Source organism: Hemibagrus wyckioides, linkage group LG16 (genome assembly GCF_019097595.1).
Source record: "Hemibagrus wyckioides isolate EC202008001 linkage group LG16, SWU_Hwy_1.0, whole genome shotgun sequence".
NCBI classification, from domain to species: domain Eukaryota; kingdom Metazoa; phylum Chordata; class Actinopteri; order Siluriformes; family Bagridae; genus Hemibagrus; species Hemibagrus wyckioides.
The window spans coordinates 1,743,521-1,804,468 of NC_080725.1; the positions used below are offsets into that span (position 1 = coordinate 1,743,521).

Here is a 60,948-nt window from a genome sequence, read left to right on the forward strand (position 1 = left end):
CTTTATAAGCCAAGTCTCTGGAGACCGTATCAGGAAGTGCGATATCTATCAACTTACCCGAGCAGTTTTTCCTTTGCCCTGAGTTATCTGGTTCTGTCTCATGTCACAACACACTGATTGAGTGGTACAGTTAGAACTAGTGTAGAAGCCTGGAATTGGTAGCATGATCAGGTACTTATGTTTACGTAAACATATTATTTTTTTTTAGAGTTATTTAAGCACTGATTAAACTAAAAATTTCATCACACGTCAATTTCATTGGATTTTGTTTGAAAGATTTAAACTAATCAAGCTAACTGCCTGCTGTCAATCTCAAGCCCTCTATTATATAATAGTAGTTTCAGGTCTGTAATTAACATTTCACTTGTCTGCTACACCCTATGCTTTTGTATTTGGCTACGAAGTTATAAATATAGAACGCATTTCAGGCCATGCCACTGATTTCCGCCTTTCCATCATGCTGAAGGATGTCGTCAGAATATTTTCAGTGTGGTACTGCTATACAAATTTTTATACGTGTTTGTAAATCACGGCCGAGAATACTGCCGTCCCTGCTCTGCTGTCTTTTTGTCCAGGGCGATGTCTTTTTCTCTTTCATGTCAATTAGTGTGACAGCAGATATATCCGCAGCTGAGTTATAGTTATGCAAACATTTGCCTGAAAGGTTATTGTTCCCAGTGTGCAATTACAGTCTCTGTTCTTACATGTTATATTTCGGTCCTGATTCTTCCGTGTGTGTAGTAATTAATCCTCCAGGAGTGCCATGCCGCGGACATTTCAATTAAATTTAATTACACTGAGTCATTTTCGCTACTATGAATCACACTTTTGTAATTAACAGATTAACTTTGTGGTGTAAGCCGCCTATATTCCCTAAGGAAAGCCGCCTGGCCTTTCAGGTTCCAAAGAGGAACTGTAGCTGTTTCTGCCCAGGCATGCTTGTGTGTTCTAGGCCCTTTTTCATCATCTGAAAAATAATCTGTGCTTTAAAATCTGCTAGCAGAGTTCAGGTATGCTGTGCAGCCTGTAATGGTGGAGGATGGTGTGTAAAATAGGAAATGATGGTGGTGTCTGAGGCCACCACTGGGAAGATGACAGATGAGGTCTAGTGATTAATGAAGACTTTGGAGTGACTGTTCCATCACCCTGCAAGTCATGAGTGGACATACTTCTTAGGCTCAAATAAGATGTGAGTAGTTAAACTTGTGGTGTGACTGGACGCAGGTCATCAGTGAAGATGTTGGACAATCTTTGGACAACATTATCTCTGGCTCACGTTGGCAGTTCGATTAGCAACAATATTATTGCATAGCCTTATAAGAACCACAACAGGGCCTGTCAGGTCAGTATCTGTATATCATCACTCACACATACTGGCAGCTAGCTTGCAAGGTTACAGTGCCTGGGCCCCTTGAGGCTCAGAATCTGGTTACATTCTTATCCAAACTGATCTGGGACCACTCCGGGAGGTGCTGCTTACTTAATGCAATCGACTGCAAAGCTTCCAAAACTGATCCTGCCTCATAGAAAAGGCATCATGTCTCCATCAGTTCTAGCCAGGTAACCTGAGATGTCGCCTAAGCTCGCTTTTCCTAGACATTCTGCGAATCTCTATTTGTGATGCTGAGTGAAGGAACAGATCCACTTGGCTGGACATGAGTGGACATATTTGCCAGGCAAGGAGGTCACCTTACTTCCCCTCACCACAAATGATCAGCCTGTCAAGGGAACTAACATACCACAGTGACTTCTACAAAAAAAAAAAGGTCAAGGCATATCCAGTGTAGTACAAATATTATTATCATTTTAGCTGTCAGCTTTCTTATTCTTCGAACCCCCTATGGCTTGAGTGCACGTCACTCATTCCAGGCTTTCATTTAGGTAATAGTGAACTCACAGAACAAATCTGAGCTAACATGACATGCCCATTGATGACTGTCTGTCCTAAATGAATAAAAGGTGTGGTAGATGAAATTTCCAGAGCAGAGGTCTGCTCTCGAGGGAAAGATGAATGGTGGCGCCGTTTTCCATTTTGTTGTAGCTCGTCCATCACATTGTCATCTGATCCATCTTCTCTTTCTTCCTCTTTCGCTACTCATCAATCACTCTGTCCATCTCTCTCTCCTCCCCAGCTCCCAGCCATGGCAGGAATCAACACCCACACTCTATTTCTGTCATCCCTGCTGCTCATACTGAGAAGATACAGTATATCACTGCAGGCCCAAGGCAGAGTAACAAGATGGACTAGCGTGTCTCCGTGGAGCCTTACAGTGTTATTAGTTACTGGTAAAAGCCCTGGATGGCCATGCATTCATAGACAGAGATGAGCTAAACTCATAAACAGACAGAATCAAGAGGTTTGTGTACACTTACTGGTTATGAACCCTTCTCCCATGACAAGGATAAAATGGGAAATTGTGGTGTCTGAAGGTAGAAGACTGACAAGGGCTAGTGATTAATGATGACTGAGTTTCATTAGACTGAAAGTGTTTGTCGTTTCTTAGGCTCAGCTGAGATCCAGACACAACCCTCATCAGCTCTGGGCACAACTCTCATCCTTCCAAATAAATATTATACAACATATGAAAGCCTGGCGGCAACGAAGCTTTGCGGAATAGGTCTGTGTGAGGGTTATGGCATATACTCCATGCCCTCATTAAAACTCTAAATGTCTCTAAAAGTGTATTTCTGTAGTGAACGGCCCTAATGCCACAGTATATTAACCTGCCTTGGATATGTTTAGGTAAAAAGCCTTCCACAGTTCCTCCATTTTTCTGACACGCAACAAAACATACTGGCTCGGCCTCGACGGCCTACACAAGGGCAATGGCAATTATGGTCACTGTTAATATGCTCAGCCCCAGCTGGTTTAGATCTGCCTGCACTCAGAGGGAACGCCGCTGACTTGTCAGCTTGTATGCGTCACGCACAAGACTTTCGTGGAGAAACGTGCTTTGGCAGCGTCATGGCTAACCGACTGGGCCTCGATTCGTCTCGCAGTCTCGTTCGAACATTCCTCATGGTATATTCAGCCACTTTTCATGGACATAACTGAGCCCAGATGCTTGTGCTGACCCGAATCAGAGCCGCTCCCTCTGGTTTCGAGGTTGGTCTTCAATCAAATTGTTCGCAGCATGTACTGCTTGTGTTTTTTGGAGGAGATACGGGCAGTGATTTCATTGTATTTATCATGAATGATGAGTGACTGCATTAGGGACACAGCAGTGAGTAATAACAGTTATACCAGCTGACAACTTCTGTGGAATGAAATGATGAAATGATGAAAATGAAATAATCATTTCTACATTAGTAGATTTCTTCCTGGTGTTATTATAGTAATAAGTGAAACCTAAGATAATACAGTTACAATGCTAGTAACTTTTTTATATTTTTAAACTAATCAGAGGTTTGCATATATCAACATTTACTTTGCTGTCAGCTGTTATTAGAACACTGAATAGCCTGACTCTCTCTCTCTCTCTCTCTCTCTCTCTCTCTCTCTCTCTCTCTCTCTCACTCTCCCCTTTTCTCTGTAGCCTTTTGGTAAGAAAAGAGCTCCTTTCAGAGGAAAAAAAAGAGGGCAGGAGCAATGCAAAGAGAGGAAGCAGACGTGATTCTCCAAATACAGTCATTAAAGGGGAAATGTGTTTTTCAAACTGTCAAGATGATTAATGGCTGAGTGCGAAGCAGCACAAATGCTCTTGTTTAGTCTGACTGGCAGACACGATCCTGTCCATTGATTTATGGCAGGCCCTGTGTGTGTGGCACTGCTGTGGTTTGAACAGCAGGAAGGTGGGGTCTGAGCACACTGCGGTAAAATAACAGAATAGAACCAAGCCCGAGAGCAAGAGAGAGAGACAGAGAGAGAGAGAGAGAGAGAGAGAGAGAGAGCAAACTGCATTGTGTTTGCTTTTGCCCTTGGTGAAATTGCAGCTCATTAAACAAGAAAATAAAAATTGCTCTGTCAGTTCATGTGCCACAGTAAATCAGCCTCAGTTTTAAGTAATTTAGTTAATGTCCATACATGCTTGTACAATTTAGTAGATATTCATCTTTTCTTTTAACATCTGTATGCGGTGTCACGTTTCATCAATTGCGTCCTACGTCATTCGTCAGGGAACGTACTTCATCTTTGTTTTTCTTTCTCGTAATCAACATTGACTACCATTGCAAATATACTAGTATTAACATTTGAACCCACAGTAAAAATCTTACATCACCATCTTTTCCTTCTCTCTCAGGTTGCTCCAGCCTTTTGACCTCATACTCTGCACAAATGAAGGTGTCTGATTCAATCAGCCTGTGGAAAAGCTTGCAGTAGGGGTGCTTGCTGCGAGAAGGGAAAAAAAGAAGAAGAAAAATAAATAGGAATTACGATCACTTTTCATGTTACAATTTGTCTTCAAAGACTTTTATTTAAAAACTCCTGCATTCTTTCCTGCCCTCCTGACTCCGCTTGATCTATTAACATGCTCTGCAAGATCCACAAGAATAATTATGGCTGTTAAGTTAAAGTGGTAGAACTTCATCAAACAACCACAACGTCGTTTGTCAAATGTAAAGTCGTTCCTGTCAGAGATTTAATGTACTCATGAAAATTGAATACGATTTCGAATGAAAAAAAAAAAGAAACAACTTGCTGACGGGAAACAGGGAAACCAAAACCTCCAAGCTATGTAAGGACACCAAACAGGGAGATTTATTCTTTGGAGAAGACAAGCAGCCATATTTCACGTGACAACTGAGGACCTACTGGTCTGAAATAGGCTTTTGAAATCCTCCCAGGACTTGCAGCCTATTTCTTATTCCTGCTCATGAGGACTTGTTCAAAAAACAAAGAACTCTATAAAGCTTCCAGTTTTAAACCAATCCCCAGGGCCTGGAAATCTGGAAATCAAGCAAGAACCAAGCCGGGCTCATCTGGAATAAGTTACATATAGAAGACAAGCGAAGAAATTAAGGAAGATAAACTGAAAGAGTAAGAAAACGGCTGTATTTAGTTTCTCAGAAATGCCCCAGAAATTTGAAATCCTATTTTTTTGTTTGTGTGTATGTATAAAGTTTGCATCCTGATGAAGGACCAAATGTCTTTTGAGCTGATCACTCGATGGAACGATGGATAGCTGACTGGATGGATGATGTCAAAGATTGAACAGACAGCTGATGCAGATGGATGGAGGACTGAATGAAAGAGTGAATGGACGTCAAAAGAATGAGCAAAAGAAGGAAAGCAGGAGCAACAGAAGCTTGTGGGATATACACCTCCCGTGCCAGCAGTGTGGCCCAGCTGTATGCACAGGGGGGCTACAGCCCCTGCTTCAACATGTCAGAGGCCGTGATTAATGACCCGGAGGCCTTGCTCTTTCCCCCTTAACCTCCCCAAATACACCCACCTACATGCACCCACCTCAGCAGTCCCGCTACACCACTCCCCATCAACCTAATGCACACAGGCAGATTGACATGACATGAAAGTCCTTAGTGCTTCTGGCAAAACACATAGATACACAGAGCGAGTATTTATGGCCTCACAATGATTTAAGATAATCAACCAAACAGGTATTTAAACAATGTTCAGCAAAATATGTAAGACTTTCACATGTTCTGTCCCTGAGCTCAGATTTTCAATCCTTTGTACAAAATCTTGGAAACCTCCTAATCTTAAAAAAATGCAATTCTTTGATAACTTGTTTTAGGTAGGTTTGTGTGTGTGTGTGTGCGTGTGTGTGTGCATGTGTTTGCTCTAGCTTCAGATGTGCTGAGCGAGAGGAACGAGAAAAGGCGCCTGCATGTGCGCTAGTTCCCAGCCTGTCAGAGGCCTGTCGGCCTGTGATTTATGGCCACGAGACTCCAACCTGTCTTCACTGCCAGTTCAGTATTGTTACAACTGACAGCTAATGAGGCCAGACATGCTTTCAAGCCGAGCACTTAACAGAGCCTCAATCTCCTCTAGTCACGGGTCCATTATGTTCTCTCTCTTTTTCTCTCTCTGTCTGCTCTCTCCTATCCTCAGAGGAGGCGACGCCACTGAATGCTGAGGCAAGGAGCAGCTCTGCATCATCGAGGATCCGATTCGCTGAAGAAAGACAATAAGAGATGCTCGAAATTTGAACCTCTGGGCATCAAGTTATTTTGAAGAAAATTGTAAAATAATTAGAAAATCTCAAACATTCGCTGATTGATTTATTCAAATAAAATGAAAGATGGAAAATAACTCTTTGTCAGCTGCCAAAAGATGGTCTACCAGCTCAGCCTGTGCTTTGGCAGATGGTAGTTGGTCAGAACAAGCTGGATTTTTTCAGAAATACAATCCCTTTGTGACTCTGAATGGAGGAAAGCAGGACTACACTCTGGGGTGATACGTCAGAATAGATTCTGCTACTCGTACATTATGACTGAATTTGCAGTGCTTGGTAAACGGCTAAAATCTAGTGTATTTTTGCTTTTCCTTCATTTTTGATGTTTTACAACCTAGGTTATGAGTGTCACTTTTGTTATTCACACTTCATGCCTCGATTAGTGATGCTGGAGTAAAATAATAATAATAATAATAATAATAATAATAATAATAATAATAATACTCTTGTTTCAGCAAAAATGTCACATTTCAATTGGGTTTGTGTGAATTTATGTTTAATCCTGAGGTTAGGATATAGCCTTATTATTGAAACGTCAGTCCATGTGTTATATGAAAGTGTTCTGGGCTGCTAGGAGAGTTTTTATTCTCTCTCGCTCTCTATAATCACTATCAGAGGCACTGGCAACTCTCCCACCTTTAACCCTGGTTCCTTGTCAGCCATGATTAATGGCAGCTCGGCGCAGTGCAGCTTGCGTTGCCGCTTTCAGCATTGTTCCCTGGACACATAATGAACTCTGACAGGACTTTTCTTCTCCCCTTACTTTCCTTTTCTTTCACACTTTCACAGGCTTGTTTCAGAATGTACGCTGGCAACAGCGACACCTCCACCAGAGGCTCCGTGAGATTAAACAGTAATTAAGGCTGAAAAAGTTAATGTTACGTGGATGTTCTGAAAACGTTCTTCAAATGTCTAAGACAAAACCTTCAGCCATTCAACAATGAACACATAAACACTATTTACAATTTTAGGCTCTTAAACGGTTCTCTTCCATCTTAATCTCCTTCCACAACAATCTGTAAACAGACGTAGTTATATATCTTCTCAGCTCCGTGTTCAGTCAGTGGAATAACATTAAGTTGTTTAAAATGTCAGCACTGAATTTGTTACGTCAAACACAGGGCCTGTTTATCTCTGAGGGGTGTGTTCGCCATGAAGAACCACAGTTTAATCTCTGGCACTCTCTGCTGGATATCAATTGCTAGTACATCTAAAAATGCAATATTTTCCTAGATACAAGTCAAATGATTTGGACTTCAATGCTTCAGTAGAAAAAAACTTTTGTTATTAAAGGTTTCCTAGCATATTCATACAAAAATATGGTCATACCTCAGAGAATGAGAAAAATCCCATGTTCTCGAGAAGCCAAGTCCTCAGGCCTTCAGTGGCCTTATAGTATAGTGTCTTTAAAATGATAGACTGATGGTGCATCCAAACAGAGATAAGATTTCCAGACCAGAACCACGTTCGGATTTTCTCAGCAATTTAATACACTGTTTGTTCATTGTTCTCATAAACTTAATCCATCTATCGTCTTTTGTCAAGTCCTACATACAATCCAGGGTATTTTCTACAAGTAATGAATAATAATAATAATAATAATAATAATAATAATAATAATAATAATAATAATAATAATAAATTTTGCTATTGCATTTTGAAGGGATCCAGGTCTGTAAAATTAAACCATAAAGAAAACCATTCATCGTCTATTTTCACAGAACTATGATCAAGCTTTATAGGAATGCTCATTTCATGGCCTTTTTAAAGCTCTTTATAGCTAATTTAGTTGATAAGGGGAGGAAGTTTTATGTTACACCATCTGGCCAAATGTATGTGGACACCTAACTATATATAATCCTGACCTTAACTATACATGAACATGAAAGTTGGTAGCATATAATTGTATAGAAATAGGGATAAACATGATCCAGCAAGACATTGCCCCTGTGCACAAAGCAGGCTACATAAAGACATTTGGTTCACCAAAGTTGGTTGTTTGGAATGCACAGAGCCCTCACCTTAACCCAGCTGAGTGTGCACAAATTCCTATATCAACTTTCTAAAATCTAGTGAAAAGCCTTCCTTGATGAGAAAGCTTTTGTAGAGGTAACTCTATAATAATGGCATGTTGAAATAGGATGTTCAACAAGCACATACAGCTCTGGGTTGCTGATCAGAAGATCAGAGTTCACGCCCCAGCACCACCAAGCTCCACTGTTGGGCAATTGAGCAAGGCCCTTAACAGTTCTTATTCTTGCTCTCAGTTCTTATATGGGTGTCATGGTCACGCGTCGGTCATAAAGTTAGAAGAAAATTAGGTTAGAAAATTAGGTTAGAAGGGCAAACAAAACAAGAACAGGAAGTTTAAATGGGCTTCAGGTAACATGTCCATGCAGCATTGTGTAAAAGATCCAAGTGAACGAGTCCAGGCAGATTCCGAGGCGAACAGAGAGATATGGAGTCAGCTCTGGCTTCTTCTAAATTTGCAGGTTCATTAACACACGTTCACACTTGAGCATCCAACCTTGTTTTAAATGCTAATGTGTTTAATGAAATAACATCACCACACCATCTTCTTAATGGGCCCTACAGCCACTGAGCCTGTAAATGTTTCTAATGTTAACATGTAAATTGTATCCCTGATTAAAAAATACAGAGAACAATAATGTTTATATACTGTAAAATACCTGAGGTCATAACACCTGAGTAGCATGTGAACACAACTAACCCGAGCGTCTGAGCTGTTTACATAATAGAAATTAAATAAATAAATAAATAAAATAAAAAATGTTTTGTTTTTGTTGCTAAAACCAAAATCTCCGGAAGTTTTTGGAAAAAAAGAAAAATTCTTTGGAGCAAGTTGTTTAGATACAGGCTAGCTATGTATGGATCTAAAACGTATAATAAAGTTAACATCTGGGAAATTCTAGTGAAAGAAAGAAAGAAAGAAAGAAAGAAAGAAAGAAAGAAAGAAAGAAAGAAAGAAAGAAAGAAAGAAAGAAAGAAAGAATGGAAGAAAAGGAATCCCAAACTAATCCCAAACGGCTCCCTATATACGTGCACTACGGCGCGTGCGCCATAAATAACTTTAAGGGGGGCTCTGCATATATATATATATATATATATATATATATATATATATCAGATGTCTCATAAATTAAGCAATTAAAAATATATCTGTTTGCCACTTTCCACTAGGGGGCGTAGTAGGTACTAACACGGTAAAGGATTTTTTTTCTTCCTGTTCCAGCCTGAAGGGGGCGACATTTTTTTTATCTTTCATTCTATTTTTTCTTTCCGGGCACATTCCTAGATAGGACCTCCTTCCCAAAAGTAACACCAGTGTATGGATATGGGTTCGTGTGTGTTTGTTTGTGTGTAGCGGCTCTTGGGTGTAGAGCTGTGTGTATGTGAGTGTGTGTGAGAGTGTGTGTGTGTGTGTGTGCAGTATACCTGCGCCATGGTGCTGATGATCGAGCAGACAGATCGGACCTTCACTCCGTTATCATCGCCTGAAGGGGGGAAAACCAGTAGGATCGAGAAGAAAGACATGCGAATACAAACAAAGTAAGTCCTCGTGCTTTATTTCTCATGCACAGCCAAAAGAAGACGCCTTTTATTAGCCTGAAGTGAATGTTGTGCACTTCGGAGTGTGCTGCTCGGATTAGTATTGAACCCACACTGAGATGGTACCAGATGTTCGGTAGAGAACTCCGACTTCTAGCCTCGAGTCTGTTTACTAAAGTGTTGTGTTTAGTCCTTCCTCGCGCACCGCCGGGAGACCAGCTTAAATGTTTCTTTAATGTTATATAAATGTTGCTTACATGTAAAAGTAACACGTTTGCGACTTCAGACAATCACATAAGACACCAAACTTGGACCATAGTGTCCTCAGTGTGCCATTTTTTTTCACTTGCAAATTCAACTCCCTCGCTTAGTTTGCTTTACAACTTTGCAGCTGCTTTTGTTAACAAATCAGCCCATGGCTGTAATTACCGAAGTGAGGAGCTCTGTGAAGCTCAGGAGCTGAAATACAGTGCAGCCTTTTATGAAATATTAAAGGGAAGTCTGACAAATGAGCTCACTGTTGTTGAAAGTTCAATTAGACACCAGGTTTATGATTTCACTCCCCTTCGTCTGTGTGTGTGTGTGTGTGTGCGCGTGCGTGCGTGCGTGTGTACACATCCATGCCCCACAATCTCAAAGTCCTTTGTTTTGTTTTGTTTTTGTGGATTTATTTATTTTTCCTCCACAGCTTAGATGCTGAAAATGTAGAGGAGAAGCTGAAGAAAAGTGGAAAGTCTGCTTATGACCTTCAGGTGTCGATTGACACAGAGTCTGTGTCTGATGTGTCTGAGAGCAAGAGGAAGTCTCCTGTCCTGAGGTGAGACATACAGCCATGTTTCTTCACGCACACGCACAGAGAGAGGATATGGCTGCTTGACCTAAATTCTATCTACGCCATTTAGGTTCTTCATCCGTTGTCACTTTTTTTTTTGTTATATCTCATACACATTAGATCAACAGGTTGTTCCTTTAGGACCATGGTGCAAGACATAATGCACTGGAGAGTGTATGCTAACTAGACAAGATAACAAAGCAGCCTTGGATGCTTAGAAACCAGTGCAGATGATTGATTGTTTTTAAGCTCTTGGTTGTGGAGAAGTCTACAGCAGCCAGTAAAGACCTGTGATGGTAAAAGTGTCTTTAGTGTTGTCTCTGTGTGTGTGTGTGTGTGTAACACTGAACCGAGATGGACAACAGGCCAAATACTTGGAGTATCTGCTTGTGTTATGCAACAGAAGAGAAATTTCCTCTTTCCGGTTTCTTTTCCCATGAATGTATTTTTGTTTGCTTTATTAGTTAAACAAGAGAAAGTCCATGAGGGAATCACCGCTTGTAGCTGCTATAACACTATATTGGCAAAAGTTTTGGGACATCTGCCTTTACATGCACATGAATGTAATATGGAGTTGTCCCGCCCTTTGCAGCTATAACAGCTTCAACTCTTCTGGGAAGGCTTTCCACAAGGTTTAGGAGTGTGTTTATGGGAATTTTTGACCGTTCCTCTAGAAGCACATTTGTGAGGTCAGACACTGATATTGGACAAGAAGGTCTGGCTCTCAGTCTCCGCTCTAATTCATCCCAAAGGTGTTCTATGGGGTTCAGGACTCTGTGCAGGCCAGTCAAGTCTTTATGGACCTTGTTTTGGTCACTGGTGTGCAGTCATGTTGGAACAGGAAGGGGTCATCCCCAAACTGTTCCCACAAAGTTGGGACCATGAAATTGTCCAAAATGTCTTGGTATGAAGCTGAAGCATTAAGAGTTCCTTTCACTGGAAATAAGGGGCCAAACCCAACCCCTGAAAAACACCTGAACTCAATGATCTGGAGGGGTGTCCCAAAACTTTTGGCAATACAGTGTATGTTATAACAGGAAGTTGTGTGTCTCTCATCTAGTCCATGATATTAAATCTAACTATCAAAGTATTACTCTATTACTTTGCACTTCTGTTCTAAAATTAAGACTGAAACCATTTTTGTCTGCCACCACCTCATACCTTTACTCTGAGAGTCACTGGTCAGTCATTTTCGATCATCTGAGCCTGCTGTAAAACAGTGTTTTATGCTGCGAGGTGAGATGGCAAACCTTTCTGGATGCATCGACAACATGACTTGTCTCGTTCAACCTGGTCTTATGCCTGCTTGCGTCAGCATTGTTTACACACCTCACCGCTGTGCAAACACACAGTTATGGATCAGTGCACAACCCATTCCAGTGGGGTTTTTGTTGTTTTGCACAGGCTTATGAGTAAGGTTTCCATGGATCCTGTCTGTACGGTCTACTGTTTTATTTTTCGCTGTAAATGAAGTTGGCACTTATACAGTGAAGGGGTTCAGTCATTCAGGTCCTGTGGAAAGTCTCACAGTCTAGACAACTGGATTTGTGTTACAATTCTAAAGACGTCCCACCGTTCATTCAAAGGGGCTTTATGGGATAAATTATAATCCATCTCTTTAAACACTTGTGACTGAAGAAGCCAGGCTTTTGTGGTGAGAAAACTAGGCAGTTTTATAATGTCAGAGGGGAAAAATTGGCTTAGAAATTTTAATGAAGGTCAACATGCTCGTACTGGCAAAGGTTACTAGCCTCACATGCTAATAGGAAACGAAAACAATCCTAGACAAACTCCGAAATAATTGTATGTGCAAGAGTAATTTCAAGCGTAAAAGAGTAAAAGCAGGTGTGACCTTTAACACCACCTTTGACTTTAATCTTCAATTAATTGTAAGTTGTTCCACAAGTTGTCTTTGTGTGAATTTGCAAGACCTGTTGCACAACATTTATAGCTTCCTCCTAAACTATTATCTGTGGTTCTTCTTCTTCTTCTTCTTCTTCCCTAAATCCATTAGTTCTGAATTGTCATAGCCACCACGTTGACTGTCTCTAAATGTGTCGCATCACTAAAACCGAGTAGGCATGCATCTTGCACAATTCTTTCCAGATTTTTTTGTTGTTTTCTTTTCTTTTCAGGGTCCCATGTGGGGCTTTAAGTGTAGTAGTCATGATTTTTGCTGATCATGTCATGTTCTTTGCTTACAAATTTAAAATGCTCAGCGTTTTTATTTCTTTTCCAGGCTTAAACTGGCCGAACCCTCAATCACACAAAGTCCACCGGACTCCGAGTCAAAACTAGAGAGGAAAAAAACACAGTACAGCCAGGTATGTAGTGAAACACACTCGGGATTGATCAAGTGAGGTCTACTGTGACCAAATCACACTCTTTGTGTAAAAATAAAAGTGTTTTGTCTGGACTGTGCTTGGTCAGAAGGTGTTTCTAAGATTTTGCTGTGAAGACATCTGTGAAGCAAATCACGGGTATATTAATGTGCTCGTTTTCTTAAATTTTTACAATTTATAGTAACAACAACTAATTCACACTGAGCCTTGAACACTCTGAATCAAAGATTAATAACAAAATGTTTTATTCTTTGTGTGTGTGTGTGTTTATCTAGTTCTCCAAAGCAAATGCACAGTATCATAAGCTGTTCAAAGAAATAAGCAATGATGAGATCCTCAAACAAAGTAGGTCAATATTGTGTTCAAACGAGTTTCATTCGAATTGCTTAGACTCTTTCTTTATCTCCCTCAGAGTATTTTACATCACCACAAACTTATCAGTAACCACGTGCTGAAAGAAATTTATTTACTTTGTTCTATCTTATCTAATGCCCGTGTCTGTCCTTAGGTTATACTTGTGCTCTGCAGAAGGACATTCTTTATCAGGGAAGGCTTTTTGTCTCTGATAACTGGATTTGTTTCCATTCCAAAGTGTTTGGCAGAGATACCAAGGTACAGACGTGCCAGGAATCCCAGGTAATTTAGTTAAGACTAAAGAAAGGGTTCATTAACATAACAATTGTTGCTGTTGTTGCCACAGATTGCTATCCCAGTTCTCTCTGTCACGCTTATAAAGAAGACAAAAACTGCCCTTTTGGTGCCAAATGCACTTGTGATCACAACCACAACTGAAAGGGTAAGTGGATTGTTTGATATGTGGAACTCTGTTAAATAACATGTTGTGGGAATAATTTGTTAACAGTTGACTCACATTCAATTGAATATCATTTAGCACCTGTTTGTGTCGTTCCTGTCCCGGGACACTACATACAAGTTCCTGCTCTCTGTCTGCGTTCATTTACACGTAAGCGAACTTTTCTCTTCAACATAGCAAAGCCATGTTATGACATTGTGTCTGTATGAAACGAAATGAAACAAAACGCAACACTGTTGTTGTTGTTGTTTCCATGTTAGGCAGAGAATGCAGGCAGCACCCCGATCACATCGTCAGCAGAGAACAGCTTCAGAGGAGACTGCCCTTCCTCGCTTCCTCTAGTAAGTGTGGATTTGCCTGTGGTTTCTTTATTTCCATCACTCAAGTAGGTTTGTCATGAGACTCCATCACAAGTCACCATGGCGTCACTGTGTAAAGTGAGATGGTCATAGATTTGTGTGCTTTTTGACTGTCTACGTGGATTTCCTGACGTGTGTGTGTGTGTGCAGGACTTCTCGGCTGATTTTTCAGATCTTGATGGAGTTGTGCGTCAGAGGAGGCAGGACATGCTGGACAGTAGCAGTTCAGGCTCCCAGACTCCAGATTATGAAAAAATGGCTGGTGTGTATTTCCAAGTTATGTACAGTTTACACTTTACACTCACCTTTGCATCTATTACCTCAGTCAGCTTTCAGCAGGAAGGAATTAGTGATAAGTCATGAACTCATAAACTAAACTGACCTGTTAGTTCCTTAAGAGCTCGTGGTTGCTGTTGTAGAAAAGACATTTACATTGTTTCCTGTCCAGTGTCACCCAAATGAGGATGAGGTTCCCTTCTGGGCCTGGTTCTTCTCAAGGTTTCTTCCTCAGATCATCTCAGGGAGATTTTCTTCACTACCGTATAGGTGGGAGCTCTAGTGGAATGGTGTGGTTGTACATAAGGCAGGTTGAATATTGATAGAACTAGATAAACTGTGCTTTAAATTGAGAAGAGGAAGGTTGGACCTGCCAAATCTCATCATTAACGGTCAGTTAGTATAGAGAGGCAGAAAGAATCTCTTACTTTGGTTTGGTCTGAGTTTAGACGAATATCATGTTCTTTTGTATATCTCAAAAAATCACAGCAAAGCTTATTTTATCTTATTAACACTTCTGTCCTGCTCGTGTTAAATAACCTTTTTTTGCCTATAAATCAAAACAGCACTGCTACAAATAGTTGAGCTTCAGTGAAGCAGCATTACATCATAATTTAAATTAACTATCTAATAAACTAAAGACTTAGTCCTGATAAACGCTCTACTTTTCCTGTTCCTTAAATAAACAATATATATTTTTAATCTATCACGTTTAATACCGGTTACTTGGAAGCACAAAGGTTATTAATTACTGACTTGTCCGCTCTGAAGATGCTTCACAAGTAAATACGTTTGACAGGCTTTATGATTTCATTTGTATAAATAAATATGACATTGGTAAACAAGATAAACAAGCCTGGAAACGCACTAGTAGTTCTGAATAATGTCATAGGATTGCATTCCAATCAAGCGATTAATGCAGAACAGCAGGCAGTAAGATTAGAGGGGGTTACAGGTCAAACAGGTAGGAGTATTTCCCCTGATCTTGCTCTTTGGAGATCGATCCACCCATGATTACATCACTGTGTTCAGCTGCATCAGCAATACAGGAGGTTGGACAATAAGACTATGGATTATAGATTATGGATTATAGATTATAAGTGGTGGTGTTTTGTTTTTTCATGTAGACACCACCACAGTCAAATTAACATATGTTCTATGTAAGATGGCTAAGAATTTTTTTTTTTATGGTTAAGAACTCTAATGTCTCTACACAGCAGAGGTGGAGAATATGCATGGTAATGCAATAAGCATAAGAAGAAAGAGAACTGAGAACTAAAATCAACAACCCACGTCCAACCGTCTTCTGAACATACAGTATTCTCACAGGTTACAAGCCTCTAATGAGGAATATTTTGATTCTCAAGCAGCATTTCTGGTATTAATCAAATTAATTTAGACTAAGATCTGTGACCACTCCTGATCGCATTTTCTGATTAGAAGGGCTGCCAGATCTGGCAAAAACAATCCAGTCTAATGCCACATTAAAATCAGCATCCTCAAAGACGAGAAATCCTGCGAAACAGTGACTCCTGGTTTAATTGTCGGCCTCTTCGATCGGTCAGTTATTGCCCCACTGTCAGGAACAGGCTGTTGCATTTTGTTGAAAACTGTGAATCTGATAGTCTTGTGATTTTTCTGGGAGTTAGATTTTTCAGGGACGCATCCAGCTTATGAGAATGAACTGGATTACAGGATGTACTTGACCCCGTTTAGACTTGTATTCAACAAAGGCCGCTTGTCATCCAATCACTCAACAGTAGTTAGAAAATAAAGAAATAAAACCCAAATATTAGTTTGTTTTTGTGTGGTGTTTAAATTCAGTACAGCACAAAAAAAAAAAATCAAGCTCTGACAATTAGGACAAAGTATAAATACCTGGAAAGGTATAAACCTCAGGACTAGAAGTTGTTAGAAGTGATTTTTGCCTTTTGTGAATGGTGTTGCATGAACATTTCAGGGTTTTTTTTCTTTCTATTGAACTTGTTAAAGGTTCTGCTGAACAGTTTTTAACCCTGCACTCGTCACCTGCATAATGATGTGGATGGAAAACAGTTTTGAGAAAACAATGGAAACTGGCAAAAAGATGTTTCATGCAACATTAGAGCAGCAACACTCTTTTAGAGACGAGACTTTATCCTGGTTTTATCAGCGGCCGTACGTTGACCTGAAATAGAAGTCTGTTCACTTCTTACATTTGATTGAATAGTACAAGACTAGCAGTGTTTTATAAGGGCTTATTAAGGCTAATGACTCTGATTATGTTTTATGTTATGCTCTACTGATATAAAGTTTTGGGAAATATAATCAATCAAGCAGAACCAACATCAATAATTCCACTGCTAACTTTACAAACATCTTTTTCTTCTTGTCTCTAGAGTTTTCTCCACTAACTGAAAACTTCCTGGACGTGATGAAAAATGGAGAGATGGCCGTCCATGCTGACATTCACCTGCAGAGCAGCAACGCAAAGCAACACAGTGGTGTGTGAATTGCCCCTACACGCAAACACTACACTTTCAATTTAGAAATGTGTTTCTTAGTACTTCTGCACTCAGTTTGTGATCCTCTCAGAGCTCTCATGACTGTTAGCTGATGAAGTGTTAGTGATGCAGACCAAATTTTGACACGTTAAGTAAATAAAACGGGACATTCTAAGATGGTTTATTCGTTAGATTGTCTGAGTTTTTAATGCTTGTGGTATTTATAAGGGATTATCCTTGTAGCAGATGACCTGATTAGATTTTATTGTATTGATCCAGCAGGCTCAGTGTCATAGCAAGCTCTGAAAGGATTTCCTTCTGAAACAATTTTCTGCTTATATATTTATTTTAATTCCATTCACTGTTTTACTTGTTTATTTATTAAAGAATAACATTATACCTTTTTGACCAGTCCATATTTGCATACAAAAACAGTTATATGTGGCCAAATTATTCTCTGTTTTCTCGTGCTGTAAACAGCTGTAAACACCTCCCCAGTTTCTCTTTGTGTCTTGAAGTTAATGAGACAAAAATATGCAGCTTGGCGTGTCGCTGAGAAACTGCAAAGCCATTCGCCCGGAGTGTACAAAGCACAATAATATAAACCTGTGATTGACTTGTCAGAGCTGCTGTTATAGAAAATGAATCAACATCTTGTGATCAATCAGATTCAAGAATTTAATAAATCACTGACTGTGACAACAGAAAATTGGACGGTATAAATTCCACAGTAAATAATTCCATTATTGGTCTATAAGTGATGCTGATATATCAGAGGGTACGTGTAACCTTTGCTTATATTAGCTTAATATGTAATGGTGTGGTGTAAGTACAGAAGAACTTATAGGGGAGATTTTGATTTCCGTATTTTTTTTTTTATTCTTTAAAAGGTTAATGGTGTAGAGAAGTTGCTAGACTTCCTTTTCAGGTAATTAAAAACATTGCTCAACCTACACTTGTTCATCCACAGGTCCGGTTAAGGCTACAGCTGTTTCCACCCAGCAGGAGAAGTTTCTTTATCCATTGTCTCTCAATACTCTCCTACTCGTCTATCTAATCTTGTGAGTAATTGTTTTTGTGTTCCACGTAATGAATGTACAGTAATTTGACTGACCTGCTCAGCTGCTTTTGCGTGTCAAAACAAGCTTTGCCCTCGTTTTATTCTCGTAATCAGAACCATTTGAGAAGTATTTGTTGTTCAGATAAAGGAGGGCGTTGTGTCTTGGCAGGGTGTGTGTCCTCGTCATGTCTTCGTGCTACATGGCTTTCAAGATCCTGGCTCTCGAGCAGCGGCTGAATTCGCTGGGCACTTTGGGAGACTATTCACACGAGTAAGTCAGTTGTTAATTATAGATGTGTCTGCGTATCTTTGGTGACCCTTCTCCCAAACGAAACCAAGAAGTGCGATTATTAGACACGACTGCCAGCAAATGTATCTACAGGCTAGCCTAGAAAGAAATCGGCCACACCTTCACTTCTTGACAACATTCTTTCTATTTTTACTTACGACCGTTGGTGATGCTGTGTGGAAAAACATAAATTGTCCACTGTTAACAACAAAAAAATGTAGTTGAGCTAGCCCATTTATATAATTCAGCTTCCTATTTGCACATCATACTGTAGGTACAACTTCACACAAGCTAACATTCAGACGAGACAATGCACGGAAAAGACCCAGCATGTTGCTTCTAAATATACTATTGTGTTTTCCATAACAATGTTTCTGTTAAAGGTGATCTTAATCCCAATATACTACACCCTACACCCTGTATAGCAGTGTTCTGGACTAGTCCCAGCGTAGACTTCCTTCCATTGTTACTTCAAAATACATATTTCTTTAAACTAACCTAAACCTTTTTTCTCATACAGGAACGCACTTTATCATCGATCTGAAGCAGCCGCCAGTGTGGAGATCTACGGCGAGCTGTCCACAAACCTGTTCAAGTTAGAAAAGGTGAGTGAACTGTTTGGACTGTTTAAACTGTTGGATTGAGTAAATTTTCCTACTAAATCATTTACAGACCGATTTTTCTGTTGAACAGCAAGTGAAAGAGGAACCTGTTTATTTTCATTTATATACAATACAATCTTGCTGAGAAAAGAAGTTGGGGTTTCAAAGGCCAGTTCACATGCAGTTCACAGAAACGTGTTTATTCCTTGTCAAATACACGTGTGTTTATCAGTCTGGTATAAGAAAAAGATCTGCATGTTTATACACTATCTTGCCAATAGTTTTGGGACACCTCTCCAGATCATTGAGTCCAGCTGTTGTTTTTCAGGGGTTGGGTTCGGCCCCTTAGTTCCAGTGAAAGGAACTCTTAATGCTTCAGCTTCATACCAAGACATTTTGGACAATTTCATGCTCCCAACTTTGTGGGAACAGTTTGGGGATGACCCCTTCCTGTTCCAACATGACTACACACCAGTGACCAAAACAAGGTCCATAAAGACATGGATGAGTGAGTTTGGTGTGGAGGAACTTGACTGGCCTGCACAGAGTCCTGACCTCAACCTGATAGAACACCTTTGGGGTGAATTAGAGCGGAGACTGTGAGCCAGACCTTCTCATCCAACATCAGTGTCTGACCTCACAAATGTGCTTCTAGAGGAATGGTCAAAAATTCCCATAAACACACTCCTAAACCTTGTGGAAAGTCTTCCCAGAAGAGTAGAAGCTGTTATAGCTGCAATGGGCGGGACAACTCCATATTACATTCATGTGCATGTAAAGGCAAACATTCCAAAACTTTTGGCAACATAGTGTATGTAGTTTAGCCAAAGCTTAGCCTCAGTGTCTGTTTAGACATTCTAAGCAATCTAAGCTGTAGTCATTTTTAACATAAAGTGATTAAAACATCCACAAATTTTATCTCTGTATGTAATGAATTAAAAACTGGACAGACTATGTTGTTGTTGTTGTTAAAAGTGTGAAATAATGAACACCCTAATGTTCCTGTAACAGCATTTTCTTCTGTTTTCTATTCTGTACGCACTATGAGCCAAAGGTTTGTGGACACAAATTCGTAAGCACACAGTTGTACAGGATGTTGTTGTGTGCTACAGCTGTACATATTCCCTTCATTGGAACTAAAAGGAATTCCGGACGAACCGGAACACCAACAGCGCCCCATATTTTAGGGCCTGACTTCTGATGCTTTTGTGGCTGAATGAGCACAAATCCTCAAATCTACACTCCAGAACTTAGTAGAACATTTTCCTAGAAGTGTGGAGGTTATTATTAAGAGCAAAGGAAGATCAAATCTGGAATGGGATGTTCAAAAAGCACATGCGGGTACAACGGCTATGAAGTGAATTTTAATTATTTATAGTGATGTGAAGCATCCACCATAATAAACTGTGAGAATGAGCTGTTGGTATAGAAAGTTATGTTAACATAAATTCGAAATTATCGCCAGAGCTGTTATTATTATGAAATATTCATCAGCCTTCTCAGATTTGAGAAGTACTGTGGTTCAAGAAAGATCTGTTTAGTTACGAGTTTTGTGCTGAGTTTCTCATTGTTCTGTTGTTCTATGCACAGATTCAGAAGAACCTCCGAAAGCTGCTCGAAGGGAGCTGAGTGTCCTGACAGAAGCTTCGTCTTCATTAAAAACTCTTCAAAGACTCAAAGAACAAACATGAGGATACTTAACTGTGCAATAGCCACACCACTCAGCCTTTCTCTCAGCTCAGGAGTGCACACACTTTATTATTATTTTTTTACCTGAGGCATGGCATGGCATTTCATCTAAGGCTTATGGAGAGAGAGAGAGAAAGAAAAATAAGCTTTATATTTTAGTACTGTAGAATTGAAAATGTTCAAGATAGTGAAAATAAATGAGTCCCAAGGACTCGGGTTTTGTATGTTTAACATTTCAGAAATAAAATCCGATTACTAAAAATGTAGCTTTGTGACGATTTGTTACTATTTGAAATTGTCAATAAAATATTTATAGTTTGAGTCAGTGAATATTGCTTGTTTTTTTGTTTTTTTTTGCTTGCTAAATTGAAAGCAACATCAAACCCAAATACCAAAGGCTATAACACGTGCTTTCTGTGAAGCAACCACATCTGTAGCTAATGGTAAGTCCCAGGACCGCACACTTTCATGTCCTTACAGACACACCTACCATTGTGAAGGCAGAGAGTAATGCAGTCCTACTCACCCAGTGAATATCCAACATTATTTGGCCTTATGTTAAGTTTATAATAATTGTATTAAGCCAGCTTTTACACTTTGCAGGTTGCTCGTCACAGGGTTTCTGAAGAACTTCTGCAGTCAGGGATGCCTTAAAAAATACACTGACCCATTTAACACCATGTAGTCAAATAAATCTAAAAAATCCCAATCTGAATATTTGGATCATTGAGGTTGGAAACTATGAAGATTTGTATTTGTTCAAGAATTCGTTTTATTGTAATTGTTTGGGGCAAGTGGTTAAGGCTCTGGGTTGTTTATCAGAAGGATCAGGGTTGAAGCCCCAGCACTGCCAACTTGGGCAATTGAGCAAGGCCTTTAACCCTTTCTGCTTCTGCATCATAGCTGCCCTTGCTCTATGACCCCAACTTCCTCAGCTGGGATATGTGAAGAAAAGAATTCCGCTGTTCTGTAATGTATGTGTGGAGATAATAAAGGCTTCTTCTAAAGAATAAATTGATCCTAGAGTCAAGGTGATATTAAATGCAGTAATTTTAATGATTGTGGGTTGTGATTTTTACTGTTGATTCAAAACTCCAGGCTTTTGTTTTTTATTCCGCTTTATTATTTTCTTTGCATATCCCAACTGAGGAAGTTGGAGTCAGAGAGCAGGGGCAGCAACCTCTGGAGCAGAAAGGGTTAAGGGCCTTGCTCAGATGACCAACAGTGGAGCTTGGTGATGCAGGGGCTTGAACCCAAACCTTCTGCTGAACAACCCAGAGGCATAGCCACATGAGCTAAGCTGGTTATCAGGTTAGAGTATGTGCACATACCATGACCATGAAACAAAACAAACATAACCACTTCAAACTGATGTTTTATTTACAACCATAAACTTGATGGTTAAGTAGTACTGTTAGTAGTAGTGACTGTTGTCTATGTCCAGTCATTAGTTGTGTATCAGGAATTTTATGTAGCTTTTAGACATTTTCAAATGAATACCCTGTACTAGTTTTTGTGGTTAGTTCCGTTTCACCTCATTTCCAGCTACTGGTCCACCACTGACCAATGGGAAGTCTGACCCATCCAGACGCAGAACACTTAGGCACATCCGGCTCCTGGCTGTGACATTTGAACTTCTGACCTAACCCTGGTGATGGCTGAACGTTTCTGTTTCATTTCTCTGAGCAGTATCTCAGACGATTTCTCATCAATGTCGCCCCCTGTCGGAATTACTGTCACATTACACAACGTGCATACGTCTCACTGAGATCAAGTTTGTTGCATCTAAAAACAGTAAATATTCCACTAGAGTCTTTTCACGGAATTTTGGCTTACATGCACAAAATAAAGACATTCATCCAAAACATAAATTCTTGTCAAAATATCAAATTCATATAATGATCCAACGGAAAAAAAAATCAAAAGGTGCAAACAAATAACCACACTTAAGAAATTCCTTCAAAAATAAAGGCATGATTTAATTGTACAAAGCACCTCAAGGTTACACCGATGAGGAAGGGCATTAAAATGGGACATGCTACATAACCATCAAGTGCTTTTTACCCTCCCTTAAATTGTTTGCACAACACTGGGATGGTGTATTTCCGAACTAACCCAAATTTAATTCAACAAATTCAAACCTAAACAAATAAAACTAACCGTTAAACCAATCTAACTGGACAGAGACAGATTATGCATGTTTACATCTGATAGTTTGGAATCAAACCTGTGTTTACTGGAAAAGATTAAAGTGTAATGTGTTAGTTTTCTTGTGTTTCTGTTTCAGGCACACTCAGTTACAGATCACTCAAACTTGATTCCTTGTGCCAGCGGGAGGTCCTTGCTGTAGTTGATGGTGCTGTGTGAAGAAACAGAAAATGTATTTTAGTCATTACCTCTTACTGATTGGATTATGCAATAATAGTTTGTTTTTGATGCCCAAGGTTAGAGGACAATGTCTAGACTGTTTTGAGCTGACAGGAAGTCTACAGTAATTGAAAAAAGCATTTCAATCAAACACTGAGGTGAATGGGTTATAACAGCAGAGGAACACACTGGGTTCTACTCCTTTTAGCTAATAACACAAATCTGAGGCTACAGTGGGCACAAACAACTGGACAGCTAAATAGTGAAACAAAAAAACCTCCACTGAGTGACTATATTGTGGGTGACTGTCTGCCCGTCTGTCTGTAACCAGCAGTAGTACTTACAGCAGTAAGTCTGCTTGCATATCCTTGAACATTTTTTGCACAGGTTTGGTACCTACCTGCATCTCTTCTCCATAAACCCAAAGGGACCATTTTTTAATTATTTTGTGTAAAATGCACAGACAGATAATGTTCATGTGCACTTACCATGTAGACCTCCTCATATACTGCTTCCATGAGTCGCTTCCTGACTCGCGTCCACCTCCCGTGTGCTTTTCCCCTCCTGTACGCACAAAAGCCACACACACTTATCAGCTGTTCCTCATAGCAGCATGTTAGCACTATAAAAAGGAATCTGTACCCACCGAAGGCTCCTCCGATTTCAGCACCGCTGGTTGGAATGTTGACATTCACAATGCCACAGTCTGAGCCTTTAGGTCTGTAGGAAAGAAAACCTCGTCTCAGTCTCGAACAAATCCCCCAAATATTGAACCCCATACAGAGTTTTACAGACTCCACGTACCCGAGCCAGCGGAATACTCTGCCCATGTCTTTAGTGAAAATGCTGCTGGAGAGACCCTGCTTAACTTCATTATTCCAGGCGAATGCCTCCTCTTCTGTCTAACAGTAAAACAAGAAAAAAAGAAAAAGAAGAAAAAAAATCTCAAACCTGAAAACTCACATGGCTGCTTAAAATAAATAAATAAAAATGTCCTACCTTGAATTTGATCACATAAAGAATGGGCACAAATGTTTCTGTGTGAACGATCGGGGCATCATGTGCCAGACCGGTGAAGATGGTAGGCTCCACGTAGTTACCAGGGCGCTCCATGACCTGAGCAGTAAATTGAGAGGTGAAATGGTTTCAGCAGAAATGCTACACATGCACAGCTGATTCAACAAAATGAACCTTTCAAACCTGTTTACATGCATGAGACCCAGTTTAAAGGTGCAGTACTGTACCTTTCCACCGCAAACCAGAGTGCCGCCCTGCTTCTTGGCCTGCTCTACAGCTGCCAGGTACTGGTCAACAGCTTGCTTTGTGTGCAGGGGACCGTACAGAGTGCTAGCTGTTGACAAACACACAAAAACACATTTGTAATCTTAGCTATTTATTGACATTGCACAAATATCTTGTTTTTCTTCATGACTATACACTGAATTAAAATATGACGAGAACCGTGATGTGACTGATTTCACTCTCACTATGCCTCAAAAGCTTCCTTTTAACCAAAATCATGCAAGTTTTGTTTGGGGAAGTGGCTAATTTTCAAGTTCTGGGGGAAAAAACCTACCCAGATTGCATTGCTTGTAATTTAAAGGTACAGTTGAAATCCTATTATTATTATTTGGAGCCTAAATTAACTTACGGTCCCAGGGGTCACCAATGCGGACTTGCTTGTAGGCTTTGATTAACCTCTCCACAACCCTGTCATGAACACTCTCATGCAGCATCTAGTGAACAAAGCGGACAAAAAAAATAGAGAAAAAGAACAAACAGTGTTTTAAAGTGATGCTCAGTTTGAGTATGTTATGAATAAGACTCCTGGGATGAACACAGCAAAGTCTTTATGATTACAGAAGGAGCTTCTCTTGTTTAATCAACTCATCTTTGCCTTTGAGTATCAGGTGTGATGCATCCACGCCTGCAGATAATGATGTGCATCCCAAATGAAGTTCTTTTGTCACTCAAATGCTACTCACCAGTCTCCTGGTAGTGGTACAGCGCTGCCCTGCAGTTCCCACGGAGGCAAAGACAGCTGAAGGCACTACCAGGTTAAGGTCAGCGTCTTCAAACACTAACAACAACAAAAACAGGATTATTCATTCTACCATCACAAAAAAAAAAAAACACAACACATTCCACCTACTTAAAAAGCCGTTAAAACAGTAACTTACCGATGATGGCATTGTTTCCTCCCAGCTCTAGCAACTGTCGCCCTGTCCAGAAAGCATAAATATTTTCATATTCAAGACAAAGCTGAGAAGATACTTTAATAGCATGTCATGTCTTCTAGGCTGAAGTGAATATCACAGACAGAGAGAAACTCACCAAAGCGCTCCTGCACCATCAGAGCCACCTGTTTGCCCACGTGGGTGCTGCCAGTGAAAGACACGAGGTCGACCCTCTCATCTTTAGCGATTGCTGCGCTATAAGAAAAAGCACATAAATAAATTTAAATAGTGTGCACAAAGAAGCAGCAATGTGTCCAAGTTACATGGATTTGTACAATCAAGGGAAAGTGCTGGATTTGATCAAACAGCCCAAAGCCGCCAAAAAAGTATTTTCTCAAAAACTAACCAAAAAATATCCAACCTGCACTATATGGCCAGATGTTTGTGCACATCTGGCCATCATCCCATTCCAGATTTATAACCTACTTTTCTGTTTGTGGCAGCAGGGGGCGTGATGGAGCGTCACTGCAGGTGGAGAGGAGCCGTATTGAAGCGGTAGGTAAGGTGCACGATTATTCTCCCCTGTCTCGTTACCTCCAACTTATTCATGTGCACACAGAGTGAGATCCTCAGACTTAAACTTGAACAAGGCAAAAGCTACAGGATGGTGGCGGACCCTTTTCGGCTTGCATTTCTTTTGGTTTTTCATTTGAACTTTTCAGATTGTGCTGTAGAAAAATAAATGTGAGCCCAGAGCTCTGCTCAGATTCTCCTGAGTCTTCCTCAACACACACACACACAATGTGTTCTACAGTGGACTCACACACCACCATAGAGGCCTCCATACTCGGCTAAACCCCGTGCTAGACTCCAACAAGCTCTCTTCGACCTGCACAGCAAGCAGCAGCTGCAAACAGCTGAGTGTCTCTAGTCACATCTGGGTGTGACTGTCAGGTGTCCACATACTTTGGCCCATGTAGTGTATATCTACTCGACCAAAATGCCTTAAAATTTACTGGTAAAATCCATGAAACAAGATGGAGATCTGGTTACTTATCAGAAAGAGAAGTGTGAAATGTCTGTGCTTGATAGAAATAATCTTGTTTGTTTGTCCATGAAGCCTTAAGCCTAGTGTTTACTGTCAACTAAAATGGGCAAATATCAAACCTGAAGAGTAGCTGTGTAATTCTTTTGTCACATCTATAAATTGCATAAATCTGCTGTCACTGAAAGTCTGGTGTAATCAGTGATTGTACACATACCCAATATCAGCTCCACCACATGTCATAGAGCAGATAGCTCCAGGAAGGTTATTCTGCTCCAACACCTCAGCTACAATTCTGAATGGACACACACACGCCGATCATGGTGAGATATAAATAAAATTCTGACAATTTTATAGCAGTTTATTGCAGTGCATGATCACAATAGTGAGCTGCTGCGCACACACACTCACTTAGTCACTGCTACACTGGTCAGAGGCGTGGTCGGGGCTCCTTTCCTGCCATGAGAAGAAGCACATATAACAGCAAAGTTTTTCAAGCATGTGATCCAGGCTTATGCAGTTTTTCTTCATGTTGAATCCTAATTTTCTAACACGTTCTTACCAGAGGCAGACGTTGCCACAGATCAGAGCGATAGCATTGTTCCAGCCGTACACTGCTACAGGGAAGTTAAAGGCAGTGATGATGCCCACCAGACCCACAGGGTTCCACTGCTCGATCAGGGCATGGCCTGGTCCTGAAAACACATTACAAAAGAGCTTATGAGTGGCCTTCTGAAAGGTTTTGCCTAATGTGCACCTGTTCTTGGTGCACAGATTGAGCCCAAAAGTGGTGCAAGGACCAAGAAGTGATGATTTAAGGGGTCTGGGGTTCAGCATGACAAGAACCAGGAATGCATCGATACCGATAGTGAATATTTGGTGCTCAATAACTTAAATTCTCAAAAAAGCTCCAATAGCAAAATCCAAATCCATGTCCATATCATGTGACAAAATATACAGCTCTGAACAGCTCTGCAAATATTTCATGATTAACGCTCTCAATCGAAGCATAGTCAACGGAAAAGGTGTATAGGTCAGTGATTGACTAATAAACATAAACATATCAGTATATTATAGATATAACAGTAATTCAGAAGCCTTCATTGTTACACTTTAAGCTCTTCTGAGCTTACAAACAAATGTCTAACTAAAAAAAAGTGTAGAGTTTTACCACCACTGATTTGACATACTTTCAGAAGGCAGAATCGGACCGCCAATCATACGGGAGAGTCCGACAGCGTAGTCACACACATCGACGTACTCTTGCACCTCACCGACACCCTCCACGTAGATCTTCCCCATCTCCAGAGATACCTAATAATACATTAACGCACAACAGTCCAGATATATACTTTAATTCTAAAGTATCGTCAGTTGGAACGCCGAGTTTCTAAAAGCAAGCATACCAAGCTGCCGAGAACTTTAATCTTTTTCCTCAGAGCATCTCCAATCTGCCTTACAATCTCCCCTCTTTTTGGAGCCGGAATCTGGAGAAAACATAAAAAAAAAAAGGGGACTCGTAAAAGAAGTTAAACAACAAGACAAGAGAAGGCAAGGCAAGGTTTTCCAGGAACATAAACAATCCACTCATCTGTGATCTGATGGTCCAACTTGAAGCAGAATTACTGTTATCTATATTAAACAGCATGCTCTTAAAACTTATTATTTTTAGGCACTGATTACGTGGAGCATCTGTCATACAGGTCCCTCTGAACGAGCTGTGGCTTTAGAATGAGTGCATTAGGATGAACCGTCAAACGTTCTCGTCGAAAATGAATCAAAACCTTCAGAGCTCTCGAACTGGAGACTGCATGCGTATTCAACCCATCAGCCGAAATCATGCATCAGCATAAATCTCAACTCCTTGGTGTTACTTTCAACTCATTTCAATTTTATTTGTAAATCGCTTTTATCAACGGACGTTTCTAAACAGCTTTACAGAATATAAGAAATATAGCACAAAAAGTTCAAGATTTATCTGGCTACTTACATCTGCCCAAAGTTTCCATGCCTCTCGTGCCTTTTGTACAGTTTCTTCATATTCAGCCAGGGTACCCTGATAAACAGAACAAACCATCTTACCATACACATTTACCCCTTTATCCACTTCTTGTATTAAAGCAGAAGGACACACACAGAGATTTCTTTATTTAAAGTACAAAAACTCTATTCACTCGCTTTAGTTTATATATTTATCTTATGTAGTGACTGAAAAAAGATCATGTCTCTACAGTTTATTGTTTCCTAAAGTGCAGAAAGGGTTCTTTGTGAAGATAATCATCTGGTGATAATTTTTTCTTTTGTATTGTAAAGACATTTGTCTGCATTTTAGTCCTGATAGATAGACAGATAGACAGACAGACAGACAGACAGGTAAACAGGTAGACATATAGACAGACAGACAGACATGTTTTATTGATCCCATAAGTGAAATTCTTGTGTTACAGCAGCTTAGTCAGTTATATATATTTACAAAGATAAAAGAAGAAGAAAAACCTTAACTACAGAATATAATTAATAAATTATACATAGCATTGCAGATATGAAACACAGTTGGTGATATAACCATATTTCTTACGATCGAGCATGAAACATGATAATGTGGGTAGAAGTCAGGTTACCTGTCGGACTCTGGCGATGGGCTCGTTGTTGGCAGGACAATACGATGTGACCACCTAGAAGATATAAGTAAAAATCAGACATGTAAAAAACTCATGCTGTGAAAGCTGACTGCACCACATCAACACACTGCAACTGGAGGATGAATGTACTCTGTGATCATACTGCACTGGGATCTACAATGGATATAAACAGGTCCTGTCATAAAGATAATTACTTCTGAACATAAACTTGTGTACACACTTCTGCAACCAGAGTATCTGGATGTCATGTAATCTTTACATGTCGTAATTTCAAGCTGAAAACTTGCCAGTATAACAATCATGTGTAGAAGTTTTATATCTATCGTATATTCATAAGAAATAACCATCACTGGGTCCCATAAGTAGCTAAAATAATACTAAAACACATTTAAATAACAGTTAGTTTAGGTTCAGAGAGCATCACTCACGTTAAAAGGGATCATTTAAAACTATTTAAAGCCCTAAGCTGTACATGGGTCATGTGGTTCAGGCAACATGGCTAACATAAAGCAGCATTTAATTATGGACACACTGCATACAGTAGACATGACACATTATATATTAAGTGATATAGATTATATAGCAATGGTGATGGAACCCCATTTGAAGTTTTTGCTGCGCTGTCACAATGCAAAAGATGATGCAACTGCTACAAAGCAAATATTAGCCAGGATGCTTGCAAAATGCTGCTCCAGATACAAGATTGCTGTAAATAATCTAAATAAAGAATGACCAGGCCGAGTGGGCCCCTGACCAGGCCGAGTGGGCCCCTGACCAGGCCAGGTGCTTTTCTGCAGCCATCCCCAGGCTCTGTGTATATATTTAGCTTTAGTCACCTGTTCTAATCTTACCTCTCCTTTACCTCCCCACGTCCCGTTGTAAACGCCATCGTTTTCTTCGCTTAGACCTAGTTCTTTTAGCCAAGAATACTTCGGCTGATTGATGAGAAGAGTAGACATGGCTGCAGTCTGTCGGATGGTCAGGGAGCAAAGTTTTTTCCGAAGTGCAAAATGACGGAAGGCAGAGAGAGCCAGCGTGCGCTGCATGGCTGGAGTAATAAAAAAAAACGCCAATGCGCATGTGCGAACCAAAGAGCCTGACGCACACGCCGCGTGACTGAAGACAGGGTTGCCAGATATTTATTAGGGAAAATAAAAAACAAAAAATAATGCACTGCAGCTACAGCGCCATATAATGGTCGGAAAAAAGACAGGAAGAAGCACATCCATTTTTCATTCACTCTGATATTTTCTTAAAAGTGCCCTACAGGGGCTTAATAAAGGTACACTATATTGCCAAAAGTTTTGGGACACCCCTCCCAGTCATTGAATTCAGGGGTTGTTTTTCAGGGGTTGGGCTCGGCCCCTTAGTTCCAGTGAAAGGAACTCTTAATGCAGTCTGTTTTGAGTGGGGAAAGAAAGAAAGAATGAAAGAAAGAAAGGGAGAGACAGAATATCACGTGTGATTTATATGCGCCTGTTTTGAATTTTTTCTCAAAAATTTACAAAAAATTCAAGCCCCCCTCAGCCATCATGATCGATACGGTTCGAATCCCACCTCAGACAAGGATTAAATATCGCATTCAGTTTAGAAATGGCAGAACTGTTAGTCTACAGAAACATTCCTGCTGTCAAAATGAGTCAAGCTTTAAATCTAGTGTAGTTAGTTGATTTCGATTATTTAATTAAATATAATTAAATAATTGGCTTCTCAGTACGTACTATAGTAAGTCACTCCGGATAAGGCCGTCTGCCAAATGCTGTAAATGTAAACACTGTGGGAGGCCAGACCATATGATTTATGGTCCAATTCTCCACACAAAAATACACACTGTAAGAAATTTCTTTTGGTTGTGAGTTGAAATTCCCAGTATCAGAACACACAATATGAGGTCAGTAAAATTGCAATAAATTAGATACAGATGACAGTACTAGCGATGTCCAAAAATCTTTTATTCAGATCTCAGTGTCTGCATAGTGAATGTGACTGGTGCAACAATATTCAAGTGAAAGCCACCAAAAGGGGAGCAGTGTAACATGATGCAAAAGTTTTATTTCACATGCACTTGATTCATTCCTGATTCCACGCATCATAAATCATTTTTTGTTTAGACAATGTATTTTAATCCGATCTGTTGTTCTCATTAATAAACTGATCTATGAAATATTTTAAAAATCATATTTGCTTAAATGACAGTGCTCGATTCAACTGAAATGGATTTAATCTAAATGTAAATTATTTAAAAGCAACTATAATGTGAAATAAAATACAAGACGAATCTAGTTTTTGGCAGAAATCAAAATTATTAAATTACAAGACCCACACCCTCCGTTCGTACCAAGGAAAAATGTTTGATCTGGCAACACCGACTCCTACACCGTTATTGGTCAAATCCCGACTCTCCCACTCAATAACCAAATTAGATTAGATAAGATAGAAAGTCACTCATTTATAATAGATAAAGGAACTAGTCAATCTCTGAGAAAGAAAAATGCACAAAATAACATCTTAAATAAAAGAAAATCAATAATAAGTGAATAAAAAATGAATAAAATTCAAGTCGCCCCCCCCGCCATCAAGATTATACCGGTTCGAATCCCACCTCAGACAAGGATTAAATATCGCATTCACTTTAGAAATGGCAGAAATGAGTCAAGCTTTAACTCTTGTGTAGTTAGTTGATTTCGATTATTTAATTATCTGCAAATTATGGCTTCTCAGGACCTACTGTAAGAGATATTGTCTCTCTCTTTTTTCAAAGATAAGAATAATACAGCACAAGACACACACCATAACAATATACATGAGTGATAAATTATCATATATAATACTTATCATAATAATAATGGAAGCAGCGCAACCGAGAGAAAAGCTATGGAATGTAGAGAATAGACTATTGGGAATAATTTAATACACATTCATGGAAAAATATATTAAATATATTAAAATGCAAGTCAGTGATTCAGATCACTGCTGTTTAAGGCCAGCAGAGAAGGCCTTGCTGGCCCTGACGGTCCACCACTGCTATAATGTATTTCTAATACAAATCAACACATGATAAACAACAACTTGGCGCGCACGATTTGATTGGCCCATCCATTTTTTGCCGTGGGCGGGTCCTTCGTGAACGAACGCGATTTGGCGGAGAAAGATGAAAACAATGAAAACATGAAAACGCGAGAGATTCGATTGGCTCACTACGCGTCGGCTAGTCTTATAGTCGTATAGTACATATATTGTGATGCACAATTCCTTTCCACAGCAGAGTGGCGCAGCGGAAGCGTGCTGGGCCCATAACCCAGAGGTCGATGGATCGAAACCATCCTCTGCTATCTTTATTTCTTTTTTTGTCCTCTAAATAAAAAAGGTCTCGCCTGCAGAGTAAATATTTGTACAACTAACAGTGTGTTTATTTTATTTTTATGTAATTCTACGCCTATTTTAGATTGTTTTGCTTATTTTTTGCACCATAAATATTATTATTATTATTATGGAATTTTACAGTTACGGAACACAAGTCCCAAGTTTCAAACGATATATATATATATATATATATATATATATATATTGTGTTATTGCGGTTTGATAATATGTAGCACAAGAGTCTAATCTATTTTCTAGGATGCCTTACTAGTTCTTCTTCATAAATGATGTGATATGTTAGCAACTGTGGTGTTAAATTTTTCAACCAGCTTCTCTGTTAAACATTCATCGGTGAAAACAGACATATATAACAGTACTCGTAACACACTGTTTTGTAGGTCTTGCTGTAGTTTTTATCCGGTAATGAGAGACGAGCGCGTGGCGTCGCTGTGCGTCCAACTTCCGTGTAACTTCCGGGTTGAAGAAATGGCGGGTCACACCAACAGAAACACAATGGAGAATCTAGAGGATGGAGAAATAAGTGGCTCTGATTCGGAGACAGAAATGCATTCAGTTAACCGGCAGCAGGTAAGAATATAAAACGTGTATCCATTTCCCCAGGGCAGTGTTTTAGACATGTGTATGGCTAGCTTGTTTTATAACGTTAGCTAACCAGGTTACCTAGGTCAATAAAGCTTGCTAGCTAGGTAACTATTAGCTGTGTATTTTTTCCACTCGCGTGTTTAGCTGCTTAATTTAGTGCCCTAATGAGTGCATATAACATTGTTTTAGCAACAGTCCTTTCGACCTGTATGATTAGCCATGTCCACTCAGAGTAAGACATCCGATTTCTGCTTGATCCTGATTCTTCAAACGTGTTTCCAGTCATAACCTATTACACTGTATTCTTTATCACTTGTCCTGTTTACTGTGTTTCAGTAATTGTGGGTAGGATCTAAACAGCAAAGTAAATGACTACAGGAAAAATATCGGCTGTTTTCCATTTCTGAAAACCTGTTGTAATCCTTTTACAGATGCCTTCTGCAGGTGTTTTGTCAGCCCAGCACTTCCAGAGCAGAGATCGTCCACACACAGCTCCACACGTCACCAGCTACCGTAGCTCCATTGCAACCGACTCCAGTGACAGCGACTCGGACGAAGAGGCTGCGCTGTGGAGACGAAAGCGTCAGAAGTGCACCAACGTCCCTCCGCCTGTTCCTCCCACAGCTTTCGGAGGTACCAGCACTGTCGCAGGACCTCCAGGCCGCAAAGTGAACAACATCTGGGGCTCCGTGGTGCAGGAGCAAAGCCAGGAGGCTGTTGCGGCTGAGCTCGGCATCATGGGAATGGAGGGGGGGATCACTATGGACAGCCGCCAGTGTGAGACATACAACTACATACTGGCACGTAAGCTGATGGAAAAGGAGAAGCAGGAGGAGGAGCATGGCATGGAGACCATGCTGGAGGAGCAGCTCGCGGAATACATGCAGCACGGAGTACAGAACAAGAGCGATGGCCATCTGAAGAGGAAGCGGTCAGTCAAGGAAAGGCTGGGTGATAGAGCTGAGATGGACTTTAAAGGGCGATATGAGATCACGGTGGATGACCCTAAGGATAAAGTGATTGAGGAAATCGCACACAGGTGCAGAAAACCTCAGTTAATCTAAACACTTAAGAAACTGAACTGCGTGAGTTGGTATGCCGTGTTGTATTGCATGATGAATGTCTTCTCTTTCCTTCTCAAAAGGTTAATGGAGCCAAAGATGGAGTTAATAGAGCGTGTCGTGAATGTGATTGGCACAAAGAAAGCGATAGAGCTTCTGTCAGAAACTGCAACGATTGAACAAAATGGAGGTCTATACACGGTGGTAAGATTTCAAATCTGAATAACTCTCAAAAATCTGACAAAACCGCTCAGTTACATTGTTTAGCAGCAAAGGCTGTTTAACACAAATCAGAATTTAGTTTCCTCCTGGGAAACTTCCCTACTACTTGCCTCTGAGTTGCACTGCTGAGCTTGATCATTTCTGCTCACTATCCTTTGACACATTGATCTGGTTAGCTTTCACATCGCAGTGCCCAATCTTATCCACAAAGGGCCGCTGTGGGTACAGGTTTTCATTCCAATTACACAGGAGCCACACCTTATTCCACCTGTTTAATCAGTTGATCTTGGCTTTCAGTAAGACTCAGATTTCTGGCTTCTGCTTGATTAAATTGAAAAGCTGCACCCACACTGTCTGGAAACTTCTGCATTAACATATATATATATTTGTATTTGTTTCCCTCTCATAGGATGGCAGTAGAAGGAGGACACCTGGAGGGGTTTATCTGAACTTGCTGAAGAATACTCCTAGTATTACTCAGGATCAGGTTAAGGTATGATGAGAAGAGAAGAGAAGAGAAAGGACCATATTCAACAAATATTAATCTTGATACATTATACACTGATCAGGTATAACAGTGTGAGCAGTGAGAGGTGAAGTGAATAAGACTGAGTATCTCCTCATCATGGCACCTGTTAGTGGGTGGGATATATTAGGCAGCAAGTCAACATTTTGTCCTCAAAGTTGATGTTAGAAGCAGGAAAGATGGACAAGTGTAAGGATTTGAGTGAGTTTGATCAAATTGGACCAAAGGACCAAATTGTGATGGCTAGACCACTGGATCAGAGCATCTCCAAAACTGCAGCTCTTGTGGGGTGTTCCCGGTCTGCAGTGGTCAGTATCTATCAAAAGTGGTCCAAGGAAGGAACAGTGGTGAACCGGCGATAGGGTCATGGGCGGTCAAGGCTCATTGATGCACGTGGAGAGCGAAGGCTGGACCGTGTGATCCGATCCAACAGACGAGCTACTGTTGCTCAAATTGCTGAAGAAGTTAATGCTGGTTCTGATAGAAAGTGGTTTTGGCAGCAAAAGGGGGACCGATACAATATTAGGCATGTGGTCATAATGTTATGCCTGATCTGTGTATATGTAGTTGATATACTAATTACCTCTTTTTAATGACCAAAACACATGGCTAATTTCCCACAGAGTTATTGACCTAGTCACTAAAAATTATAATGGTTATGATAAATTAGGGTAGTTTTAAAAATAGCACTAATGCAATCTTAATATGTAAATAATCTCAGTGAAACATGTAAGATGTATATGAAGAGGGAGAAGGGGATTACAGAGTAGCTACGTCAGCCCCATCGTCAAAAATGCTCGAGTTTCTCTTTAACAAAAACCTTTGTTTCCTAGGAAATATTCCATGATGAGAACCAGAAAGAGTATAACAACAAGAAGGCAAACAAGAAAGCAGCCAAGCAGCGGCAAAAATACTTGACGGCCAAGAAAATGAAGCAAGCGATCGGCACTTTGAACCTGCAGGAGCACGATGATGTTTCTCGGGAAACATTTGCCAGTGACACCAACGACGCTTTGGAGTCCCTGGAGGACGGAGGGGAGGAGCAGGCCGAGTCTGCGCAGGGCACAGAGGAAGCGCCTGTGGTTTACAACTCGAATGACCTGGAGGTCTTCTGATGCTGTTGGTTGTCGAGATGAGTGGATGTGTAGACAATTAAAGTTGCTGTCACTATGTTCAGTGATGTGGGCTGAGCAGATTAGATTTCATTCTGACATGGTCATTTCTTTTCCCCTGTTTCATGTGAGGTTAGACATGGCAAGTTCTTACGCTCTGTATAAAGGGCTGTGTGTGTGTGTTAACAAGCTCGGAAACCTTAGCCTACTTTCACACTAGGTGTTTTTCCCTGTACGAGTCCTTATGGGAAGAATGCAGAATGGGATCCTTACAGGATTTCTTCCCAAAGAGGAAAAGTTCATGTTTAGTGAAAAGCTATGAGTGATTTTGTTCATGAATTAAGGTGTTGCTTCAGTTGGAAAGATTTCAACGTCAGTATATTTTTCACGTTACAGTCTAGCTAGAGACGACAAAGTTTTGTGACGGATGTTGGTGTCTGATATCATAGACCAGTCCTGGTATAAATCTGGATAGTGGTTTAGGACAGACACTGCAGATTTGTTTTTCTTTTTAAAGCCTAGTGTGAAAGCAGCCTTATTTATGACACATTTATAAACCAAGAGCTTTTATGCAGTATACTGTTAGTGAATCCAGTTACAACGATGCACTTTCACTTGCCCACTCGTTTCCTGTTTCTTTTAATATTAAACGGATGTGCAGATAAGTTAAACCTAATCATGCATTCTGATTGTATTAAAAATCATAGTATAAAGAATATACTTAATACTACATGGAAAAGTATTGACAGATGTTATGATATTCTACTTAAGGCAAAGCAACACTCTGAGCATCTGCCCCAGTCTAGTCGTAATGATGCTTCATCATCTTCTGCCTGGACATTGAATACTCGTGTCCAGCGAGTGTTTTGGCGATGTGCCGTATAAATGTTATGTTTGCTACTGAATTTTAAAATAAAGTTCTATTTACAATCCATTTTTTTTAAGCTTGTTTGACATGCTTTTCGGACTGTCCTGTAAAATATAACAAAATGTGCTAAAGTTAAGGATTTAAGAATATTTTAATGTACTCAGACTAATCATTAAGAAGTGTGAAAAGCCTGTCTGTTTTTTTCCTCCTCTATTTTTTTGTCTTGTCTGCTGTCACGAAGTAACCGCCTGCTATTATATTACTACATGCTTGGTGTACCTAAGAGTACCTCAGTGATAGTCAACAGTCTTTGATGTTAAGACTCTGTTTCAGTTGACCCACAGTTCTCTCTCTCTCTCTCTCTCTCTCACTGAAAGCATGAAAAGGTCCTTTTACGGTTCAGCGCTGAAGATGATTCATCTAAGTTTAGCTCCGTATGTTTTTTTTTTCTCTCTACCGCATCACAGTTCATCACAAAATGATGTCTGCTCTATGTAGGACGAGATGGAAATAGCTAAATTATGGTGTCATTTGACATAAAAGAGTATTTTTGTGTACATCAAATTTAGCATGCTTACTAATAAATTGGCTCTGAGAGGTCTGTGGGATGTGACAGAACCTCTTCACCGCTGGAGCAGATCCAAAGAGCTGTGCAGGCTCAACTCTGACAAGTTGTCATGGTGATGACAAATACTGATGAGTTGTTATGTCAGCTCCTCTGTCATAGAAATCATGCCACAGTTACAGAATCCCATGGCGGTTGATGCAAGAACACTGTCATGATCAAATGTTGTCTCTGGGAAACTGAACTCTTCTTTTCTTTGTTACTGATGTGGTACCATTAAGGGCACGTTGGTTTTTATACATCTAGTATGGACATTTAGCCTCCAGCGACAGGATCCTGTGCTGTAATTGCTGCAGCCCAGGTTCGATTCCCAGGCAGGGCGCTAACCCAACCTCTGAAGAGTTAACTCCTCAGTGTCGGCCCCAAGCCCAGATAAAATTTGGAGGGTTGCGTCAGGAAGGGCATCCGGTGTAAAACCTGTGCCAAAATCAAAACATGCGGACTAAATGATCTGCTGTGGCGACCCCGAACAGCGAGTAACTGAAACAACATCTGGTATGGTCATTTGACCTTTTTAAAAATAATATACAGTAAGATTGACCTTCACTCCAAAGCTTTATTTTAAAACCTAATTAAATCTACACTACACAAACCTTTCCAGGTAAAGATACATAAGTGGACTAAGATGGCACCACCCCAGCAAGTGAAGTAAGGTACCCTTATTTAAAAAGTGTTTTATATGACCACTTGGGACTTTGGGTTTGCTATTACATTGTGGTTATTTGTCAGTTTTAGTATTATTATTAATAGAGTTAACAATTGCTTATGCTTTTGCATTCCTCTTGGAATTCCCTTCAGATCGCTCCTATACATCATATATACCAGGGTGCAAGAGATATCCTGTGATGATCTGGCATCCTGTTCACACACTATTATAAACTCTGGATTTACTCAGTATAATTTGGCTTCTGAAGGTGAAAACATATATACACTACCAGTCAAAAGTTTGGACACACCTTCTAATTCAATGTTTGTTTAGGGATTTATTTTCTACATTCTAGAACAATCCTGGAGATTTCAAAACTATGAAATAACACACATGGACTTCAGTAATCCATATGTAATGACAACAAAAAAACAGTCAGTTGTTATTTTAAGACACGAAGGTCAGGTGTTCTGGAATAGTTCTTGCAAGAACAGTATTGTCAAGTGCATTTGCAAAACCCATCAAGCCCCATGATGAAACTGGCTCACATGAAGACCATCCCAGTAAAGCAAGACCAAAACTGACCTCTGCTGCAGAGGAGAAGTTCATTTAGAGTTACCAGCCTCAGAAATCACCAATTAACAGCACCTCAGATTAGAGGCGTTATGAAGGCTTTACAGAGCATCAGTAGCAGACATATCTCAATATCCACTGTTCAAAGGACATTATTGTGGATTTTGGCCGCCTTCAGCATTGAAAGAAATAAACATCAGGAAAGACCATGGAATTAGAAGGTGTGTCCAAACTTTTGACTGGTAGTGTAAATGTTTAATTTCTTACGTATGGCTGATTTATATGACTTACACATGTTAACATCACTTTATATTCCTTTAAAACAAAACCCGACTTTCTCAGTGCTTCAGATGAGTTGAGGTTAGTATAAGTGCAGGCTGATGTAAGGGGTGATTATAGAGGCTGATTAAATAAGCTATGTAAGATTTTCAGGGGGAAATTATAGGGACAATTTAATTTCTGCAATGTAAAGAAACAGCTGAAATGTTAGTAAAAGATGAATTGTTTATTAAGCTACAAGAACAGAAGCATTACATACATTTACATTTAGAAGTCAGAAAGTCAAATGACAAACAGCGACGAAATAACTGCTTACTTATACTTTAAATGAGTAATGAAGTCGTCTTCTAACTATGATCGCATGAAAACCTTTACTCCCATCAGGACCATAAGGCAGGCGTAGGACTCCGGGAGGCGCCGCCTCTCCATTTAGTAGCCTTTTTTCACTCGTCTGACAGTGTCTGTTTTGGTTGGTGCACAACTTGCGTTTCTCTCGCAGTTCTGGACTTGTTTCTGGACTGCCCCAGACTTCTGAGGCTAAGAGTGGAGAAATGCGAGGGCCTGGAAGGGGTGCACGGACACATCTAGGGCTGGAACGTGGGCTGTTTAAGGGGCTGCTACACACCTGGCCGGAGAAAACGCGAGGGATGCTTAGAGGCGATGAACAAGCGAACTCGGATTCTGAGGAGCTGCATGCTGAGGAGTCTTCACCACAAGTCTGAAGCTGTAACATGCGCTGGTTCAGGATGGAGATCCCCTTCCCGTTACTTCTGTCCTCCAAACCCACATCCACAGCTTTCTTTTTGGAAGCTTTCCCCACCAGGAGTACTCTCATGTTACCTTCAGACTGTGAGAGTTGGTGGTAAGCACGTCCAGCTCCTTCCAGATCTTCATATTCCACTAATACGCTCTCCTTAGTGAACAGCTCTGGGTATCTGTAGCTGTATTTCTGAAGCTCGGGAAGAAGCTCTCTGCCAGGTCTGTTGACCCGAGCCATGGTGATGGTGCCAAATGGCTCCAGAATTGCAATAGCAGTTTCCATGGTGCTCTTGCGAGGTGTTGATGGGTCATGTGCCATGTCCTCGGTCAGATTTGATTCTGTGACGTTCCAGACCAGCAGCAGTCTGCTTGGTACCTGAAAGAGGACAGACTCGGGCACCGGTTCTATTCTGCGCACTTTATTTCCCTCTTCGTTCACCTCTAGTTTTACAGAATGGCGGAGGGCGTAGGCTGTAACCCGCCAGTCTTTTGTGAGCTGCTTCATCTGGAATCAAAATGAAAATATGTACTTGTCTAGCTAGATAAACCAAGAAATCATGCTATGACCAACCAAGTTGGAACTTTATAATGCTTTTACAGAAAAGCACAAGCTTACCTTTTTAAAAGAGGTCAGCAACTTGATATTGACGTAACCCATCTTATTTCTTCGGACATGCTTTAAAAGGAAAGCATCCTTGGCCAGATTCTCATCAGAGAGATAATACTCAATCTGAGAGACCATCTTTTGTAGCAGATCAGCATCCGGAGGTATCCAGACGTCAAGGTCTAAATCTTCATCGTTTTCATTCGACACAGAGAAATATCTGAGGAGGGCAAAAGGAACAGGGTGTACTGTTAAAAACAAATGTTTCACAAGCAAAAAGAATTAAGCAGAAAACAGCAAGAGAGCTTACTTTTCATTGCTAATGCTGTCCATTTTCTCTTCAGCTTTGGTGTTTCAGTGCAGTTGGCAGCAGTTCTCTTCAAATGTGTGTGTCAGCGCGAAAATGTTTAATAACAGCCCTCAGAGCCTGAGTGGTCTTGTCTGCCCTCGATACTCTTCTTCACTGTTATAAATCTGCTGAAAACACCCACACGGCTAGATCTGTCATGCAGAATCTAACCAATCAATAGCGTTGACGAGAACAATGCTGTAAAGTGGTATTACCATTTGAGGACACTTCCACACACTGACATCACAAGAGGAGCCAAAAAAAAGTTACATAAACATCTTGTGCCGAAAATAGATGTATTATGAGACTGTACTATCGTAAGGATCTATTCGTGATTTGAGTTGAAAATTAGCTCTCACCACATGAGAGTTTATATACTTCACTCTCATGTGGTGTTATTTTTCATTTCATATGACTTAATTCAATATTATGAGTAATCGATGTTCTCGGAAACCATATAAAGTTAAATGGATTCATCAAGACAAATCATTTCAATGGTCAAAATCAAAGAAAAATAGCCCTAGGACTAGGGCTAGTTATGAAGGTCATCTTAATTTTTCATTTCATTTCATTGTCTGTACCGCTTATTTCATTGTCTGTACTGATCTATACTCGGGTCATGGGGAGCCTGTGCCATCTCAGGCGTCATCGGGCATCAAGGCAGGATACACCCTGGACGGAGTGGTCATCTTAATGTATACGACTAATTAAACTAATACGAGTGAAATTGTATTGATCTGCAAGATATTTTTGTTGTTTGTTTCAAATCACATGCTTAGATATGTTTCTATGTACACAACTGTCTAGGTCGTTCACAATAAGACATATGTACAACAATCAGCCATGACATTAAAACCACTGACGGTTTTGTGCTACAATGGCAGCTGTCCATGTGTGGTTGCCCATTTCTCCTGCTTTCAACACATCAACTTCAAGACTGTTCACTTGCTGCCTAATATATCCCACCCCTTGACATGTGCCACTGTAATAATACAATGAATTTTATTCACTTAACCTGTCACTTGGTTTCATGTTATGGCTAATTGGTTTTAGAAAATGATTAGGTTCGTTGTTTGTTGAACATCTGATACATCCTCTATGGGGACTTTAAGAGCTGGATTTTTAGAGCCAGAAAAGGGGCTTGCTCTGTCAGCGCCACGTATTGACCTGGTATTGCAGTACTTCCAGGCTTGGTGCACCATTTTGCGGGGCAGTGGTGGTTCATGTGGTTAAGGTGCTGGGTTGTTGATTGGAGGATCAGGGTTCAAGCCCTAGCCACAGCACCACTAAGGTCCACTGTTGGACAATTGAGCAATGCTACACTGGATCAGGAGTAATTCAGGCCAGTTTTGTTCATCATAACAATGGATCAAGGATGAGATAAAAGAAAGAAAATAAGGGTATGTTTAAGTACTTAGTTTTTTAACTCTAAAAGTTGTCTAAAACACACTAACCCCATCATAGAGGGTTATTCTGGGCTCAAGTGATTAAGGCTCTGGGTTGTTTATTGGAAGGTCAGGGTTCAAGCCCCAGTGCTGCACTGTTCTTAAGAGCAAGGCTCTTAACCCTCTCTGCTCCAGGGGCGCTGCATAATAACTGCCCCTGCACTCTAACACCACTTCCTTAGCTGGAATATGCGAAGAAAAGAATTCCACTGAGCTGTAATCTACACCAATCAGGCATAACATTATGACCACATACTTAAAATTGTGTTGGTCCCCCTTTCACTGCCAAAACAGCCCTGACCCGTCGTGCACTGTGTATTCTGACACCTTTCTATCAGAACCAGCATTAACTTCTACAGCAATTTGAGCAACAGTAGCTCGTCTGTTAGATCGGATCACACGGGCCAGCCTTTGCTCCCCACGTGCATCAATGAGACTTGGCCACCCATGACCCTGTCTCCGGTTCACCACTGTTCCCTTCTTGGACCACTTTTGATAGATACTGACCACTGCAGACCGGGAACACCCCACATGAGCTGCAGTTTTGGAGAGGCTCTGATCCAGTGGTCCTTCATCAAACTCGCTCAAATCCTTACACTTGTCCATTTTTCCTGCTTCTAACATCAACTTTGAGAACAAAATGTTCACTTGCTGCCTAATATATCCCACCCACTAACAGGTGCCATGATGAGGAGATCATCAGTGTTATTCACTTCACCTGTCACTGCTCATAATGTTATGCCTGATCGGTGTATGTGTGGTGATAATAAAGGATTCTTGTCCTCAGTTCTAAAGCAGTGTGTACTGTAGACACAACTAATCTATACATTTGGATTACATTACCTTACAGTTTTACACGAGGCTTCATGTTTCCGCAATGTGCAGCAGTTCACAGTTACTGCTTACTCAACATCAAATGACTTTTTATATCTTTCTGGAAAAGTGTAAGATGATATATGATGCCCCAGTTTGAACTTCCCAGGGTCATACTGTATGTTGGTAAGTAATCCTATACACTAGTCAGGAGGGAAGCCCAGCTGATCCAATGACCACTGTGAAAAGTTAGAGCCACAGCCTTCACTAAAACTATCTCAGGATTTTTTAGTTAAAAGAAAGAATGCTGATTGGTTTTGTCACTTCACATGAGTACATGTGGTGGTTTTCTCTTTTCTTTTCTTTTTACAGCCGGTGAAGATTTATGATTGACTAAACTGCAATGCAATCTCATGACATTCCATACTCTCTACTCTTTTTCCCTCTGGTTGTGTGCTATAGTAATATTAGGATGAATAGGATGATGAGCTCTGCCCAGAATATATTGAGCTTCTGATATCTTTTGTACACTTTCAGGATCTGCAATGTGGGAGGAAAAGAAATTTTTGAATAGCGTGACACAATGAGCTTTTCAGAGTATATAGTCACTGGACTGACACAAGTCCAGAGAATCTCATCTTTAACTGTATTAAAGAGTTATTTTCAGAATTAACCTGTATTTGTGAAAGTACATGGTTCTTGGCCATGTTTATTGGCAAAACACAGCAGATGAAGCTGGAAGTCTGGCTTGTGAGACCTCTGTGTTTGAATTTTATTTACATTGCTAGCTCAGTGGTTATGACATTAGAATACTGTTTGGAAGGTGACGAGTGCTTGGATTTGAACTCATGACCTACTGAACATAACATATTTTATGTTATTACGTTTGCATGAATGTTGCTGTCTGCACATGGAATATTTTGCACCGGTGTAATCAAATTTAATTCTTTCTACTCTGAATCTTTCAGTGAATAAGCAGCAGAATTTCAGCAGCACATAGCAGCAACTCACCAAAAATGAATGTAAACACAGAGTACTGTAGTAGGTAGTAATTACCCAGGATTGATTGGAATGTTGGTTTAGGGGGCAGGTGGACCACAAAGTGACGACAAAAACAGAGAGAGAGAGAGAGAGAGAGAGAGAGAGAGAGAGAGAAAGACGAATGGATAATAGTCTCACGTATTATACACTGATATTTGCTTAACTGTCATCACTGTGTATGCATGCATTGAACATTGCCCTTAAAACTGAACTGTCTTCAAATTGATATTCTTCATGTACAGCACCTTCAGGAAATAATGATAAGCATTTGTATTGATTTAAAATGATATGAAGGATGAGCTTTAGGAACCTTAAACATTACCTTAAACGGCTTAATCGTATTACAGAAATACATACTGATCAAGCATAACTTTATAACCACCTGGTTAATATTGTTTTAGTCCTCCTTTTGCTGCAAAAAAAGCCCTGACCCGACATGGCAGGGATCAACTTTGAGGACAAAATGATAAAATGACCTCATCAGGTGCCATGAGGAGGAGATCATCAGTCTTATTAACTTCACCTGTCACTGCTCACAGTGGCTGATCGGTATACATATTCAGTTATAAACCGACCAGAATTAGTAGCTATTCCTGTTCCAGTGAGGAACCAAACGTCTCTTAAAATATCAGTGTGCCCTAGACTATACTTACACTTACTAATTAGGATGATCAATAGAAATGTACACAGCAATAAGAAATTGCAAATTAGTTTGAATTGAAAGATATACATGTTTACGCACATAATAGATTTGTCACATAATAGTGAACAACAACTAGGACTACAACAGTGTGTGTATGATCGTGTGAGAATGTGTCTGAGTGGGTGTTAGAAGTGCTGTCAGTGTGAATTGCATCCACTGTCATGGCCTGAAGTGTTGTTGCAATGCCCCCAAGAGCTGCAGTTTTGGAGATGCTCTGATCCAGTGGTCTAGCCATCACAATTTGTCCCTCCGTCAAACTCGCACAAATCCTTACGCTTGTCCATTTTTCCTGCTTCTAACATCAACTTTGAGGACAAAATGTTGACTTGCTGCCTAATATATCCCACCCACTAACAGGTACCATGATGAGGAGATACTCAGTCTTATTCACTTCACCTGGCACTGGTCATAATGTTATGCCTGATCTATGTACGCTGCAGACTCGTCATGTTGGTTCTACACATAGCAGAAGGGATTTCTGATGAAGAATCCACATGAATAGTGGGAGTTACAGTTTTGCCTAGTCTCAAGTTTAATGTGTAAAACATGTCCTGTTGGTTTTCGTCATGGTTTTACTTTAACACGGCTTGAAATCATTTACAAATCATTACAATTTACTTCTGATGCTAAAAATAAACGTATACCAGGTTTAAGGAGGTACAAATGAAAAGTAGATGATTGTTTATGATGGACATGTTCATAAAAGTGAAGCAAGGATGACAAGACCAGTAAATAAACATTAAAATGCATTCCAAATCAAACCGATCGTCCGGATGTGTAAAGTGTGTGTTTTCCCGGTCTCTGTACCACGTGCTGCAGGTCCAGTATTTTTGGCGGAACGCAAACTGCATTCCAAATCATTTGAATTTTGTCTCGGGAGCTCCGTTAAAAACGTTGAGCTTCATCCGGGTCCGTGATTGGCTTGTTCAGGGTCACGTGACCGCCGCATTCTGATAAGCGGCCATATTAGTCAAGCCCATTCTTTCATTCGTTTGCGGCACAAAGTAAGGTATTTGTGTGAGCTTTTGTTGATTTTTTAAAATCATTTTTGCCCTTTCCTTCGGTAGCTTTTGCTTTTTCCCCCCCCAGGTGCTGTGTTAAATATATGTTGACTTGTATATTGTTATGCATTCCTGCATAATTATTTAAGGTAATTTCCCCTGCTCTCGGCCCTTTATCTAGTGACCACTTGGCTATATTTAACCGTATTCGTTCTTACGTCGTGGTGCTAGCCGGAAATTTGAGCATTGTAAGACCAAATTTCAAACGCAAACGTCGTGGGAATTTTTTTATATAGTCCAACTAAAACCTACGGATTTCTACTTTTATTCTAGGTTTTTTTTTAAGTTTACAATGGCGACCGCCACTTCCACCCCGGCCGGCCAGAGAATAAGCACCCGGGCGAGCGGCGGCACTCCTCTGAGCCCCACGAGGATCACCAGGCTGCAGGAGAAAGAGGATCTCAGCAACCTCAACGACCGCCTGGCTGTTTACATCGACAAAGTCCGGAGTCTAGAGTCAGAGAACAGCGTTCTTCATCTACAGATTTCTGAAAAGGAAGAGGTGAGGAGCCGGGAGCTGACCGGCCTTAAGTCTCTGTATGAGACCGAGCTCGCGGACGCGCGGCGCTCGTTGGACGACACCGCTAAAGAACGGGCCAGGCTGCAGATCGAGCTGGGTAAACTCCGAACCGAGCATGACCAACTCGTGCAGAAGTAAGTGACATTTCCGCTCGTGCACGCTCGTTTGTTTCGAAATCAATGAATACAATTTCCTCCTCGTGCTCGAGACATTGTTTCAAAATGGCCCGCCATTTGTAGCTCACCAGGAATGGCCGCTCAGCGTAGTGCCTTATTGCATGCAGGCGTCCGCTCCGAGCTGGCATGACCGTAGAGTTCAAATAAAAACCTAGTGTAGTGGACAGACTTGACAGTCCACACTTGCACGGCATTGTTGAGAGTGTGTGACTAGTGGACAGACTGACTGGCATTGTTTTTAGACATTATGATTTTGGACGCTTGTTTTTTTTTTATAGTGCGGTTTGAACCCATGCTTTGTTACTTTCTCAGGATATTATTTTACATATCCATGTAATGCACGTGCGAAGTTTGGACTTTTCCACGTGCCACACCTTTGCTGGATGTGGGGGAGGGGAAACTACCTCCTGCCTCGAGCTAGTTGGAAATTGAAAGCTAAGCACGAAGCCAGCTCTTTATTTTATTTTTTTATTTTTTTGCAACAAAACAAAATTAGATTCTTGGCACGTATTTTTTTCTTTAAAGTCAAATTAATCTGCTTTAACTACTTTACAAAATTTTTAAAGTGAAGCCATACTTAAGTTGCTTGGCTCGTTTTCTCTGCTCAACACTGAAGAGAGATTTAGCCCAATTTTTTTGTGTAATAAAAATATGGAGCAAGATCCAGGTCATTTTGACTCAGAAGTAAAGTGTTGAATAACTAATGACCATCAAAACAAGTAGGTGAATCCACTTCATTTTACCGGGCATTTTTACCCATGGAGACTCTCTCTCTCTCACACACACACACACGCGCGCGCGCACACACCTGCTGGTATGAGCATGGTTTTGTGTGTTTGCTGTTCCCTGAAAACGGACGTATTCAAAAAAAATTTGTCTTAGCTGACCAATATGTCCTGCTCAAGAAGTTCCAGTTTTAATCAGTGCCGTTTTATACTTTCCAATCTGTTGTGGTTGAAGTGGACAAAGCTGGGATGTTTCTTTGTTGTTGTATGATTTGGGGTTTGTCTCTCTTCCTCTTCCTTTAGCGACTTCAGGTCTAGGTGGAGCGGTCAGTCATGGGTTGGTGAAGTGGGCAGGGCTTACAGTCGTACTGTTGGTAGTAAAAATGTTTCCTTTAGTGTGTTGGAAGTTGGTCCCAGCCCACACTTTACACACTGGAGTCTGTTGCAAATTAGAGGGAAGCAAAGCGTCTTCTTTCTGAATGCCTGGTTCCTTTGTTAGACAACTTTTTTTTTTTTTTTTTTTTTTTTGAAATCTTTAATATTTTGAGCTTGTTTGAAAGCCTTTTGAGATATTGCCAAAAGTTTTGGGACATCTACCTTTACATGCACATGAATGTAATATGGAGTTGTCCTGTCCTTTGCAGCTATAACAGCTTCAACTCTTCTGGGAAGGCTTTCCACAAGGTTTAGGAGTGTGTTTATGGGGAATTTTTGACCATTCCTCTAGAAGCACATTTGTGAGGTCAGGCACTGATGTTGGACGAGAAGGTCTGGCTCACAGTCTCCACTCTAATTCATCCCAAAGGTGTTCTATGGGGTTGAGGTCAGGACTCTGTGCAGGCCAGTCAAGTTCCTCCACACCAAACTAACTCATCCATGTCTTTATGGACCTTGCTTTGGTCACTGGTGTACAGTCATGTTGGAACAGGAAGGGGTCATCCCCAAACTGTTCCCACAAAGTTGGGAGCATGAAATTGTCCAAAATGTCTTGGTATGAAGCTGAAGCATTAAGAGTTCCTTTCACTGGAACTAAGGGGCCGAACCCAACCCCTGAAAAACACCTGAATTCAATGATTTGGAGAGGTGTCCCAAAACTTTTGACAATCAGTTTAGCAGTCAAACATGTCTCCCATCATTGATTGATTATTGTTAACACTAATCCTCTAAGATAAGAGAGAACTTTATTAATCCTGAAGGAAATTCTTTTGCCAGAGACTGCTTCAGATAACATGAAAAATAAATGTAAATGAAATAATCGATATATGTATTTAAAATACAAAGTATTCGAAAATATATAAATGATATACACACATTTATTCAAAAGTACACAGTTTGTTCAAAAATATAAATGAAATATAGCTGAAAAATAAATGAAATGGAAAATATTCTATATATGCAAAATGTATTCCGTTGGGATTGGAATCATGCTGCCCCAGGGTTGCCAGAATCATGTTTTTTTTACACTTGTTTTTTTTTTTTTTTTTTTTTTTTTTAAAAACAATACAATGAAGAGGCCAAAATCTTGCTTTATAGCAATGAACACTTTATCCCATTTTTCAGTGTATTATTACTACACACACCTGATTTTATGGTATTTGTGTCTTCATTGTCATTCTAAAATACCTTAAGTCAGAGCTTAAACTGAAAAACAAAAAAACCCCAAAACTTACCCATTCACCAACATGTAATGGCCACCTTTTGATCGGACCATACAAATGTTTGCCCTGAGACCACAACTTTCTTAAGACTTGTGCTTGATTAACAAGCTACAGACCAAAAATAGAATGGTCCATATCTCTTGCAGGGTGATAATTGTATATAACAACTCCAAACAGTCCTCTTTTTAGAGTTTACATTATAGGTGATTTACATCCATCCATACATGGGTGGTTTATGTCCACCTATGTGAATAGCTGTTAAGATGTTTAATATTAGAATAAAAGGCATACACAGGAAAAACATGCACAAAACTCACGGCCACTCTTCTGCTTTTGTCTGGTGAGCTGACGTAAGCTAGTGATATAATTGCCAAGGTAAACATTACTCATTTCATTTATACTAGTCAGAAGAATTGTCCTGACTTCTACAGTGATTTATTCTCTTAAATGTATATTTGTATATAATATAATTCACACCAATAATACTCTTAACACTGACGTACCAGAATAAGGGATCACTATGAGGAAAAGCGACTACATGATAAATAATCGAAGTACTGAAGTATGAGGGCACTGCGTCAGCACCTACGATTTGCAAAGTATCCCATTACCCCATCAAGACACACAAAGCCCTTGGCATATTCAAATGGCAGCATGATCCATTTTGCATATTAAATCACATCTGCACACGTTAAGGATCGCTTCAAGAAATTACGGTGATTCCCTTGATGTTAACATTGGTCATTTTAGCAATTGAACTATTTGCTTTAGAAACATGAGCCACACTTTTCTGCTTTGGTTGTTGGTCAGTGTTGAAATGAATTTACACCAGATTAGAATTGATTTGTGCCACATATGGTATTTAAGTCCTGTATGACACTAAGGAAGCCATGCATATAGACTCACAGCTAGTCATTTGTCATTTATGCATCGCCTATCAAAACGATTCAGCTGTCAGGATGAAGGCCAGTTTGTTTTTGTTTGAATGGTCATCAGTCATTGAACACATTACCCACAGTGTCATCAAGGACAAATGCGGCTTTCTCCACCGTTGGGAAACTCCATTCATTCGGCTGAGTGTTCACCTCATCTCAGAAATGTGATCCTGAATCAGAAGTAACTGGATAATTTTGTGGAGATTTGTGACTTTGTATGTTGGGTTATATATTATACACCTAAGCTCTCAAATGAGGTGGATGCCAAGCTGAAGTCTCTTATCAGCTGTCTGTAATTTTGGACTGTCCGGCGCAGGGCTGTGTGCTGGGGAAAAAATTCAACTGCATGCACCTAAATATTTTTCAAATCCCAATTAAGCCACTGGTTCAATTTCTGAAACTACAATTAAGAAGAACTTGCACCATTGTCTAGATCACGTCAGCTGTTAAATCCTGATTCACACTTTTGGTAAAGGGTAAATATTTAACGTTCATGCTTATGAAGAATCCAATCATTTTAAACCCATTGGATTTTCTTTTAGTCCAAAATACCCCTAACAGGCTACTCTAATGTGGAATTGCATCATCCTTTGTCGCAATTTTTATAATGCTGTGAGGGAAGCTTTCATCAAACTTGGGTTGATTTAGAAGGAAGAATTCAGTACACAGCCTAGTCTGTCTTCATCTACACTAATCTGGATAAATGTGAAAACGACGGATAGAAAAATATACGTTATTAAACGAAAATGTGTGGACACGGCCTCAGAGTAAACTTCATTAAGCCTATGTGTTGATCCAAGAGGACTCTTCCACATGTTAAGGCCGTTTCCTGTAGTGTCCGTTTCCGTCCATGTTGTATTGAGTGGAGAATTAGAGCGAACCCCAGGATAAGGGCCTGCCTGTTTTTGTCTGGCTTGTTATAGAGTTCCAAGTGAATTATCTTGAAAATGAAAGCCTTGTATACCAGTTTTAGTAAACCATTTGAGATTGAGAAGGTGAATAACGTGCACCGATGTGAGAGATTCGGTTGATTGACTGAAACAAAAAGAACCCTCTTACCATCTGTTCCTAAGAAAGTCACACAGACTCCCTTTATTTGTAAAACTCGCATCTGCACATGTGCAGCGTACTCCTTAGAGAAGTGTGTGGAATAATCTCTGAACAAATCATCTCTGATTAAAGTAAAATCTTAAACGGATGGGGAAAATCGGATGTAGAAAAATCAAGAATTTTCCATTAGCAAAGATTTCCCATATGGTTAAAGCACATAGCTTTATATTTTTTTGCCTTTCGGTCACTGAAGTTTAAGTGACATGACAGCTGTGAGACCAAATTTTGTTGTAGGTTTGCTTTCTAAGCCAGCTGTCCATTTCCTACTGAGAAGTGTCCCTTTGTCCAGGTCGAACTGCAAGGATGCATTTGCCACTGAAAGGTTAATGGTCAGGGTTGTTATCTAGGTAAGGCTGCTCCAAGTGGCCATTTTGTAACAGATGGATCTCGTTTTTGGGGAAATGCAAGCTGTGAATGTTTTCATTTTAAGGAGTTTGTGTATCATTTTGAAGCATATTGAAATTGTGTGAAAATACAAGTTATTTTCCTTTGTATGTCTCTGAGGTTCTGAGCAAATGGAGACCATTTGCTTTGGTCATTTGTAAACCCTTCCTATGGATTTTCCATGTGAGCTGGATAATTTGAAACCATGCTCATAGTACAGGAATGAGACAATTAGGCAAAATCCAAATCTAACCAACAATATGAGGAATATTGCATAAAACAGCTGTGTAAAATTCACCATCAGACAGCAATGTCTACAACTATTAAACACCCATTTTCATTGGTAAAAATTATAGTACACTCTTACAAAAGATGATTTTAAGGTTTCTTATTCTTGGATTTTTATGATTCTTGGAAACCTTTCTGAAAAGAAAATGTGCTGTTATTTTACACACAAAACTCGCAGAGAAACATCTGAAGAATCTTTAAGGAGGTGTATGAAAGCACTTTAGTGCAGCATGCCAGTAAATCAAGCCTGGTCAGTAGATTTTAGGCAATGAAATCCTGCAGGTGCTCGCTGAAGTGGGGGGAAGGGGGGGGGGGGGGGTTAAAAAAAAAGTGCATTGTGGACCATAATCAGTCCTCATGATTAACGAGTGTGCTGTGATGTCCGAGTTCTGAGGAAAGATTTAGCCACTCTTCATAAACCGTTCTAACATGGCGAAAGAGTTCGTCACACTGTAGGTCTTGTAAAATTAAACCAGAATTATTCTTTTCATAGGAAGTCAATGGCAGAATGTACAATGATGGAATCTACTACTGATTTGTGTTTAATTGATTTCTAAAATCTAATTTTTTCAGTGTATTCAGGCAATGCATTTGTGTTGGGAAAGTGCCCATGCGACCCCTTGAAGCCTCTTAGGGTAGCTATATATGCCTCGCATAAATGCATCTTGTATCCTTAGTGTCTAGTATGTAGCTTATACACTATATCGCCGTCTTGGTATGAAGCTGAAGCATTAAGTGTTCATTTCACTGGAACTAAGGGGCCGAGCCCAACCCCTGTATTCAATGATCTGGCAGGGTGTCCCAAAACCTTTGGCAATATAGTGCATCACCAAAGAGAAAAATTATATTCATGGCTGAAAGGTTATACCTTTTTACCTGCACAGGCTTTCAGTTAAGCTTAGTGAATTGATAGTGATTTTGGAAGCTATATTTGTTGATGTGCTGATGCCATGAAAACATGTTGGAACTCACTGTCGTCTTTCAGTTGTGTTCAGAAATTCCTGACATGCCATACATTTTGTCACTAAGTTGTTAGTACTTCATTACCTATTTGTACTTTATCCCTTAAGCCCCACCTCTTATGCTTTTTTGTGTGTGTATATACACTCAGAAGGTTAACACTCATTAGTTTCTCGGTTCAATCCTCTAAAATGTTGGCGGTTCACTGAAACCAATTACCAGTCATGTGCTGGGATTTGATCTTTCTAACACAAGCATGTTTCCTAATCTGCAGCGGTTGTAGTCAGGTATTTATGAGGCCCTTGAGCAGTGACGTGTTTGTAGCCTGAGCGCTCTTGGTCCCAGTGCAGGTTCAGGTTTTTGTGATTGTGGCCAAAAATGTGAGTGGTTGGTTTTATTTTATTTATTTTTTTTTTTTTGTCAAAAATTTCAATGAAACTTGCAGAGATTTCTTTTTTTGTGGAAGTCTACTTGAATTGCAAGCAAGTCGTCTTTTAAACTGCTACCAGTAATTGAATGTAATTACTTTTTATGGTAGCGCTAATCATGCTGGAAGCATGTGAACTGGGGCTGACTGGACGTCGTGAGATCACATGATTCCTGATCTGTGGAATATCTGCTCTAATTTTGAAATTATGGAGTGTGCTTGATTTTTTGCTTTAATTTAGTTAGCAATTTCTACAACACTGCTGTTACTGGAAAATAGTCAGTTTTGCTCAGTCACAGTACACCTACACTACATTTCTAAAGGTTTTGGGACACCCCTCTTAGTCACTAAATTCAGGGGTTGGGCTTGGCCCCTTAGTTTTAGTGAAAGGAACTCTTAATGCTTCAGCATACCAAGACCATGAAATTTTGGACAATTTCATGCTCCCAACTTTGGGATGCCAGACCTTCTCGTCCAACATCAGTGTCTGACCTTGCAAATGCGCTTCTAGAGGAATGGTCAAAAATTCTCATAAACACACTCCTAAACCTTGTGGAAAGCCTTCCCAGAAGAGTTGAAGCTGTTATAGCTGCAAAGGACGGGTCAACTCCATATTACATTCATGTGCAGGTAAAGGCAGATGTCCCAACCTTTTGGCATTATTATATTATTTCCTGTAACCCGCAGTGTGTTGTTCCAACTGGTGGCCATAGTAACATGGGTGGTGTAACTGGTATTCCACGTTTAACATGTCTGTCTGTGTTTGTATATAAAACTCACCCAGTGTATATATTCATTCTATCTCATATGAGATGAAGGAGAAGCAGCGTGCACTCTTAATGTCTGGTTCACAAAACAGGAAACGGATCTCGCACACTTTATTGTATGTAAATATGGAGCGACAACCAATGGGAGTGAAAAGTTTTGTTAACTTGCACAGAACACCACCTGGAAAAATGCTGTTTCGTTTCTTTTATCCATTTTTGATTTGCATCTACTCAAATGGACGATTAACTCGCGTCCTATTGTGATGTAGACTAAGTTTAAGATGTTAGACTATCTGAAGCCACTGTGTATGGTCTGCACATGTTCCCTTGAGCCATTCAGAGGAAGAACTGCCTCAAAAATGTAGACAAGAATCTATTTCCTGTCAAGTGTATGAGTAGCATCTTGTGTGCATTCTTCTCATTCATAAAACTCCTCTGGAATGAATAGGCTGTCCTTGTGTTGTATGAATCGAAGCCTGTGTCTGAAAAGGTTGGGCAGATCACCTATGAGTCAGGGATGTCTTCCTAGTAAATAACGACGTCTAATGTTCGAGCGTAAGGAATGGAATTATCTTGACTTGGGCTTGATGAGCTATTTAAGATTTGTTCAATATTAGTACACTTGGATGCAGATATTATTGTCCTTTCAACCTCCTCATCCAACAGAAAATGTTTACATGCGAGATCAGGAATTTATCTTAATGTTTTTGTGAGTTATGGGTGCTTTTTAGCAAGAAAATATTCTGATAACCTTCAAAACTCGAGTGTGTCAGTTATGTCTTGCTAGTTAAGATTCAGACCTTCACCTTAGACCTGCCCATCACTAACCTTTTAAAACTGTTCCACTCCTGTAGCTGGTGTTTCTGTTTAGCAAAACGTGCCCTCGTCTTCGGTTACTGATGATATGCTGTGTATTTGTGTTTGTAGCTATGCCAAAAAGGACGCTGACCTGGCCGGATGTCAGGCCCGACTGAAGGATGTGGAGGCGTTATTGAACACTAAGGAGGCCAGTCTGGCCACAGCTTATTCTGAGAAGAAAGGCCTGGAGGCCTTGCTATCAGATCTGCAAGCCCAGATCCAGGAGGTACACCTCTCCTTTTACCTTATTGATTATAATTTAAATTAAAATAAATAATAAATTCAATGACCTCCTATTAGTAAGTGTAATGTGGCATGTGAGCTCCCAGTTAACATCACTTTCACCTCTGCTGTGTTTAGCTGGAGGCCGGACTGGTCTCGGCTAAGAAGCAACTGGGAGATGAAACTCTGCTGAGGGTGGATGTGGAGAACCGCTGCCAGAGCCTGATGGAGGAGCTGGAGTTCCGCAAAAACATGTTTGAGGAGGTATTTTTTATATTTTGAAGCTGTTTTCCCCCCTTCCTCCTTTGCCCTTTCCCCATTAGTATAATTTTCATTACCTGAAATTTTGAAAGCCATAAATACAGATTTTGTCTAGCTCTTTATTTTTCACCATGGTCTTATTTATTTTTAATCCAAGAATCATAAAAGTTCAGACTTTTTGTTGTGATTTTGCATTCTCAGTCTAACAAACAGTTGCTTTGAATGCTTCTACTGATGCCATCTTCCCTTAGCAGTGAATTTATTCGTACACCCACCAGGTTGCTCATGGTCCTGAAAATGTGCCATGCTGCAGATAGAGATCAACCCAAATGCACTGAAAGGACTTAACAGATAGTAACTGCCCACACACCCTGGTGTTGAAAGCTGCCTAATAAAGCTGGTTGAATGATGGTACAAGCCTAACCATGAAGCTGCAGCAAAAGAAAATGTACTGCTACACCCAGTTTCATTTTTGCTTTCCAAGATGAGCAGATACTGGTGTAACACAAAAAAAACAGTCAGATCTAAAATGTATTGTGGATAAGGTTTCCTGTCTTGGGTGGGACAAATTCCTTTGCTTGGGTAGTCACCTTCTAAAGAATTTGAGGTAATATTTCCTGTGTATTCCTACCAAAGAGAAGTTAAAGTGAAATTTAGTTTCACAGTTAAATCTGTTCCAGCAACATGACCCGAGAAATCGAGCACTATAGTACAGAGTACGGGTCGTACAAGGTGTACGCACATTTCTACAACAAATTAAAAGAAGCTGCTCTCTGAAAAAGTAAAGGATTAGTCATATCTGAACATGTAAGGCTGTTAAACATGCTGCACTCTGTTCCTCGCCTGGTTCTTACCCCCTATTTATTGACTTTTTTTTTTTATAGTGCTTGAAATATAGACTGTGAAAAGTACATAGACTTTATTCTGCTCAATTAACTCTCAGGAAATTAAGGACACCCGGCGCAGGCATGAGACCCGTCTGGTGGAAGTGGACTCTGGTCGCCAGATAGAGTATGAGTTCAAGCTTGCGCAGGCCCTGACGGACATGAGGCAGCAGCATGATGATCAAGTTAAACTCTACAAGGAAGAGATGGAGCAGACCTATGCGGCCAAGGTGAGGCTCTCTTCCACGAAATTCTCAAGAATTTATAATGCGTCCGTTCAGTTCAACGTTCTCTTAAAATGTTGAGTTGTTTAGCAAGTAGCATTTGATTCAAGTGTTTTTTTTTATTTTTTATTATTATTATTCTTGAATGTAATAAAGGATGTCGCACATTTTGTTGCACGGTGCTTGCATGTAGCAGAAGTGATGAGCGCTCAAAGCATTTCGGCTTTCACAAAGAGTCTTGCTCAACTCATGTTTCTTGCAATCCCCCCAATCCTCCATTTTGTAAACATCTAACAAATCTGGTCCTGCATCGATGATGATGATTATTATAACGGTTAAATGCTTCTAAATGTATTAAGAGAACTGATACTTTAAGACTTATTAACAAATGTATTTTTAAAAAAAAAGCATTTATTGTATGCAGATGTTGGAGATTATAATTCATGGATCATATCATGCAGGCTGTTTTTATGTATTTATTTCAGGAAATGTTTAACTGATTTGTGTACGCTCATTTTTTTTCTTCTTTTTTTTCTTTCTCCTCACCCTCTGGTTTTTACACCTCTTCAGCAGCAATGCCAGTGTTGCACTTCCTTCCAGCCTCTGAGAAGACGCTGTTTTAGTTCCTCTTTACATTAAGTTCAAGATTTCTTCCCATGCGCTGGTTGTATTGAGCCGTCCTGTGTGTTGGTTTTATTTTCAGCTGGAGAACGTACGTCTGTCTTCAGAGATGAACAGCAGTTCAGCAAGCCTGGCACGGGAAGAGCTGAAGGAGTCTGCTATGAGAGTTGAGAGCCTGTCAGCTCAGCTGGCCAGCTTGCAGAAGGAGGTACGTGTTCCCTTAAATGCACTCCTGCATTCATATCATCATATTGATATATGGAGGATTTATACCTTTTCAGGTTGAGTTCTAAACGATTGTCCAAATTTTCACAATCTTTCTAGTTTACCAGAGATTATGACCGTGTTAAAGGAGCAAAAGTGCAAAAGAGCGTCTCAACGTTCTGCAGCTCGAATGAGTTTCCTGTTTAGTATGTACAGCTGTTGCAGACAGTTAAGATTCACAAAGGTTTGTTAGTCTTAGAGCAGTCTGTTTAACATCCTTAGACAGTGCCCAGAGCACTACTATTGCCAGGACATGCCTTCTTTCTCAAGCTGATTTTTTTTAAAAAAAAAAAAGACCTCTGAAGTAGTAGTTTAACACTCCACTTATTTTTATTTTTTTATTTATTATTTATTTTTTGGTAAAATGTGACCCAAACTGGTACTTATAAGGACATAAATTTTTTTTTTTTTTTTCCCCAGCTTGACCATTTCAGATTCTTGAAGCATTTTCACATTGGTGCCAATTTGTGTTTACACCTGTTGTTGGATGGGTTGAAGATGCCTTAAAAAAGAAAGAAAACTACTTATTTATTGTCATGTAATGATGTAGTTCTTCATTTAGTTGACTTTTCCCTTTTCTGACCCTGAAATTGGAGCTGACCAGAGCCAGGACAGAACTGCCACATTATTATTATTATTATTATTATTATTATTATTATTATTATTATTATTATTATTTATATAAATAAATATAAATTTTTATTTTTATAAAAAGCAACTTACTTCAACAGAAGGGGTGATGTATTTTTGCTAGGTTTAAAAAAAAAAAGTGAAATGCTTCTCAAATATTTAAGATTCTGATTGAACTTTCATTTATGTATTAAATACATAAACCTCACTGTTATGTCTGTAATGTGCTTCAGCAGTGTAGGGTTTATTGTACTAGGCAGGGAAGAGAGACAGGAGAGACAGCAGCTGCACTGTAGGAGCAGTGAAACTGGAGCAGGTAAACAAGAGTGGACAGAAGAGCAGTTTGGACAAGGGAGGTAGATGAAAGATGGATAAGTCATGAATGTGTTGGCAGGCAGGCTGTGTGTGATCGCTACTCACAGGGTATAAATATTAGTTGCTTAGTCTTTTTTTTTTTTTTTCTCCTCATTCCCTTCTCCTTACTTATGTCATGATCATCAATAGACACGAGGCTGGCAGGATCGCATCAGTGACCTGGAGGCTGCTCTGGCTCATGAGAAGGATCTGAGCCGCAAGATGCTGGCTGATAAAGAGCGCGAGATCGCCGAGATACGAGCCAAGATGCAGCAGCAGTTGGAAGAGTATGAGCAGCTGCTGGATGTCAAACTGGCCTTGGACATGGAGATCAACGCCTATAGGAAACTGCTGGAGGGCGAGGAGGAGAGGTAAGACAGGCATGCCCTTATGTTTATGCAGAATGTAACCGAGCCCCAGGAGTCTGATGGGCTCAGCTCCACTGAACATGAACGATTTATCACTTCTGTTTACGCTCTTTTCTTCAGATTAAAGCTTTCTCCCAGCCCGTCATCTCGTGTGACCGTGTCTCGAGCCTCGTCTAGCCGCAGCGTTCGCACCACACGTGGGAAGAGGAAGCGTGTGGATGTGGAGGAGTCTGAGGCCAGCAGCAGCGTCAGCATCGCCCACTCAGCCTCTGCCACTGGCAACGTCTGCATCGATGAGCTGGACGTGGACGGCAAGTTCATCCGTCTGCATAACAACTCCGATCAGGTCAGACACAACAAGGACGTTTATTCATAATTATTCATACATTTACACATTTTGCGATGCTTATGTAACATCTTTGGGCTTTTATAGGACCAGGCAATGGTAGGGTTTGAGCTGACCAGAATTATTGGAGAAACTTCTGCTACCTACAAGTTCACTCCCAAATATGTCCTGAAGGCTGGACAGAAAGTCACCGTAAGTGCTTTTAATGGTCTTTGAGTAGGTTGTAGTGTATGCAACTGTCTCGCTTTTAAAAGTGCAATGCTGTCTCTTGTAGATCTGGGCATCTAATGCAGGTGTGAGCTCCAGCCCTCCCACTGACCTCATCTGGAAGAACCAGAGCTCCTGGGGCACTGGTGAGAACATCAAGGTTGTCCTGACCAACCCAGAGGGAGAGGTGAGAAATTGGATTCCAAGGAAAAATGCCCTGTCTGCCACTGTTTGATGGACTCTACGCTGGCTACTGCTATAATTATGCTTTAAAAACCCTGTGTGTGCGTCATGCTGTTTGCAGGAAGTCGCTGTAAGGAGTACAGTGTTCAAGACTGCCACAGTAGCAGAGGAAGAGGATGATGAGGGATTGGAGGCCATTGAGGAGGAGCTCTTCCTCCAGCAGGTAAGATGCAGTGTCTAGCTTTATGACTGTATGAAATCATGCTACAGTCATAGAAAAGCATGGCGATGTCCACGGGAACATTTTTGTAGCTTTGCTTCCTTTGAGGGTACAGTCTGGGTGGACGTTTGTCCATGTGTGTGTTCTGCATTTTACTGTGTGAGTATAATTGATGCACTCTGATGAACACAGGTCATCCTGGGTGCATTCTTGCTGTCAGCCCAGAGTTCCCAGTATAGGCTTTTCATGCTCAATCCTGACCCAGATAACTCCCTGTAGATTAATTAATCATTTGCTAAAAATATGATGAAAGAAAATGTGTGCAGTCCACAAGGAAGATTTTTGGGAGCGGTTTAGGCAATCCTACTTTTAGTTCAACTTTGGTGCAATTAATCAGATTTATATGGACACTTCCTTTTCTCTATTGTCTCAAAAAAAAACATATCTTTTATTTAAGTGTTTTGAAAGTTGCTTGAATGTTGTATGTGTAGATTAGCACCTCTCCTGTTGAATTCTGGGTCAACTGCATGCCTGAAGAAATGTTGGCTTTTCTGTTCAGTGTACTGATCTTTTGCCCTAATGCCCTGACAGGGAGAACCACAAAGAGAGGGCGCCAAGAGAGGCTGCTCGATCATGTGAGCGCAGTAACACTACACACCACCTAACTCTTCCACTACAGCCAGGTTCAGCTGCCAACTCTACAACCACCTCAGAACTATTTTTGTATCACTTCTGTATAATAAACTAAGTCAAGTGGTTTTTTTTTTTTTTTTTTTTTTTTTTTTTTTTAATTTTATCAGATTGTACACCTTTTTGGTACATTTCTATTTTAATTTTATATGTGAATTCATAAAAGATACTTTCACAACTTTTCTTTCTTTCTATGAACCAAAATTTAGCGATCAGTGGAGGACCATAGTGAGACTGAGAGCTCAGTGATGAGTAGGCAGCTTTTGCAAAAATCCTCCAGGTGCTGTGATTTTACCTTAATTTGTGTATCTTCCTTTTTTTAAAAAAAACACAACAGCATTTTAAGGGTCTCTTTATAGAAAAGTTATAATTTTATACTAGTTTTTGTAGTTTTTAGTCAGACAAGTTGTTGTGTATAATGGAATGTAGACTTAAATTCATACATCGAAGGTAAAAAAACAACAAACAGACTGACCGCTGATTTCAAATCCCAGTTTTGAAGAGGGCTGCTGGATATAATCAAATTGCTGACCTTTTAAGCTCGAGCACTGTTTGAACTACAATACACCAGAAGGTGGCAGTCTAGAGTCATTTATTTGAATCCTGATCAGGCGGAATGTATACAGTGCCAGTTTTTTCTACTCCTGACTGTGCCAGCATGCCGAGTTTCAACAACTCCATGACAGATACATGTAACTGATGATAAATTTGGGAGGAGAGGTTAGCATAATGCTCATGAGCTACTGTACTTTACCAGCAGTTTATGTAAGCAGTCTGTAAATTGGCTACACGATATCTCTCGAGACAAGACACTAAAGCGACGGATCGTAATGGTGTCCTTTATTTAATTACCTCTTAAGAATTAGCCTTGGGTGGACTTGCTTGTTTTTTATTCCAGTTTGTCCTTCTTATCTTACTGAATAGTCGTATGCTTATATTTTGCTTTTCATTTTAACCTTGAGTAGATTTGTGGGTTGTCTTTTCATGTCACTTGCATGCTTTTGCTCTAACCTTTACAATTTGTAAGGCAAAATAAAATTTTGTTGTATTTTCTATCTAGTCTGTCTGATTTTTTTTTTTCCCCCCTAGTTTTTCTTGTCCTAAAGCCTTTAGAAACCTATAGATTCTATTGTCAAATCATTAGAATTCTGTTTTCTTTGGAAGATGAGTGAATTCTGCTAAGGTCAACTGCTGGTCTGTAGAGATTCACTGGCAGACTTTCCCTTAGTCATAAAACACACCATCATAAACGTGAAGGAAGTCCGGCACTTGACCACTAGGTGGCATTGGTGGTGTGCGTTTTGTCTGAGAACATGCTTCTCATGCGAG

At 40.2% G+C, this 60,948-nt stretch overlaps 5 protein-coding genes and 1 non-coding gene across 6 annotated transcripts; 4 read left to right on the top strand and 2 right to left on the bottom strand.

Moving 5' to 3' along the window:
• The first annotated feature begins 9,433 nt into the window (after window positions 1–9,433).
• Window positions 9,434–20,783, top strand: LOC131366945 (GRAM domain-containing protein 2B-like). The gene is made up of 14 exons (XM_058411986.1): window positions 9,434–9,707; window positions 10,396–10,524; window positions 12,779–12,863; window positions 13,157–13,226; window positions 13,390–13,493; window positions 13,582–13,677; window positions 13,774–13,845; window positions 13,956–14,036; window positions 14,205–14,316; window positions 16,709–16,813; window positions 17,784–17,874; window positions 18,043–18,144; window positions 18,683–18,767; window positions 20,355–20,783. Exons 1-14 carry the CDS (start codon window positions 9,601–9,603, stop codon window positions 20,391–20,393), a joined length of 1,278 nt encoding a protein of 425 aa, XP_058267969.1. The 5' UTR covers window positions 9,434–9,600; the 3' UTR covers window positions 20,394–20,783.
• Window positions 20,784–22,411: 1,628 nt separating this feature from the next.
• On the bottom strand, window positions 22,412–29,752 carry aldh7a1 (aldehyde dehydrogenase 7 family, member A1). Its single transcript, XM_058411984.1, has 18 exons — window positions 29,536–29,752; window positions 28,664–28,717; window positions 28,033–28,098; window positions 27,449–27,529; window positions 27,233–27,356; window positions 26,605–26,737; window positions 26,454–26,498; window positions 26,260–26,337; window positions 25,155–25,252; window positions 25,001–25,042; window positions 24,806–24,900; window positions 24,472–24,556; window positions 24,065–24,171; window positions 23,820–23,936; window positions 23,625–23,722; window positions 23,467–23,540; window positions 23,309–23,384; window positions 22,412–22,812 (listed from the first exon to the last, which is right to left on the bottom strand). The coding sequence occupies exons 1-18, from the start codon at window positions 29,728–29,730 to the stop codon at window positions 22,758–22,760; spliced, it is 1,623 nt and encodes a 540-aa protein (XP_058267967.1). The 5' UTR covers window positions 29,731–29,752; the 3' UTR covers window positions 22,412–22,757.
• Window positions 29,753–31,944: 2,192 nt separating this feature from the next.
• Window positions 31,945–32,016, top strand: trnam-cau (transfer RNA methionine (anticodon CAU)). The gene has a single exon. It is a non-coding gene; the product is annotated as a tRNA-Met (tRNA).
• A 439-nt stretch (window positions 32,017–32,455) lies between these two features.
• phax (phosphorylated adaptor for RNA export) lies at window positions 32,456–36,505 on the top strand. The gene is made up of 5 exons (XM_058412724.1): window positions 32,456–32,635; window positions 33,082–33,689; window positions 33,795–33,915; window positions 34,343–34,426; window positions 35,293–36,505. Exons 1-5 carry the CDS (start codon window positions 32,471–32,473, stop codon window positions 35,572–35,574), a joined length of 1,260 nt encoding a protein of 419 aa, XP_058268707.1. The 5' UTR covers window positions 32,456–32,470; the 3' UTR covers window positions 35,575–36,505.
• A 2,268-nt stretch (window positions 36,506–38,773) lies between these two features.
• Window positions 38,774–40,394, bottom strand: LOC131366742 (la-related protein 6-like). Its single transcript, XM_058411442.1, has 3 exons — window positions 40,236–40,394; window positions 39,938–40,145; window positions 38,774–39,826 (listed from the first exon to the last, which is right to left on the bottom strand). Exons 1-3 carry the CDS (start codon window positions 40,256–40,258, stop codon window positions 38,879–38,881), a joined length of 1,179 nt encoding a protein of 392 aa, XP_058267425.1. The 5' UTR covers window positions 40,259–40,394; the 3' UTR covers window positions 38,774–38,878.
• Window positions 40,395–45,163: 4,769 nt separating this feature from the next.
• Window positions 45,164–60,674, top strand: lmnb1 (lamin B1). The gene is made up of 12 exons (XM_058412532.1): window positions 45,164–45,285; window positions 45,611–45,991; window positions 54,215–54,371; window positions 54,506–54,631; window positions 55,572–55,742; window positions 56,440–56,565; window positions 57,756–57,976; window positions 58,094–58,319; window positions 58,407–58,511; window positions 58,594–58,713; window positions 58,831–58,932; window positions 59,521–60,674. Exons 2-12 carry the CDS (start codon window positions 45,630–45,632, stop codon window positions 59,566–59,568), a joined length of 1,764 nt encoding a protein of 587 aa, XP_058268515.1. The 5' UTR covers window positions 45,164–45,285; window positions 45,611–45,629; the 3' UTR covers window positions 59,569–60,674.
• Window positions 60,675–60,948: the final 274 nt, after the last annotated feature.

Excerpts from the sequence above, each read along its gene's own strand:
- LOC131366742 (XM_058411442.1), bottom strand. The coding sequence starts at position 40,258 with ATGGACAGCATTAGCAATGAAAA. Across the intron at positions 40,146-40,235 it reads GACAGCATTAGCAATGAAAA|ATATTTCTCTGTGTCGAATG; the intron begins GTAAGCTCTCTT and ends TGCCCTCCTCAG. Across the intron at positions 39,827-39,937 it reads TGCTGACCTCTTTTAAAAAG|ATGAAGCAGCTCACAAAAGA; the intron begins GTAAGCTTGTGC and ends TTTTGATTCCAG.
- aldh7a1 (XM_058411984.1), bottom strand. The coding sequence starts at position 29,730 with ATGCAGCGCACGCTGGCTCTCTCTGCCTTCCGTCATTTTGCACTTCGG. Across the intron at positions 27,357-27,448 it reads TTAAAGTTCTCGGCAGCTTG|GTATCTCTGGAGATGGGGAA; the intron begins GTATGCTTGCTT and ends ATGTATTATTAG. Across the intron at positions 26,338-26,453 it reads ACCAGTGTAGCAGTGACTAA|AATTGTAGCTGAGGTGTTGG; the intron begins GTGAGTGTGTGT and ends GTGTCCATTCAG.
- LOC131366945 (XM_058411986.1), top strand. The coding sequence starts at position 9,601 with ATGGTGCTGATGATCGAGCAGACAGATCGGACCTTCACTCCGTTATCA. Across the intron at positions 16,814-17,783 it reads CAACGCAAAGCAACACAGTG|GTCCGGTTAAGGCTACAGCT; the intron begins GTGTGTGAATTG and ends GTTCATCCACAG. Across the intron at positions 18,768-20,354 it reads ACCTGTTCAAGTTAGAAAAG|ATTCAGAAGAACCTCCGAAA; the intron begins GTGAGTGAACTG and ends TTCTATGCACAG.
- phax (XM_058412724.1), top strand. The coding sequence starts at position 32,471 with ATGAGAGACGAGCGCGTGGCGTCGCTGTGCGTCCAACTTCCGTGTAAC. Across the intron at positions 33,690-33,794 it reads ATTGAGGAAATCGCACACAG|GTTAATGGAGCCAAAGATGG; the intron begins GTGCAGAAAACC and ends CCTTCTCAAAAG. Across the intron at positions 34,427-35,292 it reads TTACTCAGGATCAGGTTAAG|GAAATATTCCATGATGAGAA; the intron begins GTATGATGAGAA and ends TTTGTTTCCTAG.
- lmnb1 (XM_058412532.1), top strand. The coding sequence starts at position 45,630 with ATGGCGACCGCCACTTCCACCCCGGCCGGCCAGAGAATAAGCACCCGG. Across the intron at positions 54,632-55,571 it reads GCAAAAACATGTTTGAGGAG|GAAATTAAGGACACCCGGCG; the intron begins GTATTTTTTATA and ends ATTAACTCTCAG. Across the intron at positions 58,320-58,406 it reads TGCATAACAACTCCGATCAG|GACCAGGCAATGGTAGGGTT; the intron begins GTCAGACACAAC and ends GGGCTTTTATAG.